Source organism: Physella acuta, unplaced genomic scaffold, assembly GCF_028476545.2.
Source record: "Physella acuta isolate Inbredline_101_S28 unplaced genomic scaffold, ASM2847654v3 ptg000426l, whole genome shotgun sequence".
NCBI lineage: Eukaryota > Metazoa > Mollusca > Gastropoda > Physidae > Physella > Physella acuta.
Genome location: NW_026731945.1, coordinates 289,312 through 361,400, shown reverse-complemented (window position 1 = coordinate 361,400; position 72,089 = coordinate 289,312). Strand labels below are relative to the sequence as shown.

General features: G+C 33.7%; 4 protein-coding genes across 4 annotated transcripts in view; all 4 read right to left on the bottom strand.

The window, feature by feature from the left end:
* The window catches only part of LOC131942781 (kelch-like protein 8), a 1,768-nt gene extending 299 nt beyond the window's left edge, over positions 1-1,469 (bottom strand). Inside the window, exons 1-2 of the mRNA XM_059302707.1 lie at positions 965-1,469; positions 1-849 (exon numbers count right to left, since the gene is read on the bottom strand). The exon at positions 1-849 is cut by the window's left edge and continues 299 nt beyond it. Coding sequence (XP_059158690.1) covers positions 1-849; positions 965-1,469 — 1,354 coding nt within the window. The remainder of the gene's footprint in view (positions 850-964) is intronic.
* Positions 1,470-11,164: 9,695 nt separating this feature from the next.
* LOC131942780 (kelch-like protein 8) lies at positions 11,165-12,928 on the bottom strand. Its single transcript, XM_059302706.1, has one exon. The coding sequence runs from the start codon at positions 12,926-12,928 to the stop codon at positions 11,165-11,167; it is 1,764 nt and encodes a 587-aa protein (XP_059158689.1).
* A 27,065-nt stretch (positions 12,929-39,993) lies between these two features.
* Positions 39,994-44,510, bottom strand: LOC131942778 (kelch-like protein 8). The gene is made up of 2 exons (XM_059302705.1): positions 44,429-44,510; positions 39,994-41,764 (listed from the first exon to the last, which is right to left on the bottom strand). The coding sequence occupies exon 2, from the start codon at positions 41,749-41,751 to the stop codon at positions 39,994-39,996; it is 1,758 nt and encodes a 585-aa protein (XP_059158688.1). The 5' UTR covers positions 41,752-41,764; positions 44,429-44,510.
* Positions 44,511-63,729: 19,219 nt separating this feature from the next.
* On the bottom strand, positions 63,730-65,875 carry LOC131942777 (kelch-like protein 8). The gene has a single exon (XM_059302704.1). The coding sequence runs from the start codon at positions 65,873-65,875 to the stop codon at positions 64,112-64,114; it is 1,764 nt and encodes a 587-aa protein (XP_059158687.1). The 3' UTR covers positions 63,730-64,111.
* Positions 65,876-72,089: the final 6,214 nt, after the last annotated feature.

Sequence of the window (72,089 nt, the reverse complement as noted above, 5' to 3'; positions counted from 1 at the left end):
GTTTGTCGTTCTTGAAAGTGGTCAGCTGGTCTGCTGGTCCATCCAAATCGGTTAGCTTGGTACAAACGTCACAAGGAAACTCGTAATTGTGAACAACTGTATTCTCAATGTTGTTATGAGTTTCAGATGAGAAAATAAGAATGGAGTTTTCAAAGACAGTTGCGTATTTTATATCTAATTGCGTTGGAATTTCTCTGAATTTTTTAAAATCCAAACTCCTTGGGTTTATAAGATAAATTACATTATCACTTTTGTCTAAGATGTAAATAAACTGCCCATGAGAAACAAGTAACACATCGTTACAGAACAGATTCAAAACTTTTTTCCAGGCGTTCACAGAGAGGACAAACAATTTATATTGCTGCGTGTTTGGCATGTTAAGAGGTTTTCCTATTGCGTACAAGTCTGTATCAAACGTCACAAGCTGAATATTTTTTTTTAAACCATCACAAGTTGGCAAATCGAACCAAGTCTCATCACTAGCATGTATTGCTCTAAACTGTCCATCTCTTCTTGCATAAACCCCAACGTGTGTAACGCTACTACACGATCTGTGCACAGCCGCTGATGGCCACTGGCCGTCTCTTGAAGGTTGGGCTTGGTACGACAAAGCGCTGACGATTATATCTCTAAAGTCTTTGTTTTCAGAACACATTTTAAGATAATAAACTTGTGTTAACACCTCTGGACTCACTAGATATGTCCTCATCAGACTGAGTAATTCTGTCATTTTATCTTTTCTAGATAAATGCTCGGTTAATGCAACATTAAGCGAGTTATCAGAAGGTACTTTTTCCAATTCATTGCCATCTTTTTCTGTGTTGACTATTTTGTTTGTGTTTTGAATATCTGTGTTAGTATTATTTAGTATTATTTGGAGCATAGCAATCGACCCATCGTATCACTGATTCCAACACAATATCTTCACTACTGACACAAAGATCCTGGCTTTTTATCAAATTACGAACTTCATTGGAAGACAGTTGTAGATATGTTGATGAAAGACTTATTTGATCATGAAACATGAAGCAATGTAACTCATCTAGAACAATAGTTGAGCCAACAAGTTTAGCTGTTACGTAAATGTTTTCCCAGTTCTCCATCGTAATAGACTCAGCTGCAAATATTTCACATATTTTTACCATAAAATTAATCTGCAACATGTGCACAGCCCTCCAGAGGTGAATGAAATTATCCAACGTTAAAACATTGACACCTGTGTAAAGTGTTTTCAGAATCAGCTGAAATATTTCATAGGAAACATCTTTTAACTCAACCCAGTTTTCTGTAATCTCCCTCATTCCTGATCGAAACAACGCTTGGAAAAATTCAGAGCAGGCCGCAAGAACGAGCTTATGACAAGTGATTGTGTCATCTTTTATCTTGATTGTAAAGTCGAGAAACATTTTGTCTGTCCACACAATCCCGAGACATTTCACGATCTCGGTGCAGATTTCAGGTGAGTTCATGTTGTAGGAAGATCTGTAATGTAGATAAAAATAACCAATAAGCTTTATACCAACACACGCACACGAATACATACACACATATATGTATATATATTTACATATATATATATATATATATATATATATATATATATATATATATATATATATATATATATATATTGATATGTGTATATACAACACAATGTTATTTTTTCAAAGACAGGCACACATATACATATATATATATATATATATATATATATATATATATATATATATATATATATATATATATATATAATTATCTACGTGGGGACCTCGCGGGAACCACCACCACGTAAGCGAGCATAGCCTTCCCTCCCTCTCCAAGCGGAACGCTACCACCACCACCAGCCTGGTGAAGTCTGGTTCACACCAAATGTTTACAATCGTAGAGCCCGGTCGAATTATTGACGTGTATTAGAGGCAGATTATTTATTTTTAAACGATTTGCAACTTAGAGAAGGTAATTTAGAGGAGGCTGTTTTAACGGGGGTGGGTGGTGTAGGGGTGGGGGAACTGAGGTTGGGAGTTATAGCGACGTATAGTACACCGGGGGTTGGCTCGTTTAATTATACATTTCTAGCATAAAAGACCATGAGCGTACACAATGTAGACAAGTTCAAGAGCTTCCAGTTGCTCACCCAAAAGTCTCGAGTTCGGACATTACACACATTTAGAATTTGTACAATCATTTAATAATACTCTATGCATCGGTACGTAGTGTGTTAATCACTATTTGACCCGATATAAAGCAACTTAACGGTTCCCGTATACCCTACTATGATGTTAAAAAAAGTAAAGTTCTCCTTCCAAAACATGGTACAATAGAAGTAGAGTGCACTTTTTATGTGACCTTGGCATACGAAGAGATAATATGGTCAGTACTATGCCTAGTCGCACTTACATTCCCTAAAGTGAGTTAGGTTCCCATCAGAGCTTGCTGGTTAGCAGTCCAGATCTCTACCGCTAGGCCACTCCGTCCCATACTATCATGTTACTGTTATTTATATATCCAGGAAACTACACCCACATCCCTGCTCCTTCAACGACAAAACTTGAAGCTACCCAGATATATTTTAAAATTCATTATTGGAATCAATTTAGTAGAATTTTCTTGCCTTATATTCAAGACAACAAATTGCCAAGTCTTATGTTCATATAAAAGAATATTTTTTTCCGTGGCATTATCTCATGCTTCGAAACAATCGAACTATCAGAATGTATCAAGGATAAAATTATTATAATTACAGAAATTACTGACCACCTAATACTAGATCTAAATTAAATATTAAGCTTTACTCAAATTATAGTTAAGAGAAGTCTAAAGTTTAAACATTAGTTATTTGATCTTTATAGATGTGTTTTTTTGCAATAAGCGCTTAACAAGATTTATACACTAATTATAAATGAAACACATTATACTTATTTAATCCGTGCACTGATAATGTTTTTGTGTGTAATAGATTTTACATACGTTCTATAATATTTAGATCTATAAACAATTTCTAATGTCGTAGATTCAAAACATGCAAGGTCGAAAGCAAAAGTTAGTAAACAATGTTTATTGGTGCGAGAAAATAGGTTGTATTTCTTAAAATTTTTATTGCGCAAAAGATGGTGTGCAGTCAAATTTATCAGTGTTCTATTAATTAAATAATGATACGCCGGCAAACATATACACATGCATATATTATCTCACTTACATTATAACTCTCCTCCCCCATCCCACACCCACTAAAAAATGAAATTTTCCTATTCCCCAACACGGACAATACACTATGCGACAGTATAGTTTTCTCCTTTCTCGTATACAGAGTATTGAGATGGTAAAGATTGTTATGGAAAACATTTCGCATACGAGGGATTATCAAACAATTATAGTCACGCAACTTATAATACTAAACAACCACTAACGGGTTTCAAAACAAGACAGAAGGAAATTAAGGCTCTTCAAAACTTAATTTATTTAATACGGATACACTCAGTGGCGTCGCTAGGTCGGGTGTCACCCGGTGCGGCACCTAACTGTGTCATCCCTCCCCAACCTCGCCCCAGACGTAGATTGACGTGTCAGTTATTACAATTCTTAAGAAACTTTTTTTTCCTCAGGCATATTTTAGTTGGTGTCACCCCCCCCCCCCCTCCACCGATGACAGCTATAAACTGTGTCCAGATAACACTAACGATCTTGATATATAGTCGGTTATATATACAGCTTGATGGAGTATTGTTTTCTATATCGTTTGCAGGTTTGCATCATGGTGTGCCCCCCCCCCACCCACACACACTTTTAACGGGATTTGTCAATTGTGCTCTTAAAAAAGACTTTTTAACTCTAATTAATCATCTTTTTAACTGGAATGATCGTTGTTCTATATATAATTAGCTGTTTTTGCCCTGGTGGAACTCCCCTAAATGGTATCACACGGTGCGGTCCGCATCCTCACTAACAGTCTATTCAAACACTAAATGCAAATGCTAGTACGAAAACTAAGAAACAGTTGCTAAAATTACGAAACAAGTCTACACTGATTCTGGATGAGATCTAAACGAAACTGAGGCAATCACACATGTTCTAACACACCTTATATATACCCTTACAGAAAACAGGTACAAAAAAAGGTTGTCATAACTCAGAGCACGAGGATTGAACATGGAAGAACGGGAGAGGGTACAAAGTACAAACAACATTCACCAGCATTCCGCCCCCTTCACTCGTTCACTACACAGCACAAGTAGGTGTAAGTTATATATATATATATATATATATATATATATATATATATATATATATATATATATATATATATATATATATATATGTATATATATATATATATATATATATATATATATATATATATATATATATATATATATATATATATGTAATTGTATACCTATAAATGCATAATGAAATTACTTGTATACGAGTTTAAGCATAATTGTCTACTTATATGTAATTAGAAAAAAAATTAATTTCCAGGCAGTAACAGATTTTATCAAAGCCGTTTCTTCTAACTTTATATGGGATGGCCTCGGCAAAGTTATAGACAGTGTGGCATTGAAATCCTGGCAGCGTATTTTTAACAAAAACTTAAACCAACGCTAAACATCCACATATGACCTTCACTTTAATCTAAGGCTAATCCTTAAACTCAGGCTAATCCTAAAAATAAAAACTAATCTTCCACTACAATCATCCACAGCCTCAATGTTGTTTGAAACTTCCATCTTGTGTCGCGTTGACGTTGAGGCCGACTGTCATAGATTTCGTTCCTTTATGGTCAAGTCGGTAAAGCTCATGGTTGCTAAATCGAAAAGTTTTGATTTCGCGCCCTTTGGCAGATGAGGCTCGTTAGCTGGGGACAGTCACTCTTCTAGGAGAGACAACTCCAAAATCAAACAACTACTGTCTTGTAGTTTTTTCTTTGTTGGACAAAGGCTATGGAGGCCAATCCAAAAAGTAAAGCAGCCTGAAATCGAGGTCAACGTCCTATACGGCGTATTGCAAGTTGACATGCATATACTTTATTGTGTTGGAAGGAATCTATTATACGGAGGCTATCACATACATATATTTTGCTATTTATTTTTAAAACGAATACAAATGAAGATCTTTTTTTCTTTGGCAGTCTGCCTCTTGGTTTGACTGCCCGTTTAGTCAATGTCTTAACTGCATAAATAATGCTTAACAAACACGAGTAAAGCAATACATTTATCACAATGAAAAACATGCTAGATTTATTAACACGCATTCACACTGTAGCCTACAACGGACAATGGCTAGGGTATTACCACCAATGCTCGCATTGACCAGCCAATGTACTAAAGCCGCTGATTAATTTAAATTCTTCGGACAATGGCCAGGGGATACTGGCCATTGCCCGCATTGGCCGGGGAAGGTACGAAATACAATGTTAGTATCTTCTTCTTAGTGATATTTCTTGCTGCTAGTGGTTGTTGCGATGCGAGATGCTGGTACAGGGCCGACGACACAAGATAAAGTAGTTTCACTTGAAACACAAAATCCTTAGATTTATCTTGGTTCTTTAATTGATATTTATTTACAGTATGCATCTACCACAGTTGACTATGAAAGGATGCCTACAATAGCTATAGTAGAACGATGGCCTGGAGATAACAATACTTGAACTACAATAACTATTAGGTCCTTACGATAACCAAGCGACAACTATATGATGACTGACCCTTCTAACCTATCTCTGTCTTTATATACTCCTAATCTCTAAGTCCTAACTTAATTAAATGTCACTCACCTTCTAATAGCTAATATGCTACAGAAGTGTTGGCTACATTTTTTACGTTTCACACAAGATACAACGCTAATAGTCATAAGCAAAAGGGACGTTACTCTAAACGTACATAATTGATTACGCTATCTTCTACTATAATAAATGATATAATATGCATTCATAACAGTTGTAATATTTTTACAAGCTTTTATTTAACTCATTTCCTCTGTCTGTCGTTAGTCGTCAGTCTGTCTGTCTAGATCGAAACGCCGGAGTGAAAATTCGGACATTTCTACTTGACCTATACGATTCACATTTGGCACGTGGGTCAAGACATGAAGACAATGCAATCTGAAATTAAATTTGATTTAATTGGATGCCTAATTAATTTTTTATGAATTAACTAAAATTTGGACCGAATTAGTAGGCATGTCTATCCAACCACACCACACGCGTCATCAGGTTCAATAGCTGCGCCATCACGTTCAATGGCTGCGCCATCACGTTCAATAGGCGCGCAATGGTTTTTAGTCCTGTAACTCTATTGTAAATAAAACAAGTAAAGTACTGAAAAAAATTCATAAAAAACGTTTTAATAACAAGCGTTTATGTAATAATGCACTAAAAAGTAGAAAATAAATTATACACTACCATTTAAATTACTATTAATAAAAGCGTGGGTCACTTTAGTACCTATTGAATACCTTCACTAATATTTGAGAAGAAACCCACGCTTTAAAAGATGGCTAAAAAATACAACTAAAAATAACTTTTTTAAATATATAAAAAATTTGACGACAATTTTTGAGCCCCGTTTTTGGTCCCCATCCGCCATAATACACTTTGTAGGATCGGTCAAACAGTTACGTGTCCTCTATTTAGCTATCAAAGGGGGCAACGAGTCAAAGAAGTCATTCAAATTTGAAGAGTTGCCTATATTTTACACTGTAGTTTGTGTAATGGATTTTATTTTTTGCGGAAGAGCGTGGTATAGTGACTGCAAAATACAGATAATAGTACCGCAGCTACAGTGTTTTTCTTTTACAAACCAAATATCAAGGCAAAAATGCACGAAAATTAAATTAAAAAATTTTTAAAATATTAATTATGGTCAACCGTGTGCCTCTAAACGGCCTGGGCCCCCTCCCCCCCTCCGCATTGCGGGGTCTGGCGGCACTGTAGTTCCGCCCCTGCTGTGATGTTTCTTTCAACATCACAATGCCTTGTGTCTACCTTCATTTGGGGTCTTAGTGGGATGTGTATGCTATATGCTTGCCAAAATTTGTTAGTGTCTGTGAATGTTGTAGATCAATGGCTTCGGGCTGATTTCCTTTTGTAGTATACGTTAACTTAACTGTAGTTGTCGCAAGGTAATGACTACTTACGGCTCACTTAACCCTGTTGAGTACCATGGCGTTCTTGGTAAGACTGTGGTTATGTGTGCTTTAAGAATTGATTTTAAGATTTGTGTTTGATCACGCTTGCACTGTTTAAATATAACCAAAGAGACGTAGATTAGTCATTCCCCTTGTCAGGGCTTACATAATATACTGGCATCGGTACCCGTTTCACGTGAATTATAGTTCTATATATTTTAAAATGTTTTACTTGTTTGAGAAAAACAATTTATAAAATAGTTATTGGTCAAAACGCAATGTGCTTTACTACACGCTAAACGATATTAGTGACAAAGCAAAGAAACAACTAATTAGCTAAAAATCCGACAAGTTTAACATAACACCGGCACACACTGATTAAGTGACTTAAATAATTAAAAACTCGGCTATTCAATAGTATTTTTCTTGTTTTAAAAGTGATTTATTTTTATTAGGTTTTTATTTATAGATCTATAGATTTAAATGAAATAGTTCATTTCTTCATCGGTAACCATACCATATTAAATGCAATCGCTGATTAAGAGACTTAAAATTAAAAACCCGGTTGTTCAATGATAGTATTGTTGTTTTTGTCTCTAAAAAAACCTATTTCGGCTGAGCATGGGTCTGACCACACCATCCCTTCATGTGCTAAAAAGACATAAACATGTGAACTCTACTTCGCCTACCCCGTGTCCCGCCAAGTCCAAATAGGCAACTTTTTTATCAACATATACAAGAAAAAAATTGAATTAAAATAAAGATTGACTTGGTGTATCTCGAACCCGTACTACCCACATGGTATCAATTACCGCTCATCTCAACTATTTAGGCACCTTATGAATCATGAAGAATAAAAGAACTACTTAAAAAACTTAACTTACGCGAATAGCCCTATTCTTTCAAAGTAAATTGTATCCCAAGTTAGCCAATTCCATAGCTAAACAAAGATTTCTATAAAATAATTAAGGCCTGAAATAGTTTATTATAGGAATTTATTATGAGAATAGAATATAGAGCAGAAAGTCTAAATCTAGATCTTAGCGTCTACGTCTAGTTTTTCTGTAGATCTAGAATCTCTAGATCTAGAATCCAAATAGATAAAGTAAATTTTATAAGTTTAGGCCGAGAAAATTGTATTGTATACTTTTCATAGCGTACGTAGATCTAAATCAAATTTGAATGAATTTCTTTATATTCTAAAATCGGAAGATGACGCAATGAGTTTCTGTAAACAATTGGCATGTGACGTCATTGTTTTAAATCGTTCTTTTTCACAACTATGAACACTTTTCCGATTGCATAATTAAAACTGTTTTTCTACATTCGAATACGCATTTATCTTTTATTTTTCTTCTTTAAATAAAATTGTGTGTATACATTTAAAACATCTAACATATTATTTTCAACAAAAGTCCGTATCAAGTTCTCCATATATCGCTGAAGATTCTGATGTGATATCCTGCGAAAATATTTTGCGGACAGAGAAAGATAAAGAGAGAGAGAGAGAGAGAGAGAGAGAGAGAGAGAGAGAGAAGTGAGCACTTGGGCTTTTATATATTAGGATATATCTTCTTCTTCTTCTTCGTTCTTAATTTTTAGTGTTGAAGGGGATCGAGATTTATCTGCCAGTGGGTTTGGAGTTGTCTCTCCTAGAAGAGTGGCTGTCCCCAGCTAACGAGCCTCATCTGCCCGAGGGTTCGAACTCGAGACTTTTCGGTTTTGCAACCATGAGCTTTACCGACTCGACCACGCCGAACCCTTTAGGATATATAATTAGGATATATATATATATATATATATATATATATATATATATATATATATATATATATATACCTATATATAAAATGTAATGATTTGAGTGTTTAAGCGTGCTTGTCTACTTATAATTTAGTTAATGTGCGTTTATTATTGACTAAAAAAATGTTTAATACCTGACTGTGACAGATTTGATCTAAGCTATTTCTTCTAGCTTTATGCATGATGGCCCAGGCAAAGTTATAGACAGGGTGGCATTGAATTCCTGGCTGCTTATTATTTAACTGAAACTTGAACCGCTACTAAAAAACCACATATGACCTCCAATTTAATCTTAGGCTAATCCTACAACTCAGGCTATACCTAAAAATAAAACATAATTTTCAGTTCAATCAGAAACTGCGGCAAAGCACATAGATGAATAACCCATATTTTGCTATTTTTTTTTTACAAATGAACACCGGTGGTGAATTGTTTAATTTACAATGGCAGTCTGCCTCTTGGTTTGGCGGAACGTTTGGCATATATTGCATTTCATACAGAATGCAAACAATAGTGAAGCAATACAGTTCTGACAATAAAAACGAATTTAATGTCATGTAGCATAGTCTTCATGTCTTGACCTACTTTCCAACTACGAACCGTATCCATAAACTAGAAGTGTCTGCAATTTCGCTCGGGTGTTTCGATCTAGACAAACTGACAACAGTCTTACGATTGACGAGGACGTGAGTTAAATAAAAGCTTGTAATAAAACAACTAAGACTAAAGTACTAAAAATGTTTTCATAAAAAACGTTTTAATAACATGCTTTTATATAATATTGCATTAAAAGGAGAAAATAAATTATATACTTCTACTTAAATAAATATATAGTAAAGCGTGGTTCTCTTCTTAATTATTAGTACTAAAGTGACCAACGTTTTTTCTTTAAAGTTATTTAAATAGTAGTGTATAATTTAGTTTTAGTGAATTATTACATTAAAGCTTGTTATTTAATTAAAATGTTTTATGCATTTTTAAATTTATTATCAACGCTTAACATCCAATATTTTCTCACAAATGTGTTTATAGCATTGGAAGAATATATTGTCTAAGTATTTATTGATTGGGCTGCTTTATTTGGTGAATAAACTTGTGCTGACCAAATTTCAAACTATTCCATCTAAATTAGGATTTTAAAATAAATGTATACAATTTTAAAAGGAGAAAAACAAGTACTAAAACAATCTATTTACATTTTATTATCGTGTAAACAAGCATATAAAAAGGGTAATTTCAAGTAAATGTGTGACAGTCTATTTCTACAGTAGCATTTTCATATCTTCCACTCACTTATTAATCAAGATAGTTTTTAATCATTAAGTATCTTGTTTGTATGCTCTCCTAATCATCTGTAAATTTTAATAATAAAAAAGTATAGTGTTTTAAAAGAAATCATGCCATTTATAAATTAAATCCCTACTTGTGTATATGCAATTAAATGGTATAAGTTATAAAATCCCTTAATTAATATATTTAAAAAAAGTGTAAAAAATGAAATCCCAAAATTAATATATCCTGTAAACACTACACATTGTTCGGCAATTGATATAACCAAAGATACAAGGCTGCTCCAAATCTGACGCAGGATCACAGGTAATGTATGGTTGACGTAACTCTAACCCTAACCCTGGTAATGGTCATTAAAATACAGTTGAAATAGGCTCTACTTAAAATATATAAAGCTTGAAAATGTTTATCTGTTGAACATGGTCAGGAAATGTTTTAATAAATTTTATCTCTAATAAATGTTTATTTGGAATATTTACAAAATAATAAATTTATTATAACGCTAAGCTAAATATAAAACAATTTGGAGTTTCACATTGTAAAACACAACTACAACACACAAGATGTGACTATCAATATGTTGCCGTTTGTCAATGGTTTTTAAAGACAACATCTCCTAAAAGAAAAAGCTAATGCGCTGGTTCATCATAAAGGTTAGAACTGGTCAAAGTATTTTTCTAATAACACTTTAATAATGTTTTTCTTATAAAACAATAAACTATTGATTTTAAAATCATTGAATGTGTGGTAAACTCTATACCATTACCAAAGTTCGTTTCGTAATTTGAAGAAAGCTTATTTGCTTAAAAAATATAAAAAGAAATAAAAGCTACAAAAAGAACACAAATAAAATAATTGTTCTCCATTTGTAAGCATTAGAAATGTGTTTTTACGGTTAAATAAATCAACCAAATATCCATCATATTCGATGGTCACAGCTTTACAGTTATTTACGGAAAAATGTCTTTGGGAGTGTAGCTGGAACGAAATTTGAACATGTACCATCATATCCCCAGTGAGATATAAATGTAAGATGTCCAGGAACAGCACTTTTCCTATTTGCATCTGGCGGATCTGACTTATAGCTATTTCCGAAAATAATCAATTTTTCGTTGTAGGTTAAAGCACCGTATTGTTTCCTTTGGAAATCCCATAGTTTAGAAACAAATTTTATCTCAATTCTTTTTAATGGCGATGCATTCAAAATAACCCACAGAGAGCCATTTGTCTGTAAGATGTAGCTGTGTTTGTCGTTCTTGAAAGTGGTCAGCTGGTCTGCTGGTCCATCCAAATCGGTTAGTTTGGTACAAACGGCTGACGGAAACTCGTAATTGTGAACAACTGTATTTACATTGTTGTTTTGAGTTTCAGAGGAGAAAATTAGAAGAGAGTTTTCAAAGATAGTTGCGTGCTTTACATCTAATTGCGTTGGAATTTTTGTGAATTTTTTAAAATCCAAACTTCTTGGATTGATATGATAAATTACATTATCACTTTTGTCTAAGACGTAAATAAACTGCCCATGAGAAAAAAGTAACACATTGTTACAGGGCAGATTCAAAACTTCTTTCCAGACGTTCCCAGAGAGGACAAATAATTTATATTGCTGCGTGTTTGGCATGTTAAGAGGTTTTCCTATTGCGTATAAGTCTGTATCAAACGTCACAAGCTGAATACTTTCTTTTAAACCATCACAAGTTGGCAAGTCGAACCAAGTCTCATCACTAGCAAGTATTGCTCTAAACTGTCCATCTGTTCTTGCATAAACCCCAACGTGTGTAAAGCTACTACACGATCTGTGCATAGCAGCTGTTAACCACTGGCCGTCTCTTGAAGGTTGGGCTTGGTACGCTAAAGCGCTGACGATAATATCTCTAAAGTCTTTATTTTCAAAACACATTTTTAGATGATAAACTTGTGTTAAAACCGCAGGAGTAACTAGATATGTCCGAACCAGACTCAGTAATTCTGTCAGCTTATCTTTTCTAGATACATGGTCGGTTAATGCAACATTAAGCGAGTTACCAGAAGGTACTTTTTCCAATTCATTGCCATCTTTTTCTATGTCGACTATTATGTTTGTGTTAGTAATATCTGTGTTTGCTTTATTTGGAGCATAACAGTCGACCCATCTTATCACTGATTCTAATACCATATCTTCACTACTGACACAAAGTTCCTGGCTTTTTATCAAATCCCGAACTTCGTTGAAAGTCAGTTGTAGATATGTTGCTGATATACTAATTTTTTCAAAGTTTCTCAACATGAAGCTTTGAAGCTTCTCTAGAACAATAGTTGAGCCAAAAAGTTTAGCTGTTACGTAAATGTTTTCCCAGTTGTCCATTGTAATAGACTTAGCTGCAAATCTTTCACACATTTTTACCATAAAATTAATCTGCAACATGTGCACAGCCCTCCAAACGCGAATGAAATTATCCAAGGTTAAAACTTCGACACCTGTGTAAAGTGTTTTCAGAATCAGCTGAAATATTTCATAGGAAACATCTTTTAACTCAACGCAGTTTTCTGTGACCTCCCTCATACCTGATCGAAGCAACGCTTGGAAAAATTCAGAGCAGGCCGCAAGAACGAGCTTATGACACGTGATTGTGTCATCTTTTATCCTGATTGTAAAATCGAGAAACATTTTGTCAGTCCACATGCTCCCCAGGCATTTCACAATCTCAGAACGTATTTCAAGTGTGTTCATGTTTTACGGATATCTGTAATGTATATTAAAAAAAAACATGATCCAAAATTGTATATATATATATATATATATATATATATATATATATATATATATATATATATATATATATATATATGAAATGTCGTAGTAGAATATAGTATAATACAGTAGAATAGAGTAGAATGTAATACAATATAATATAATTTATTCTGAATGAGTAGAATAGAAAAAAAAACCATCCTGCAAACAAAACGACGCCGCACAATATACTCAACATATAAAAATTAACACCCAGCGGCCCAAATCCGTTTATCGTACACAGCCCTCTCACACACTGCATCCATTTAACCCCACGTTCCACAACCTACTCATCCCACACCAGACACACGACCCCACACATACACCGAAAACCCCCCTCCCAGACATACACAACATAACCAGGGTGGGCGCTATACATAGGAGGGCGGAAAAATTTGTAATCGCCATTATTAAAAAGTACCTAATAAGTAACTACTTTATTATATTGTATAAACTATAAACAGGGTACGGTTAATATACAAAGGCCTAGCGATCTATTTCGGTCTTTGGATGAACTATCAATTTTACGCCTCCCCCCCTCCTTAAATTAGGCTTAAATATATAGCTATTCGCGTTGGTGAAAATGCGCCCCCACTTTCCTTATTTGGAAAGGTAGGGGCGCTTTTTACAAGTCACTTTACATTTTTATTTGGGTGTCAAGCAATTGATGTAGAAAACAATTAAATAATTACGTAATGCCAAGTAGCAGTAAACATTCATTATTTAAATTGTATATAATTCAGTAATGAGTGTTTTAAATCATTAGCTACCACGTTTGGTACCCCCCTTTGGGTCGGTGCCTGTGGCGGCCGCCCCACCCGCATTTCCCTAGCCACGCCTCTATTAATATATATTATGATATATATATATATATATATATATATATATATATATATATATATATATATATATATATATATATATATATATATATATATATATATATATATATATATATATATATATATATATATATATATATATGCGAGGTAGGGCGTTTTAATAAGTTTTAACTAGGGCACTAAATAACCTGGCGCCAGCACTGCACACCCCACCCCACCCCACACATACACCCCACACCACACCCACACATACACCACACACTCCAGCCCAAAATTACAACACACACCCAACCCCACAAATACACGCCACCCCGTCCCACACATACACCAAACACCCCACCCTAGAGAGTAGAAGGGAGTTAAGTAGAAGAGAGTAACTGACAGTATGATGGAATGGAGTAGAGTATATAGGAGTATAGTGGATATGTATTATCCTTCTAAATACTTTAAGTTGTAGTATTCGGATAGTAGTAGTATGGTGGATATGTATTATCCTTCTAAATACTTTAAGTTGTAGTATTCGGCTACTAAACTCGCGAAGTCCAAGTGACGTCATATACGCACCTATTGTGCGTAGATAAGTTTCTTATGTAAAATGTGATCATTACTATTATTTAAAAAAAAAAACTTTGTTTGTATTGAAACATACTTTTCACAAATTAATTATTTTTTACATTAAATTCTAGAGAGTCAATCAATTCTGTTCTTATTAACTGAATCTGACATTATTTCGATATTAGTCCTATAGTCAAGACACAACATGCCTATAAACTGTTGATTCCAATGGTTACGTACCAAATAATGCTTTCATAACATATGTACATGTGTAGTAGTAATACATTATTCTTAATACACTTGATTTCATTTAACTTTATATATTCAAATGAATCTGTTCCTACAAACCAGAGTGACGAAATATTTCACAAGGTTTTCATTATCGAATTACCAATAGCGTATTTTTAGATCATACGTTTTTAAAATAAGTCTTTTAATGTAAAGAATGCCGGCACTATGTTTCTTGGATCTTAGTTGTTTGGGCGCGGGTTTGTCCACAATATAGCCCAGCTGTGTGAACAAACCTTGAGTGTACAATAATCACACTACGTATTCGTGTGAGAGAACATCCATCAGCGAGTGACCTGGTGTCAGGGGTATCGTTGGGGCTCTTGAGAGCAAACTAAACCGTAGAAAATTATTTCAATCGGTCCTGAACTTTACACTGGATCCTTCGGTATAAGCAATGCTTGTTCGTTCATGCGCATTGTATTCTACATTACACACAATTACGACATATATGAACCATTACTATTCTTACATTTAATATTTAAAATATTCAAATGTATCTACTAGAATAATTTGCAAGCTATGGCCGTGTATCATTTCTTCAAACGATCTAAATAGTAAAAATTAGTATTACCATACATAAGGTATCAAAGATAAAGATGATTCAGTTATAATGTTTAGCCTACGGGTAAATTATATTTAATATTAATCTTTACACCAAGTCAAGCAGAATTATGAAAGCCAAGCCAATAAGACTTTAAAACTATCAAACTATGTACGTCTAAAATGTGCCAATTTTGCGGAAAGCGCTTAACAATAAGCAAACAGATCAACAGCTAATCCGCAGAACACGTTACATTGATCATAATATGCTCAGTTATATTGTTTTTGCACTTTATATACTCGACTTACCTTTTTAAAATAATTATTTTTAGTACATAGACTACAAGATTTGAAGCAAAGGTTGTTTACAATGTTGACACTTAATAGACGCACCTCGTTGGTGCGAAAACATAAATTTCTACTTCCAAACTTTTTCAGTGCGCAAGAATTTATTTCAGTTACATCGATAAAACTTTAACATCGATAGGTCTATGGTTCTGTTCAATAATGACACGTGAACTATCATATTGATGCCGAGGTATATATCTAATACACGGGTTCCCAACCTGGGGGTCGCGACCCCCCTGGGGGTCGCGACCCCCCTGGGGGTCGCGAAGGTCTTTCTGGGGGGTCGCCAACTGGTACACTAAACCTTTGTAATTTGAAACAAAACATAAATATTTAGAAGAATTTTTGAAATTCGGCTTCATTAACATCACTGGAAATGTAATAGAGAAGAAACAAAGCGCACTGTATAAAGTTGTTCTCAGTCACGAATCTATGAAATCTTCAAAACTAAAACGCCATTTGAGACGAGTCATTCGGAACACACCAAAAAAATATATGGAGTTCTTTCGTCGGTAAGAAGCTACTTGCAAACGCCAGAGACTTGATCGAACAGGAGGTTTTCACCAGCATTAGTGCAAGCATCAAATCTAGTCGCGATAGAAAATGCCAAGCAAAAAAAAAAAAAAAAACAATAGGAGAAAATCTCATCAAACGCTTATTGTACGTAAATGTTAAATAACACATTTTTATCGAAATTTAGCTTTCACCATTGTTTGCTTTTCAAGTTGATAAATCAACAGACGTGAGTTCGTGTTCGCAGTTGCTGGTCTCTGTCTATATTCATGCGGATGATAGCAAAGGAGAGTTGCTATTTTGTAAAGATAGCATGGAGAAAATAAATACGTCTTTTGAAACTGGATGATTAAAATGGGTTAGAACGGCTGTGGGGGCTTGTACTGATGGTGCGCCATCTATGTTTACCTCAAAGTCGGGCTTTCAGAAAACAGAAAAGATTTAGTTCCCTACCACTGCCCTCACCAATCGAAATCAAGAGTACATTGCTAGTATAAGTCGTAAATTATATAAAATCTGGAGCCTTCAAAGAACTGAACACAAACATTAATATAGATCACGAGGTTCTGCTCTTCTACACTACAATACGCGGGCTGTCAAACAAAATGTTGTAAATTGTGTTTTTGAATTGAAATCTGAAATCAAATTGTTCTTGAAAGTGCAAAGGAAACAAGACTTTTTGGTATACTTAAAACGACATAGAGTTGATGGAGAGAGTATCATACCTAGCAGATGTGTTCGAACATCAAGATAAGCTTAACCTGAAGCTTCAGGGAAAATAAAGGAATATTATAACTTTCCATGATAATCTCGGGGCATTTTTATCAAAGCTGCAAAATCGGTAAAAAAAATAAATCTTGGAAATATTGTAAATTTGAGAAACTCTACGGTGTGGTAGATGAATCTGATTGTGAGATAATTAAAACTTTGAAAGAAGCGATTTCTGGGCATCTATTCTTGAATCTCTTGAAAACGAACTGCATCGCTATTTCTCTGAGCTGAAAAAAGAAGAATCTGCATTTACGCATTACCCATTCTCTTCTTCCCTTGATGTTGCCAGCATTCCCGATGAATTACAAGATGAATTCTTTAATTTGCAGAATGATTCCGAGTAAGATGAAAAACTGCAGACACAATTTTGGTGTAGTATTCACCATTCATACCCAAACGTAAAATTGATTGACTTTTCGAGAATATATTTTCAACACTATTCTTCGATTAAGAACAAAATTTAGATAATTATAATCACATAGGTTGGCGTTAACAAAAAATTTTTTTTAATTAAAAACTTAACCACAAAGGTTTAGTGAATAGTATGCAATTTTACTCTTGCTATTAAAATAGTTATCAAGAGTAGTTCATATGGAAAGTCTACTAGAAAATCTTATTTTAGTGCTTATTAATTTCCATACTAATTTCGGCTTTTTAATTCTATGGGGGTCGCGGGTCACTTACTTTTTATAAAAGGGGGTCGCCACTCGAAAAATGTTGGGAACCACTGATCTAATAGATGCATTGTTTTAATGTTGTTATTGTGCTTAGCATATAGTTGCAGCGTATAACTTTAAGATTTTTAAATTTAATCTATAAGTCGAATATGGATATGAAGAAGAATTTTTATATGCAATACAGCTTTTGGAGTTTGAAATCACATGTATGAATATTCTAGATTTAAATATTTGCATGATCTTGTTGTGCTTTGGTTTAAAGTTATGACCACTAATAATTTTTACTTAGATTTGATTACTTCGGTGCTCTAATTATGCTGCAAGTGTACAATATTATCTTCATTGCGTACCGAAATTAAAACTGAACTAGGAAGTAATCAATTGTTTCAATGAATGCAAATATTGGTTCCTAAATAGTTTAATCATTTACACATTCAGACAGTTGTATATATGTACTTGTTGAATGTAGAACTAGACCAAAGATCATTAAAACTGTTCAAGTCTTCAATGAGTTATCGTTAAAACAATCTTTAGGTGGTGACTGTGTAGACTAAAGATACGTTTGTATTAACGAATGATTGGTTTGCAGTAATGCCTATATACTTTCTCGTATACTAAGTATAGAGAAAGTATTGTAGTCGTTCAAAAAAAAACACGAATTCTCGACGTTTTATAGCTCCCTGAGTCGGAAAAACATAGTTTTGCAATCTTGTCCTTATATCTGTCTGTTTGTGTGTGTGTGTGTGTAAACACGATAACTTGAGTACCGTTACAGCTAGGTTAATGAAGTTTCATAAATAAGTATTTTATCAAAATCGTAGATATATATATTAACTTTTGAGCTATTTCCAATAACCGGAAGTGGAACTTTTTGTACTTTGAATTTTTCAAAAGCCTATAACTTGAGTACTATTTCAGATATATAAATGAATTTTCGTATTTAAGTAAAAGATCTAATTCTATGCCTTCTGTTAAATTTTGAGTGATTTCCGTTTACCGGAAGTAGTAATTTACGCTATTTCTGATTTCTCAAAAAAACGCATGTGAATTTATAAAGTACTAATAATAATCCGCACAAAATCTGCACATTTTGTTAGGAGATCACTTGGTGTGCAATCCTTTTTCTACGAGATTCAATTCTATTTTAAAAAGTTTAAAAATTTAAATTGAATAAAAAACATATCTATATCCCGAGTTGCCATCCCCTGTTGTTTCACATAAGGATATTCGAGAAAGTTAAGTAGAGATCAATCCCGGTTTATTATAATTATCAACGCTTCACTTCCAATGTTTTCTCACAAATGTATTTATAGCATTGGTATAATATGTTGTCTAAGTATTTATAAATTGGGCTGCTGTATTTGGTGATAAAACTTGTGCTAACTAAATTTCAAACTATTCCATCGAAATTGGAATTTTATAATAAATGTATAAAACTTCAAAATGAGAAAAAATAAGTCCTCAAAACAATCTATTTATATTTTATTATCGTGTAAATAAGCATATAAAAAGTGTAATTTTAAGTAAATATTTGACAATCCATATTTACAACTTCACAACTCCAACTCAGTCTATTATAATTCAAGCTAGTTTTTAATCGTTAAGTATCTTCTTTGTTATCTTAAAAACATGTCAATTTTGATAAAAAAGTATAGTGTTTTAAAATACATCATGTTATAATTAATAAATTGAATTTGTTCCATGTGTATATTGCAAATAAATAGTATGAAACGAAGAAATCCCAAAATTAATATATTGAAACAAAAAGTATAAAACTATAAAATCCAAAAAAATTATATATCCTGTAAACACTACACATTGTTTGGCAATAGATTGATATAACCGAAGATACAAGGCTGCTCTAGATCTGACACAGGATCACAGGTATTGTATGGTTGACGTAACCCTAACCCTAGTAACGGTCATTAAAATACAGTTGAAATACTTTAATCTTAAGCCTAAAAATGTTCATGGTCAGGAAATGTTTTAATGAAATTTATTTCTAATATATTTTTATTTGGAGTATTCACAAAATAATAATTTTGTTAAATTGCAAAGCTAAATTATATATAACTATTTGTAGTTGGACATTTTAAAATACAACTACAAAGTACAAGATGTGACTATCAATACTTTGCCGTTTGTAATTGGTCTTTTAAGATAAACATCTCTGTTATTCCTAAAAGAAAAAGCTGATGTGCTGGTTCATCAAAGTGGTTAGAACAGGTCAAAATTTTATTTTTTAGAACTCTTATGTGTTTCTGGTAAAACAATAAACTATTGACTTTAAATTCATTGAATGTGTGGGAAACTATATATATACCAAAGTTCGTTTCTTATTTTTTTTAAAAGTGCATTCGCTTAAAAAGTATTTTTTTTTTAAATAAGAAAAATAATGCTATAAAAAAGAACACCAATAAGTTTTCTCTATTTGTAAGCGTGAGAACTGTGTTTTTATGGATAAAGTCAGCCAAATATCTATTTTATTTTATAGACACAGGTTTACAGTTACCTAAGTAAAGATGTCTTTGGAAGTGTAGCTGGAACAAAATTCGACAAAGCATTATCATGTCCCCAGTATGAAATAAATTTAAGATGTCCTGGAACAGTATCTTTGCTATTTGCATCTGGCGGATCTCTCTCAGGATTATTTCCGAAAATAATCAACTTCTCATTGTAGGTTAAAGCACCGTATTGTTTTAACTGGCAATCCCATAGTCTTGAAACAAATTTTATCTCAGTTCTTTTTAATGGCGATGCATTCAAAATAACCCACAAAGAGCCATTTGTCTGTAATATGTAGCTGTGTTTGTCGTTCTTCAAAGTGGTCAGCTGGTGTGCTGGTCCATCCAAATCGGTTAGCTTGGTACAAACGTCACATTGAAACTCGTAATTGTGAACAACTGTATTCTCAATGTTGTATTGGGTTTCAGAGGAGAAAATTAGAAGAGAGTTTTCAAACATAGTTGCGTGCTTAACAACTAATTGCGTTGGAATTTTTGTGAATTTTTTAAAATCCAAACTTCTTGGATTCATATGATAAATTACATTATCATTTTTGTCTACGATGTAAATAAACTGCCCATGAGAAACAAGTAACACATTGTTACAGGGAAGATTAAAAATTTCTTTCCAGGTGTTCCCAGAGAGGACAAACAATTTATATTGGTGCGTGTTTGTCATTTTAAGAGGTTTTCCTATTGCGTACAAGTTTGCGTCAAACGTGACAAGCTGAATACTTTCTTTTAAACCATCACAAGTTGGCAAGTCGAACCAAGTCTCATCACTAGCACGTATAACTCTAAACTGTCCATCTTTTCTTGCATAAACCCCAACGTGTTTAAAGCTACTACACGATCTGTGCACAGCCGCTGATGGCCACTGGCCGTCTCTTGAAGGTTGGGCTTGGTACGTTAAAGCGCTGACGATTATATCTCTAGAGTCTTTGTTTTCAGAACACATTTTAAGATGATAAACTCGTGATAAAAACGCAGGATTAACAAGATATGTCCAAACCAGACTCACTAAATCTGTCAGCTTATCTTTTCTAGATAAATGCTCGGTTAATCCAACATTAAGCGAGTTATCAGCTGATACTTTTTCCAGTTCACTTCCATTTTCGTCTGTGTCGACTATTTTGTTTGTGTTTGTATTATCTTTGTTAACGTTATTTGGAGCATAACAGTCGACCCATCGTATCACTGATTCTAACACCAAATCTTCACTACTGACACAAAGATCCTGGCTTTTTATCAAATCCCGAACTTCGTTGAAAGGCAGTTGTAGATATGTTGCTGATATACTAATTTTTTCAAAGTTCCTTAACATAAAGCTTTGAAGCTTATCTAGAACGAAAGTTGAGCCTAAAAGTTTAGCTGTTACATAAATGTTTTCCCAGTTGTTCATTGTAATAGAGTTATTTGCAAATCTTTCACACATTTTTATCATAAAGTTTATCTGCAACATGTGCACAGCCCTCCAAACGTGAATGAAATTATCCAACGTTAAAACATTGACACCTGTGTAAAGTGTTTTCAGAATCAACTGAAATATTTCATAGGAAACATCTTTTAACTCAACGCAGTTTTCTGTGACCTCCCTCATTCCTGATCGAAACAACGTTTGGAAAAATTCAGAGCAGGCCGCAAGAACGAGCTTATGACACGTGATCGTGTCATCGTGTATCTTGATTGTAAAGTCTAGAAACATTTTGTCTGTCCACATGTTCCCGAGACATTTCACGATCTCTGTGCAGGTTTTAGGTGAGTTCATGTTGTAGGGAGATCTGTGAAGTAGATTAAAAAACAAGACAGTATGTTTTTTATAAACACACACGCACACGAACACATACACACATAGTGTTGTTTTCAAAGACAGGCACGCATATATATATATATATAATATATATATATATATATATATATATATATATATATATATATATATATATATATATATGGTTCCATGACAAATGATCTCAGGACAATTGGTCTCACACAAAATATCTCACGAACAATACCAGGACAAAATATATCAGGACAAATGATACCACGGACTAAAGATCTCAGACAAAATATCTCAGACAAAATATCTCACAGCAAAAATTTTAATAGTATGTTCGTTGATTTTAGTTGATTTGAACTTTTTTATTGACTGTCAATTTGGTTTTGTTTACTTTTTATGCATAATAATTGTTAATACAATGAATTTGTTAAACTTAAAAGATTTATCAAACTTAATCTTTGTAATAGCATTTGATTTTAAAAAGTAAAAATTAAAACAAACTTACTCCTTGTTTAGTCGGAAAGGTATAATAAATGATAATGTATAAAAAATATAAAGTAACGGTAGCTATACAACATTAATGTTCAAAACACGCGAAATATGTTTCAAAAATGTGAATGGGCCTTCAGGTTCGTAACGTAAAACTATTGTTTTTATTGCATCATCAACTCAAACATAACGTTTACGTTTCTTTGCTGACAGTACATCGTTATGATCACACCTCTCTAATACTATGTGATCATGTATTGTTTGAACACTTGCTCGACATGTTCTAACTTCACTTTTACAAATCTCTTTGCTTGCTGTTCCACTTTTGGCTTTAATAAACATAAATGCACCAGAAACTAATGTCCTAAAAGCTTTCATGTAGGTAACTAATGAGGCCCTAGCTGAGTAAGCAACACCAATACTGCTTTGTTTGCAAACTTAGCTCCGCGATGACCGCTGTCTTTTAAATAAGCATTTGTCACTGATCGCTAAGGTGTGACCGACGCACAACAATGGACTTTAGATACTAGTTGTATTGTCCATGGAGGGCGGACGTCTTTCCCTCCAGGCATGTCTCTGCTATAAAAGCGGACCCCCCCCCTTGATACGAAGGTGTGTCTTTATTGTTATTTCATTCCCTTTTATCTAGTTTCGTCCACCTGACATAGTAGGATTGTCTTATGTTTGTCAAGCCCACCTACACTGTCCATTGAAATATTTCTTTAATCTTCGCATACTATATTAGAAATGTGAATTTTAAAATGTTTAGTGCAATATGACAAATGCATACGACAAACATTTCTCACAATTATTATATAGTCCTATAAACAATATTAAAAATAGTAAATAAAACCATATGACACTCAATACAAAAAATGTTCAGATCAAGTAAAATCATCCAATACACTATCAAAATTGTCCTGTGAGATATTTTGTCTGAGATCATTTGTCGAGGTATCTTTTGTCCGTGAGATCATTTGTCCTTCAGATCATTGTCCTGAGATCATTTGTCCTGTCACGACATATATATATATATATATATATATATATATATATATATATATATATATATATATATATATATATATATATATATATATATATATATATATATATATATATATATATAAATATAAATATATATATATATATATATATATATATATATATATATATATATATATATATATATATATATATATATATATGTATATATATATATGTATATATATATATATATATATATATATATATATATATATATATATATATATATATATATATATATAATTATCTACTTGGGGACCTTGCGGGACACCACCACCACGTAAGCGAGCATAGCCTCCCCTCCCTCTCTAGACATATCGCTACCACCCCACCAGATATATTTTAAAATTCATTATTGGAATCAATTTAGTAGAATTTTCTTGCCTTATATTCAAGACAACAAATTGCAAAGTCTTATGTTCACATAAAAGAATATTTCTTTTCGCCTTGGCATTATCTCATACATTTAAAGAATCGAACTATCACAATGTATCAAGGATAAAATAATTAAATTACAATAATTACCGAACACCTAAAACTAAATTAAATATTTAGCTTTAATCAAATTATAGTAAAGAGAAGGCTACATTTTAAACATTAGTTATTTTGATCTTTATAGATGTGCTTTTATGCGATAAGCGCTTAACAATATTTATACACCAATTAGATCTAGATCTATTTTTTGAAACACATTATACTTATTTTATCCGCACACTGATAATGTTTTTGCGTGTAACAGATTTTACACAGATCTACCTTCTATAATATTTAGATCTATAAAAGATTTCTAATGCCGTAGATTCAAAACATCCACGGTCGAAAGCAAAAGTTAGTAAACAATGTTGACATTGAATAGTCGCATCTCATTGGTGCGAGAAAATAGGTTTTATTTGTTAACATTTTTAGTGCGCAAAAGATGGTGTGCAGTCAAATTGATTAGTGATCTATTAAATAATGATACGCCGGAAAACATATACACATGCATATATTATCTAACTTACATTATCACTCTCCTCCCCCATCCCACACTCACTAAAAAATGAAATTTTCCTATTCCCCAACACAGACAATACACTATGCGACAGTATAGTTTTCTCCTTTCTCTTATACAGAGTATTGAGATGGTAAAGATTCTTATGGAAAACGTTGCGCATACGAGGGATTATCAAACAATTATATTAAACGCAACTTATAATACTAAACAACCACTAACGGGTTACAAAAAAAGACAGAAGGAAATTAAGGCTCTTTAAACTTAATTTATTTAATACCAGATGCACTCAGTGGCGTTGCTAGGTCGGGTGTCACCCGGTGCGGCACTTTACGGTGTCACCCCTCCCCTACCTCGCCCCAGACGTAGATTGACGTGTCAATTGTTAAAATTCTTAAGAAACTTTTTTTCCCTCAGGCATATTTTAGTTGGTGTCACCCCCCCCCCCCTCCACTGATGACAGCTTTAAACTGTTCCCAGATAATACTAACGATCTTCATATATAGTCGGTTATATATACAGCTTGATGGAGTATTGTTTTCTATATCGTTTGCAGGTTTGCATCATGGTGTGCCCCCCCCCCCCCCCACCCACACACACTTTTAACGGGATTTGTCAATTGTGCTTTTAAAAAAGACTTTTTAACTCTAATTAATCATCTTTTTTACTGGAATGATCGTTGTTCTATATATATTTAGCTATTTTTTCCCTTGTGTCACTCCCCTAAATGGTATCATACGGTGCGGTCCGCATCCTCGCTAACACAGTCCATTCAAACACTAAATGCAAATGATAATACGAAAACTAAGAAACAGTTGCTAAAATTACGAAACAAGTCTACACTGATTCTGGATTAGATCTAAACGAAACTGAGGCAATCACACATGTTCTAACACACCTTATATATACCCTTACATAAAACAGGTCCAACACGGTTGTCACAACTCAGAGCACGAGGATTGAACAGGGACGAACGGTAGAGGGTACAAAGTACAAACAACATTCACCAGCATTCCTCCCCCTTCAGTCGTTTACTACACAGCACAAGTAGGTGTAAATTATATGTATATAATGGATTAAAATAACGGAAGATACGAGGCTCCTCCAAATCTGACGCAGTAACACAAGTAGTGTATGGTTGTCGTTACTCTAACCTTAACCCTCGTAACGGTCATTAACATACAGCTGAAAAACTTTAAATCTTAAGCCTCAAAATTTTTATTTGGTTAAAAATAGTCAGGAAATGTTTGAATGAATTTTGTCTTTAATAGATCTTTATTTGGAGTTTTTACAAAATATTAAATTTGTTAAAACACAAAGCGAAATATAATACTATTTTGAGTTAGCACATTTTAAAATACAACTACAATGCACAAGATGTGACTATCAATAAGTTATCGTTTCTCGTTGGTCTTTAAAGATAGAAATCTTCGTTGTTCCTAATAGAAAAAGCTATTGTGCTGGTTCATCAAAATAGCTATAACTGGTCATATAACTCTTTATTCGTTTCTGGTAAAACTATTGACTTTAAAGTCATTAAATGAGTGGGAAACTCTACAACATTAGCAACGTTCTTTTCTTTTTTTAAAGAAAGTATATTTGCTTAAAAAGTATTTTAAAACATCACAAAATAAATGCTATAAAAAGAAACAAATAAGTGTTCTCCGTTTATAAGGTTTAGAACTGTATTTTTATGGTTAAATAAAGTCAACCAAATATCTATCCTATTCAATGTACACAGCTTTACAGTTACCTAAGTAAAGATGTCTTTGGAAGTGTAGCTGGAACGAAATTTGACATTGCATTATCATGTCCCCAGTATGAAATAAATTTAAGATGTCCTGGAACAGTATCTTTTCTATTTGCATCTGGCGGATCTCTCTCAGTGGTATTTCCGAAAATAATCAACTTCTCATTGTAGGTTAAAGCACCGTATTGTTTTCTTTGGCAATCCCATAGTTTAGAAACAAATTTTATCTCAATTCTTTTTAATGGCGATGCATTCAAAATAACCCACAGAGAGCCATTTGTCTGTAATATGTAGCTGTGTTTGTCGTTCTTGAAAGTGGTCAGCTGGTCTGCTGGTCCATCCAAATCGGTTAGTTTGGTACAAACGGCTGACGGAAACTCGTAATTGTAAACAACTGTATTCTCAATGTTGTTTTGAGTTTCAGTGGAGAAAATTAGAATTGAGTTTTCAAAGACAGTTGCGTGCTTTACATCTATTTGCGTTGGAATTTTTGTGAATTTTTTAAAATCCAAACTTCTTGGATTGATATGATAAATTACATTGTCACTTTTGTCTAAGACGTAAATAAACTGCCCATGAGAAACAAGTAACACATTGTTACAGGGCAGATTCAAAATTTCTTTCCAGTCATTCCCAGAGAGGACAAATAATTTATATTGCTGCGTGTTTGGCATGTTAAGAGGTTTTCCTATTGCGTACAAGTCTGTATCAAACGTCACAAGCTGAATATTTTTTTTTAAACCATCACAAGTTGGCAAAGCGAACCAAAACTTATCACTAGCACGTATTGCTTTAAACTGTCCATCTGTTCTTGCATAAACCCCAACGTGTGTAAAGCTACTACACGATCTATGCAAAGCCGCTGATGGCCACTGGCCGTCTCTTGAAGGTTGGGCTTGGTACGCTAAAGCGCTGACGATTATATCTCTAGAGTCTTTGTTTTCAGTACACATTTTAAGATGATAAACTTGTGTTAACACCTCTGGACTAACTAGATATGTCCTTACCAGACGCATTAAATCTGCCAACTCATCTTTTCTAGATAGATGCTCGGTTAATACAACATTAAGCGAGTTATCTGAAGGTACTTTTTCTAATTCACTTTCATCTGTTTCTATGTCGACTATTATGTTTGTGTTTTTAATATCTGTGTTAGCTTTATTTGGAGCATAGCAGTCGACCCATCTTATCACTGATTCTAAGACAATATCTTCACTACTGACACAAAGATCCTGGCTTTTTATCAATTCACGAACTTCATTAGAAGTCAGTTGTAGATATGTCGATGAAAGACTTATTTGATCAAAGTTACTTAACATGAACCTATAAAACTTATCTAGAACAATAGTTGAGCCAAAAAGTTTAGCTGTTTCATAAATGTTTTCCCAGTTTTCCATTGTAATAGAATAAGCTGCAAATCTTTCATACATTTTTATCATAAAGTTTATCTGCAACATGTGCACAGCCCTCCAAACGTGAATGAAATTATCCAACGTTAAAACAATGACACCTGTGTAAAGTGTTTTCAGAATCAAATGAAATATTTCATAGGAAACATCTTTTAACTCAACGCAGTTCTCTGTGACCTCCCTCATTCCTGAACGAAACAACGCTTGGAAAAATTCAGAGCAGGCCGCAAGAACGAGCTTATGACATGCGACCGTGTTATCTTGTATCTTGATTGTAAAGTCGAGAAACATTTTGTCTGTCCACATGCTCCCCAGGCATTTCATGATCTCATAACGTATTTCCTGTGTGGTCATGTTGTAGGGAGATCTGTAAAGTATATTTTTTAAAAAAAAAACATGCTCCAAAATGTTATAAATATATATATATATATATATATATATATATATATATATATATATATATATATATATATATATACTTAATATATGTAGGAGTTGAGTTTAATATAGTTGAAATGTCTTAGCAGAATATAGTATAATATAATATAATATAAAATAATTTATTATGAATGAGTAGAATAGAGAAAAATAAAGTACAATGTATAATAGAAGAAGAAGAACAAGTTTAGAATGTTGTAGATTATAGAAGAATGTAGCAGAAATATGTAGATTAGAACAAAGACCAAACCCTACGCCAACCGGCACCACACCAGCCCACAACCCATCTTGCAACCAAAACGACGTCGCACAGTATACTTAACATATACAAATGAACACCCAGCGACCCAAATCCGTTTATCGTACACAGCCCTTCCCACACTGAATCCCTTTAAAACCCACGTTCCACACACTACTAATCCCACACCGAAAACTCCACTTGCCAGACACTACACACCACCCCACACATACACCAAACACCACAACCCACACATAACCTACACAACCAGGGCTGGCGCTATTCATAGGAGGGCGGAAAAAATTTTAATCGCCATTATTAAAAAGTACCTTATAAGTAACTACTTTATTATATTATATAAATTATAAATAGGGTAAGGTTAATATACAAAGGCGTAGCGAACTAGTTCGGTCCCAGGAGGAACTATCAATTTTGCGCCCCCCTCCTAAAATTATGCCTAAATATATAGTTATTCGCGTTGGTGAAAATGGGCCCCAACTTTCCTTATTTGGAAAGGTAAAGGCGCTTTTTACCAGTCACTTTACATTTTTATTTGGGTGTCAAGCAATCAATGTAGGAAAAAATTAAATAATTACGTAATGCCAAGTAGCAGTAAACATTCATTATTTAAATTGTATATAATTCAGTAATGAGTGTTTTTATCATTAGCTACCACGTTTGGCGCACACCTTTTGGTCGGTGCCTGTGACAGCCGCCCACCCGCCCTTCCCTAGCCACGCCTCTATTAATATATATTATGTTATACATATGTATATATATATATATATATATATATATATATATATATATATATATATATATATATATATATATATATATATATGCGAGGGGGTGGGCGTTTTAATAAGTTTTAACTAGGGCACTAAATAACCTGGCGCCGGCACTACACACCCCAACCCACCCCACACATACACCCCACACCTCACCCACACATATACCACACACCCCACCCCAAAATTACAACACATACCCAACCCCACAAATACACCCCACACATACACCAAACACCCCACCTTAGAGAGTAGAAGGGAGTTAAGTAGAAGAGAGTAACTGACAGTATGATTGAATTGAGTAGAGTATATAGGAGTAAATTGGATATGTATTATCCTGCTAAATACTTTAAGTTGTAGTATTCGGCTACTAAACTCGCGAAGTATAAGTGACCAATTGTGCGTAGATAAGTTTCGTATGTAAAATGTGATTATTACTATTATTATTTTTTTAAAACTTCGTTTATATTGAAACATACTTTAGCGCGGGTATGAGGGGCATTGTTAGAGCCCCAGAGACCAAAATAAACCGTTGAAAAGTATTTCAATCGGCCCTGAACTTTACACAGGATCCTAGAATATTAAACAATACTTGTTTGTTCATGCGCATTGTATGCTACAATACACACAACTAGGACTTTAACTACTGAACGAGCCAATAATAATCTTCCATTTTTAAAAATATTTACACATATCTAAAAGAATATATCCAATCTAAATAGTATACAATTATAACCATCAATGACAAAGATGATTCAGTTATAATGTTTAGGTTACGGGTAAAATTATATTTAATATTAGTCTTTACACAAAATCCAGCAGAATTATAAATGCCAAGCCAATAAGACGTAAACTAGAAACCTATGTAGTTCTAGGTCTAAATGTGTCAATTTTGCAGAAAACGCTTAAAAATAAACAAAAATCAACAGCTAATCCGTAGAATACGTTACATTGATCATAACCTGCTCAGTCATATTGTTTTTGCGCTTAATATACTCGACATACCTTTTTAAAATAATTATTGTTAGTACATAGACTACAAGGTTTGAAGCAAAGAATGTTTACAATGTTGACACTCAATAGACGCAACTCGTTGGTGCGAAAACATAAATTTCCATTTCCAAACGTTTTCAGTGCGCAAGAATTTAATTCAGTTACATTTATAAAAGTTTAACAACGATAGGACTTTAGTTTTATTCAATAATAACAAGTCAACAAACTTATTCACAAAACGAATATATTCCCACCTCCGTATTAGCTTCATTCCTCACGAAGCCCCATTACCTCATACACATCTGACTGTTATAACAGGGTAGGGAACTGGGATAAAATATCGTTTAATTCTTAGTTGTATTTATGTTCACACTTTTATATTGTTTAATTGTAGGTTAGATAGATCATAATAGCTGTAATAGGAATGGCGCATAGTGTTGGACTGTAAGTCCTCTCACTAGATACAATTTTGAATAGCCTGTAGTTGTCCCAGTCGTAAAGAGTTCGAGTTAATGCATGCACAGGTTCGGTGCCCCCTCCCCTCGCGGGACTGCTGGGGTCAGGCAGGTGTTGGGTTACCTTAGGGTGATGTTGAGGCCGAGCGAATTAATTAAGTTGAATGCTAGACTCTTGTGATCCGTGGCAGAACTCTGTGTTTTTCTATGTTCAACGTATATTAAAGTCTTAAAATTGCACGTGTGTAAAAGTTATTCTTTCAAGGCGGCTTTATAACCTGTCTTTCTTCAATTTTTACCTAAATGCCTCACATCACTGCAGTCATCAGCACCATCACTTTGCGCTGACGTAATAACACAAAACCCTCCCCCTAACTGAAATAACTCTGTCCCCATTCCCCGATTCTAACATCAACACACTCCTTGTTACTATAACTTAAAACCACTAGTTTTTCCATGGACACATTTCATTAAAAGTTTAAAGAGTTTAGAAACTCCCGAGCCATTATATGTGTGCTATATTATTGAAATAATAGTTCCACAAAATAAAATAAGGTCAAGTGTAGGGTTTAAATTTTGGTATGCCGTTTATTTGCCGTTGGCTTTTTGGGAAATAGTCGAATTCGTGATTTTGATTGTTTGAACAATAGTCTGTTATTGCTGAAGATCAAATCTGTATATCGTGCCGTTTGGACAAACGGCCAATCTGGATATCAAACTTCTGCCAAACAGAAATAGAACAAATGTCTTTCTGTCATATTGGTCAGTGTTATGGTAAGGCTGACAAAACCAGGGAGAATGCACCTTTGCTAGAATAAAATATTTGCGCACAAAGATTCATCATCTTCATATTTTTTACAGCTTGGAATCGGCCAGGTAATGAATCCATATTGTTTAAATCTGGAATAGTTTACTAAAGATGTAACAGGTGTCGTCAAGGTCAGTGATATCTACTGTCAAACGGCAATTAGTCATATATGTCTATGGTCTAAATATGTGTTCAAAGTGTAGCGATCTTGTTTAAAATGAGTGTGTATGCAATTTGAAGTGTAAAATCTAGCTCTAGATTTACGTTAAATACTAGATTGATGCCGAGGTATATATATCTAATAGATAAATTGTTTTAACGTTGTTTCTGTGCTTAGCATAAAAATAATGACGAGGTCTATAACTGTATACATTTTTAAAATTTAATTTATGAGTCGAATATTGACATACAAAGTAAAGATTCCCCTTAAGACCTAGCGATCCATTGGGCAGATGACGTGGAGTTCATATGTTTCTTGACCTCGGCATATAAAGCGATAATGTGCCTCTACTTTCCATAACGTGAGTTAGGTACCCATCAGAGTTGGGTGGACTCATTAAGTTTCACTAATTGAACTCGGATTCGAACACGAAACTATCCGGTTAGCAGTGTGGCACCCACCGCTCGGTCACGACATTCCATCGAGTATTAAGATGGAAAAGGATATTTCTGTGCGCTGCAGCTTTTAAACTTTGAAATCGTCGTGTGATTTCACATGTATGAATATTCTAGATTTAAGTACATGCATAATCAAGCCGTATTTTGATATAAAGTTATTACCACTAATAATGTTTACTTAGATTTGATTACTCCGGTACTATAATTATGCTGCAAGTGTACAATATTATTTTTATTTGCGTACTGCATTTAAAACGGAACAAGGAAGTAATAAATTGTTTCAATGAATGCAAATATTGGTTCCTAAAAAATTTAATCATTCATACATTCAAACAGTTGTATTTCTCTACTATTTAAATTTAGGTCCAGACCAAAGATCATTAAAACTGTTCCAGTCTTTAATGAATTATCGTTAAAACAATCTTTATGTGGTGATTGTATATATTAAAGATACGCTTGTATTGACGAATGATTAGTTTGTAGCAATGCCTATTTACTTTCACGTATACGAAGTATAGAGAAAGTATTGTATTCGTGCAAAAATTCGTTTTATGCCTCCCTGAGTCGGAAAAACATAGTTTTGCAATCTTGTCCGTATGTCTCTCTGTGTGTGTATATGTGTGTAAACACGATAACTCGAGTACCGATAACTTGAGTACCGTTACAGCTAGGTTGATGAAATTTCACATATCAACTTTTGAGCGATTTCCTATAACCGGAAGTGGAACTTTTTCTTCTTTGAATTTTTTCCAAAGCCAATAACGTGTGTACTATTCCAGATAGATAAATAAAATGTCACGCTAAGTAAAAGATCCAATTTTCTGTCTTCTGTCAAATTTAAGTAATTTCCGTTGACCAGAAGTAGTAATTTACGCTATTTCTGATTTCTCAAAAAAACGCATGTGAATTTATAAAGTAGGCTACTAATAATATTCCGCACTATTATGCACACTTTGTAGTTCACTTGGTGTGCAATTCTGTTTTCTACAAGTTTCTATTCTATTTTTAAAAGTTAAGCATTTAAAATGGCTTAAAAATCATGTCTATATCCCGAGTTGCATCCCCTGTTGTTTTACATAAGAATATTCGAGAAAGTTTAGGGGAGATCACTCCCGGTTTATTATAATTATCAACGCTTAACTTCCAATGTTTTCTCACAAAAGTGTTTATAACATTGGAAGAATATGTTGTCTGTATATTTTAAAATTCGGCTGCTGTATTTGGTGATAAAATTTGTGCTGACAATATTTCAAAATAGTCCATCTAAATTGGGATTTTAAAATAAATGTATATAATTTTAAAAGGAGAAAAAAAAGTACTCAAAACAATCTATTTATATTTTATTATCGTGTAAGTAAGCATATAAAAAGGGTAATTTTAAGTAAAAATTTGACAATCCATATTTACAACTTCACAACTCCAACTCAGTCTATTATAATTCAAGCTAGTTTTTAATCGTTAAGTATCTTCTTTGTAATCTTAAAAACATGTCAATTTTGATAAAAAAAAAGTATAGTGTTTTAAAATACATCATGCTATTTATAAATTCAATTTGTTCCATGTATATATTGTGTATATGCAAATAAATAGTATAAAACGAAGAAATCCCAAAATTAATATATGCCAACAAATAGTATAAATCTATAAAATCCCAACATGAATATATCCTGTAAACACTACACATTGTTCGGCAATGGATTGAAATAACCGAAGATACAAGGCTGCTTCAGATCTGACGCAGGATCACAGGTATTGTATGGTTGACGTAACCCTAACCCTCGTAACGGTCATTAAAATACAGTTGAAATACTTTAAATCTTAAGCCTCAAAATGTTCATGGTCATAAAATGTTCTAATGAATTTTATTTCTAATAGATCTTTATTTGGAGTATTCACAAAAAAATAATTTTGTTAAAACGCAAAGCTAAATTATATATAACTATTTGGAGTTTTAAAATACAACTACAATGTACAAGATGTGACTATCAATACGTTGCCGATAGTCATTGGTCTTTAAAGATAAACATCTCAGTTATTCCTAAAAGAAAAAGCTAATATGCTGGTTCATCAAAATGGCTAGAACTGTCAAAGTTTGATTTTTTTATAACTCTTTATGCGTTTATGGAAAACAATAAACTATTGACTTTAAAGTCATTGAATGTGTGGGAAACTCCATTAGCAAAGTTCGTTTCTTATTTTAAAGAAAGTATAATTGCTTAAAAGGTTTTTTTTTAAAATAACAAAATAAATGCTATAAAATTAAAACCAAATATGTGTTCTCCGTTTATAAGATTTTGAACTGTATTTTTATGGTTAAATAAAGTCAACCAACTATATTTCCTATTTATGTACACAGCTTTACAGTTACCTAAGTAAAAATGTCTTTGGAAGTGTAGCTGGAACGAAATTTGACATTGCATCATCATTTCCCCAGTATGAAATAACTTTAAGATGTCCTGGAACAGTATTTTTCCTATTTGCATCTGGCGGATCTCTATCAGGATTATTTCCGAAAATAATCAACTTCTCGTTGTATGATAAAGCACCATATTGTTTTCTTTGGCGATTCCATAGCTTAAAAACAAATTTTACTTCAATTCTTTTTATTGACGATGCTTTCAAAATAACCCACAAAGAGCCATTTGTCTGTAAGATGTAGCTGTGTTTGTCGTTCTTGAAAGTGGTCAGCTGGTCTGCTGGTCCATCCAAATCGGTTAGCTTGGTACAAACGTCACAAGGAAACTCGTAATTGTGAACAACTGTATTCTCAATGTTGTTATGAGTTTCAGATGAGAAAATAAGAATGGAGTTTTCAAAGACAGTTGCGTATTTTATATCTAATTGCGTTGGAATTTCTCTGAATTTTTTAAAATCCAAACTCCTTGGGTTTATAAGATAAATTACATTATCACTTTTGTCTAAGATGTAAATAAACTGCCCATGAGAAACAAGTAACACATTGTTACAGGGCAGATTCAAAACTTTTTTCCAGCCGTTCTCAGAGAAGACAAATAATTTATATTGCTGCGTGTTTGGCATGTTAAGAGGTTTTCCTATTGCGTACAAGTCTGTATCAAACGTCACAAGCTGAATATTTTTTTTTAAACCATCACATATTGGCAAAGGGAACCAAGTCTCATCGCTAGCACGTATTGCTCTAAACTGTCCATCTGTTCTTGCATAAGCCCCAACGTGAGTAAAGCTACTACAAGATCTGTGCATAGCAGCTGATGGCCACTGGCCGTCTCTTGAAGGTTGGGCTTGGTACGATAAAGCGCTGACAATTATATCTCTAAAGTCTTTATTTTCAGAACACATTTTAAGATGATAAACTCGTGTTAAAACCGCAGGAGTAACTAGATATGTCCTCACCAGACTCAGTAATTCTGTCATTTTATCTTTTCTAGACAAATGCTCGGTTAATGCAACATTAAGCGATTTATCAGAAGGTACTTTTTCCAATTCACTGCCATATTTTTCTTTGTTGACTAATATGTTTGTGTTAATAATATCTGTGTTAGCATTATTTGGAGCATAGCAGTCGACCCATCTTATCACTGATTCTAACACGATATCTTCATTACTGACACGAAGATCCTGGCTTTTTATCAATTCCCGAACTTCGTTGAAAGGCAGTTGTAGATATATTGCTGAAATACTAATTTTTTCAAAGTTTCTCAACATGAAGCTTTGAAGTTTATCTAGAACAAAAGTTGAGCCTAAAAGTTTAGCTGTTACATAAATGTTTTCCCAGTTATCAATTGTAATAGAGTTATTTGCAAATATTTCGCACATTTTTACCATAAAATTAATCTGCAACATGTGCACAGCCCTCCAAACTTGAATGAAATTATCCAACGTTAGAACATTGACACCTGTGTAAAGTGTTTTCAGAATCAACTGAAATATTTCATAGGAAACATCTCTTAACACAACGCAGTTTTCTGTAACCTCCCTCATTCCTGATCGAAACAACGCTTGGAAAAATTCAGAGCAGGCCGCAAGAACGAGCTTATGACATGTGATTGTGTCATTGTGTATCTTGATTGTAAAGTCGAGAAACATTTTGTCTGTCCACACAATCCCGAGACATTTCACGACCTCTGTGCAGATTTCAGTCGAGTTCATGTTGTAGGCAGATCTGTGAAGTAGTTTTAAAAAAAAATTAACCCTTATACAAACGCACACGCACACGAACACATACACACATAAAGAACGAGCTTATGACAAGTTATCGTGTCATCTTGTATCTTTATTGTAAAGTTGAGAAACATTTTGTCAATCTACATGCTTCCCAGGCATTTCGTAATCTCAGAAAACTTTTTTCAAGAGTGGTCATGTGTGTGTGTGTGTGTGTATTTAACATATGTACTAGTAGAGTTGAGTATAGTTGAAATGTAGTAGAATATAGTACAATACAGTGGAATAATGTAATACAATATAGTATAATTTATTCGTAATGAGTAGAATAGAACAAAATAAAGTAGAATGTATAATAGAAGAACACGTTCAGAATGTAGTATATCATGAGGAGTGCAGTAGAAATATGTATAATATTAGTCCTATAGTCAAGACACAACATGCCTATCAACTGTCGTTTCCAATGGTAACGTACCAAATAATGTATTCATAACATATTTACACGTGTAGTAGTAATACATTATTCTTAAAACATTTGATTTCACTTACCTTTATAAATCCTAATGAATCTGTTCCTAGAAACCAGCGTGACGAAATATTTCATTTTAGATCATACGTTTTTAAAATAAGTCCTTTAATGTAAAGAATGCCGGCACTATGTTTCTTGGATCTTAGTTGTCTGGGCGCGGGTTTGTCCACAATATAGCCCACGGACGAGCTGTGTGAACAAACCTTGAGTGTACGTTAATCACACTACGTATTCGTGTGAGAGAACATCCCTCAGCGAGTGACCTGGTGTCAGGGGTATCGTTGGGGCTCTTGAGAGCAAACTAAACCGTAGAAAATTATTTCAATCGGTCCTGAACTTTACACTGGATCCTTCGGTAGTAAGCAATGCTTGTTTGTTCATGTGCATTGTATTCTACATTACACACACTTACGACATAAATGAACCATTACTATTCTTACATTTATTGTTTAAAATATTCAAATGTATCTACTAGAATAATTTGCAAGCTATGGCCGTATATCATTTCTTCAAACGATCTAAATAGTAAAAATTAGTATTACCATACATAAGGTATCAAAGATAAAGATGATTCAGTTATAATGTTTAGCCTACGGGTAAATTATATTTAATATTAATCTTTACACCAAGTCAAGCAGAATTATGAAAACCGAACCAATAAGACTTAAAGTAAAACTATCAAACTATGTAGGTCTAAAATGTGCCAATTTTGCGGAAAGCGCTTAACGATAAGCAAACAAATCAACAGCTAATCCGCAGAACACGTTACATTGATCATAATATGCTCAGTCATATTGTTTTTGCGCTTTATATAATCGACTTACCTTTTTAAAATAATTATTATTAGTACATAGACTACAAGGTTTGAAGCAAAGGTTGTTTACAATGTTGACACCCCATAGACGCACCTCGTTGGTGCGAAAACATAAATTTCTACTTCCAAACTCTTTCAGTGCGCAAGAATTCAGTTACATCGATAAAACTTTAACATCGATAGGTCTATGGTTGTGTTCAATAATGACACGTGAACTATCATATTGATGCCGAGGTATATATCTAATAGATGCATTGTTTTAATGTTTTTATTGTGCTTAGCATATAGTTGCAGCCTATAACTTTAAGACTTTCGAATATGGATATGAAGAAGAATATTTATATGCAATACAGCTTTGGGAGTTTGAAATCACATGTATGAATATTCTAGATTTAAATACATGCATGATCTTGTTGTGCTTTGATTTAAAGTTATGACCACTAATAATTTTTACTTAGATTTGATTACTTCGGTGCTCTAATTATGCTGCAAGTGTACAATATTATCTTCATTGCGTTCCGAAATTAAAACTGAACAAGGAAGTAATCAATTGTTTCAATGAATGCAAATATCGGTTCCTAAATAGTTTAATCATTTACACATTCTGACACTTGTATATAATATGTACTTGTTAAATGTAGGTATAGAGTCTAGACCAAAGATCATTAACACGGTTCAAGTCTTCAATGAGTAATCGTTAAAACAATCTTTAAGTGATGACTGTGTAGGCTAAAGATACGTTTGTATTAACGAATGATTGGTTTGCAGTAATGCCTATATACTTTCTCGTATAATAAGTATAGAGAAAGTATTGTAGTCGTGCAAAAAAAAAAACAAATTCTCGACGTTTTATAGCTCCCTGAGTCGGAAACACATAGTTTTGCAATCTTGTCCTTATGTCTGTCTGTTTGTGTGTGTGTGTGTGTGTAAACTCGATAAATTGAGTACCGTTACAGCTAGGTTAATGAAGTTTCAAAAATAAGTATTTTATAAAAATCGAAGATATATATATTAAATTTTGAGCGATTTCCAATAACCGGAAGTGGAACTTTTTGTACTTTGAATTTTTCAAAAGCCTTTAACTTGAGTACTAATTCAGATATATAAATGAATTTTCATATTTAAGTAAAAGATCTAATTCTCTGCCTTCTGTTAAATTTTGAGTGATTTCCGTTTACCGGAAGTAGTAATTTACGCTATTTCTGATTTCTCAAAAAACGCATGTGAATTTATAAAGTACTAATAATAATCCGCACAAAATCTGCACATTTTGTTAGGAGATCACTTGGTGTGCAATTATTTTTCTACGAGATTCAATTCTATTTTTAAAAGTTTAAGTATTTAAATTAAATAAAAAACATATCTATATCCCGAGTTGCCATCCCCTGTTGTTTTACTTAAGGATATTCGAGAAAGTTAAGTAGAGATCACTCCCGGTTTATTATAATTATCCACGCTTCACTTCCAATGTTTTCTCACAAATGTGTTTATAGCATTGGTATAATATGTGGTCTAAGTATTTATAAATTGGGCTGCTGTATTTGGTGATAAAACTTGTGCTAACTAAATTTCAAACTATTCCATCTAAATTGGAATTTTATAATAAATGTATACAACTTCAAAATGAGAAAAAATAACTACTCAAAACAATCTATTTATATTTTATTATCGTGTAAATAAGCATATAATAAAAGTAATTTTAAGTAAATATTTGACAATCCATATTTACAACTTCACAACTCCAGCTCAGTCTATTATATTTCGAGCTAGTTTTTAATCGTTCATTATCTTCTTTGTAATCTTAAAAACATGTCGATTTTGATAAAAAAGTATAGTGTTTTAAAATACATCATGTTATTTATAAATTGAATTTGTTCCATGTGTATATTGTGTATATGCAAATAAATAGTATGAAACGAAGAAATCCCAAAATTTATATATGCCAACAAATAGTATAAAACTATAAAAGCCCTAAGAATATATTCTGTAAACACTACACATTGTTCGGCAATGGATTTAAATAACCGAACATACAAGGCTGCTTCAGATCTGACGCAGAATCACGGTATTGTATGGTTGACGTAACCCTAACCCTAGTAACGGCCATTAAAAAACAGTTGAAATACTTTAAATCTTAAGTCTCAAAATGTTCATGGTTATGACATGTTTTAATGAATTTTATTTCTAATAGATCATTATTTGGAGTATTCACAAAATATAAATTTTGTTAAAACGCAAAGCTAAATTATATATAACTATTTGGAGTTGCACATTTTAAAATACAACTACAATGTACAAGATGTGACTATCAATAGGTTGCCGTTTGTCAATGGTCTTCAAAGATAAACATATCCGTTATTCCTAAAAAAAGCTCATGTTCTGGTTCATCAAAACGGCTAGAACTGGTCAAAGTTTGATTTTTTTTAATAACTCTTTATGCGTTTCTGGTAAAACAATAAACTATTGACTTTAAAGTCGATAAATGTGTGGGAAACTCTATAACATTAGGAAAGTTCGTTTCTTGTTTTAAAGAAAGTATATTTGCTTAAAAAGGTTTTTTTTTAAAATAACAAAATAAATGCTATAAAAAAAATGTGTTCTCCGTTAGTAAGTATTTTTATGGTTAAATAAAGTCAACCAACTATATTTCTTATTTATGTACACAGCTTTACAGTTACCTAAGTAAAAATGTCTTTGGAAGTGTAGCTGGAACGAAATTTGACATTGCATCATCATTTCCCCAGTATGAAATATCTTTAAGATGTCCTGGAACAGTATTTTTCCTATTTGCATCTGGCGGGTCGCTTTTAAGACTATTTCCGAAAATAATCAACTTCTCGTTGTAGGTTAAAGCACCATATTGTTTTCTTTGGCCATTCCATAGCTTAGAAACACATTTTATCTCAATTCTTTTTAATGACGATGCATTCAAAATAACCCACAAAGAGCCATTTGTCTGTAATATGTAGCTGTGTTTGTCGTTCTTGAAAGTGGTAAGCTGGTCTGCTGGTCCATCCAAATCGGTTAGCTTGGTACAAACGGCTGACGAAAACTCGTAATTGTGAACAACTGTATTCTCAATGTTGTTATGAGTTTCAGATGAGAAAATAAGAATGGAGTTTTCAAAGATAGTTGCGTATTTTATATCTAATTGCGTTGGAATTTCTCTGAATTTTTTAAAATCCAAATTCCTTGGGTTTATAAGATAAATTACATTATCACTTTTGTCTAAGATGTAAATAAACTGTCTATGAGAAACAAGTAACAAAAAATTGTTACCGGGCAGATTCAAAACTTCTTTCCAGCCGTTCCCAGAGAGGACAAACAATTTATACTGCTGCGTGTTTGGCATGTTAAGAGGTTTTCCTATTGCGTATAAGTCTGAGTCAAACGTGACAAGCTGAATACTTTCTTTTAAACCATCACAAGTTGGCAAGTCGAACCAAGTCTCATCACTAGCAAGTATTGCTCTAAACTGTCCATCCCTTTTTGCATAAACCCCAACGTGTGTAAAGCTACTACAAGATCTGTGCATAGCCGCTGATGGCCATTGGCCGTCTCTTGAAGGTTGGGCTTGGTACGATAAAGCGCTGACAATTATATCTCTAAAGTCTTTGTTTTCAGTACAACGTTTAAGATGATAAACTCGCGTCAACACCTCTGGACTAACTAAATATGTCCTTACTAGACTCACTAAATCTACCAGCTCATTTTTTCTAGATAAATGATCGGTTACTGCAACATTAAGCAAGTTTTCTGAAAGTACTTTTTCCAATGCAATGCCATCTTTTTCTATTACGTTTGTAATTTTAATATCTGTGTTAGCATTATTTGGAGCATAGCAGTCGACCCATCGTATCACTGATTCTAACACAATATCTTCACTACTGACACAAAGATCCTGGCTTTTTATCAAATCACGAACTTCATTGGGAGTCAGTTGTAGATATGTTGATGAAAGACTTATTTGATCAAAGTTTTGTAACATGAAGCTATGAAGTTTATCTAGAACAAACGTCGAGGCTAAAAGTTTAGCTATTACATAAATGTTTTCCCAGTTGTCTATTGTAATAGACTTAGCTGCAAATCTTTCACACATTTTTACCATAAAATTAATCTGCAACATGTGCACAGCCCTCCAAACGTGGATGAAATTATCCAACGTTAAAACATTGACACCTGTGTAAAGTGTTTTCAGAATCAACTGAAATATTTCATAGGAAACATCTTTTAACACAACGCAGTTTTCTGTAACCTCCCTCATTCCTGATCGAAACAACGCTTGGAAAAATTCAGAGCAGGCAGCAAGAACGAGCTTATGACATGTGATTGTGTCATCTTGTATCTTGATTGTAAAGTCGAGAAACATTTTGTCTGTCCACACAATCCCGAGACATTTCACGATCTCGGTGCAGGTTTCAGGTGAGGTCATGTTGTAGGAAGATCTGTAATGTAGATAAAAATAACCAATAAGCTTTATACAAACACACACGCACACGAATACATACACACACATATATATGTATATATATTGACATATATATATATATATATATATATATATATATATATATATATATATATATATACATATATATATATATATATATATATATATATATATATATATATATATATATATATATATATATATATTCAGGTCAACTAAAAACATCCAATACACTATTAAAATTTTGCTGTGAGATATTTTGTCTGAGATATTTTGTTTGAGATCAATTGTCCATGGTATCATTTGTCCTGATATATTTTGTCCTGGTATCTTTTGTCCGTGAGATCATTTGTCCTTCAGAACATTTGTCCTGAGATCATTTGACCTGAGATCATTTGTCCGTGAGATATTTTGTCTGAGATATTTTGTCTGAGATATTTTGTCTGAGATCATTTGTCCTGAGATCATTTGTCATGGAACCATATATATATATATATATATATATATATATATATATATATATATATATATATATATATATATATATATATATATATATATATATATATATATATATATATACAACACAGTGTTAAGTTTTCAAAGACATGCACACAACTATATATATACATATAAATAGATATATAAAATTATATATATATATATATATATATATATATACATATACATATATATATATATATATATATATATATATATATATATATATATATATATATATATATAATTATCTAAGTGGGGTCCTTGCGGGAACCACCACCACGTAAGCAAGCATAGCCTTCACTCCCTCTCTAGGCATAACGCTACCACCCCCAACCCCCCCCCCCCCCCAGTCTGGTTCACACCAAATGTTTATAATCGTAGAGCCCGGTCGAATTTAGGCAGCTAATTTAGTTTTTAAACGATTTGAAACAAACTTAGGGGAAGTAACTAAGAGGAGGCTGTTTTAACGGGTGTAGGTGTGGGGGAAGTGAGGTTGGGAGTTATCGTCCTTCACGAGCTACTGATATTGTTTTAAAGCAAATATTTTCAATTGCAGCATAGGTAGTGTCGAATTTACAAATTATTAATTACTGAAAAGTTGAAAATAAAACAACTAAATAGGGACGTATGGTACGCCGGGGGTTGGCTCGTTTGATTATACATTCCTAGCATTATAGACCATGAGCATAAATAATGTAGACACGTTCAAGAGCTTCCAGTTGCTCACCCAAAAGTCTCGAGTTCGGACATTACACACATTTAGAATTTGTACAATCATTTCATAATACTCTATGCATTGGTACGTAGTGTGTTAGTCACTATTTGACCCTATAAAAAGCAAATTAAAGGTTTCCGTATACCCTACTATGATGTTAAAAAAGTAAAGTTCCCCTTCCAAAACGTGGGGCAATGGAAGTAGAGTGCACTTTTTTATGTGCCCTTGGCATACGAAGAGATATTATGGTCAGTACTATGCCAAGTCGCCTTTACTTTCCCTAACGTGAGTTAGGTTCCCATCAGAGCTTGCTGGTTAGCAGTCCAGTTCTCAACCGCTAGGCCACTACGTCCCTTCACTATCATATTACTGTTATTTATATATCCAGGAAACTACACCATGTCACATGATATGGGACACAGGTAACATCGCTCAAAAAAGCATGAAAAAAAACAACTACGTCCACAGAGCCACAGCCCCACAGGGGCGGCAACTCAATGATTTAAAACTTCATATTTTTATCCCCCTTGGCTGGTAACCATATGTGTTACACTTTAATCAAATTATAGTAAAGAGAAGGCTACATTTTAAACATTAGTTATTTTGATCTTTATAGATGTGCTTCTATGCGATAAGCGCTTAACAATATTTATACACCAATGGACACAAGCGAGAAAAGTCTCAAAGGTATTTGAGAGGTGCATAAATTAATTTAAAAATCTTGCACGGCGTAGTTACAATTAATATGGTTATAAAATCCTGTCTGTCTGATTTTTTTCGGACTTTACTATACATTGGACGTATTTGATGTTTTTAATATTTTCGGTAAGTAAATAAAAATTAAAAAAAAAAGCAAAAACAATTTGGTTTTCACGTGTAATGGCGACATAAACAATGGCATCCTGCTATTGGATAGGCCGACATTAATTTTATTGTACACATTGTAAGCTAAAAATAGAAAACTAGGTCATGGGGTTTTAAATTTGCATTGTTATTTAAAAATTTGATCTGCAAAGTTTTGTAAACAAATAGTTATCGATCACTAAGTTACTGTACAGCCAATCAATATTTGTCTTACGAAAGTGAAACATCCAGTTATAACTCAGGCTTGATGAAAATAAATAGAAATGTAGCCTTAAACTCAACAAATTATTTTCAAGTTCTCTGGATTTACAACTTTTATAGCATTTATTCTAAAAATATAAAATTTCTAAATTAATTTTAGGCTTAAGTTGTTTTTTTTTTTTTTTTTTTTTTTTTTTACGGTCTAAATCTAAAAAGCACGTTTTCATTCCATGTCAACAACACTATGGATTGGAAGGAATCTTGTCAACTCGCTTGTCTCCATTAGATCTAGATCTATTATTTGAAACACATTATACTTATTTTATCCGTACACTGATAATGATTTTGCGTGTAATAGATTTTACACAGATCTACCTTATTTAATATTTAGAACTATAAAAGATTTCTAATGCCGTAGATTCAAAACATGCACGGTCGAAAGGAAAAGTTAGTAAACAATGTTGACATTGAATAGTCGCATCTGATTGGTGCGAGAAAATAGCTTTAATTTGTTAAAATTTTTAGTGCGCAAAAGATGGTGTGCAGTCAAATTTATCAGAGATCTATTAAATAATGATACGCCGGAAAACATATACACATGCATATATTATCTAACTTACATTATAACTCTCCTCCCCATCACACGCCCACTAAAAAATGAAATTTTCCTATTCCCCAACACGGACAATACTCTATGCGACAGTATAGTTTTCTCCTTTCTCGTATACAGAGTATTGAGATGGTAAAGATTCTTATGGAAAACGTTTCGCATACGAGGGATTATCAAACAATTATAGTCACGCAACTTATAATACTAAACAACCACTAACGGGTTTCAAAACAAGACAGAAGGAAATTAAGGCTCTTTAAACTTAATTTATTTAATACCAGATGCACTCAGTGGCGTTGCTAGGTCGGGTGTCACCCGGTGCGGCACTTTACGGTGTCACCCCTCCCCAACCTCGCCCCAGACGTAGATTGACGTGTCAATTGTTAAAATTCTTAAGAAACTTTTTTTCCCTCAGGAATATTTTAGTTGGTGTCACCCCCCCTCCACCGATGACAGCTTTAAACTGTTCCCAGATAATACTAACGATCTTCATATATAGTCGGTTATATATACAGCTTGATGGAGTATTGTTTTCTATATCGTTTGCAGGTTTGCATCATGGTGTGCCCCCCCCCCCCACCCACACACACTTTTAACGGGATTTGTCAATTGTGCTTTTAAAAAAGACTTTTTAACTCTAATTAATCATCTTTTTAACTGGAATGATCGTTGTTCTATATATATTTAGCTATTTTTTCCCTTGTGTCACTCCCCTAAATGGTATCACACGGTGCGGTCCGCATCCTCGCTAACACAGTCTATTCAAACACTAAATGCAAATGATAATACGAAAACTAAGAAATTACGAAACAAGTCTACACTGATTCTGGATTAGATCTAAACGAAACTGAGGCAATCACACATGTTCTAACACACCTTATATATACCCTTACATAAAACAGGTCCAACACGGTTGTCACAACTCAGAGCACGAGGATTGAACAGGGACGAACGGTAGAGGGTACAAAGTACAAACAACATTCACCAGCATTCCTCCCCCTTCACTCGTTTACTACACAGCACAAGTAGGTGTAAATTATATGTATATAATGGATTAAAATAACGGAAGATACGAGGCTCCTCCAAATCTGACGCAATAACACAAGTATTGTATGGTTGTCGTAACTCTAACCTTAACCCTCGTAACGGTCATTAACATACAGCTGAAAAACTTTAAATCTTAAGCCTCAAAATTTTTATTTGGTTAAAAATAGTCAGGAAATGTTTGAATGAATTTTGTCTTTAATAGATCTTTATTTGGAGTTTTTACAAAATATTAAATTTGTTAAAACACAAAGCGAAATATAATACTATTTTGAGTTAGCACATTTTAAAATACAACTACAATGCACAAGATGTGACTATCAATAAGTTACCGTTTCTCGTTGGTCTTTAAAGATAGAAATCTTCGTTGTTCCTAATAGAAAAAGCTATTGTGCTGGTTCATCAAAATAGCTATAACTGGTCATATAACTCTTTATTCGTTTCTGGTAAAACTATTGACTTTAAAGTCATTAAAATAGTGGGAAACTCTACAACATTAGCAACGTTCTTTTCTTTTTTTAAAGAAAGTATATTTGCTTAAAAAGTATTTTGAAACATCACAAAATAAATGCTATAAAAAAGAAACAAATAAGTGTTCTCCGTTTATAAGGTTTAGAACTGTATTTTTATGGTTAAATAAAGTCAACCAAATATCTATCCTATTCGATGTACACAGCTTTACAGTTACCTAAGTAAAAATGTCTTTGGAAGTGTAGCTGGAACGAAATTTGACATTGCATCATCATTTCCCCAGTATGAAATAACTTTAAGATGTCCTGGAACAGTATTTTTCCTATTTGCATCTGGCGGATCTCTATCAGGATTATTTCCGAAAATAATCAACTTCTCGTTGTATGATAAAGCACCATATTGTTTTCTTTGGCAATTCCATAGCTTAAAAACAAATTTTACTTCAATTCTTTTTATTGACGATGCTTTCAAAATAACCCACAAAGAGCCATTTGTCTGTAAGATGTAGCTGTGTTTGTCGTTCTTGAAAGTGGTCAGCTGGTCTGCTGGTCCATCCAAATCGGTTAGCTTGGTACAAACGTCACAAGGAAACTCGTAATTGTGAACAACTGTATTCTCAATGTTGTTATGAGTTTCAGATGAGAAAATAAGAATGGAGTTTTCAAAGACAGTTGCGTATTTTATATCTAATTGCGTTGGAATTTCTCTGAATTTTTTAAAATCCAAACTCCTTGGGTTTATAAGATAAATTACATTATCACTTTTGTCTAAGATGTAAATAAACTGCCCATGAGAAACAAGTAACACATTGTTACAGGGCAGATTCAAAACTTTTTTCCAGCCGTTCTCAGAGAGGACAAATAATTTATATTGCTGCGTGTTTGGCATGTTAAGAGGTTTTCCTATTGCGTACAAGTCTGTATCAAACGTCACAAGCTGAATTTTTTTTTTAAACCATCACAAGTTGGCAAATCGAACCAAGTCTCATCACTAGCATGTATTGCTCTAAACTGTCCATCTCTTCTTGCATAAACCCCAACGTGTGTAAAGCTACTACACGATCTATGCACAGCCGCTGATGGCCACTGGCCGTCTCTTGAAGGTTGGGCTTGGTACGACAAAGCGCTGACGATTATATCTCTAAAGTTTTTGTTTTCAGAACACATTTTAAGATAATAAACTTGTGTTAACACCTCTGGACTAACTAGATATGTCCTCACCAGACTGAGTAATTCTGTCATTTTATCTTTTCTAGATAAACGCTCGGTTAATGCAACATTAAGCGAGTTATCAGAAGGTACTTTTTCCAATTCATTGCCATCTTTTTCTGTGTTGACTATTTTGTTTGTGTTTTGAATATCTGTGTTAGTATTATATGGAGCATAGCAATCGACCCATCGTATCACTGATTCCAACACAATATCTTCACTACTGACACAAAGATTCTGGCTTTTTATCAAATTACGAACTTCATTGGAAGACAGTTGTAGATATGTTGATGAAAGACTTATTTGATCAAAGTTTCTTAACATGAAGCAATGTAACTCATCTAGAACAATAGTTGAGCCAACAAGTTTAGCTGTTACGTAAATGTTTTCCCAGTTCTCCATCGTAATAGACTCAGCTGCAAATATTTCACATATTTTTACCATAAAATTAATCTGCAACATGTGCACAGCCCTCCAGAGGTGAATTAAATTATCCAACGTTAAAACATTGACACCTGTGTAAAGTGTTTTTAGAATCAGCTGAAATATTTCATAGGAAACATCTTTTAACTCAATCCAGTTTTCTGTGATCTCCCTCATTCCTGATCGAAACAACGCTTGGAAAAATTCAGAGCAGGCCGCAAGAACGAGCTTATGACAAGTGATTGTGTCATCTTTTATCTTGATTGTAAAGTCTAGAAACTTTTTGTCTGTCCACATAATCCCGAGACATTTCACGATCTCTGTGCAGATTTCAGGTGAGTTCATGTTGTAGGAAGATCTGTAATGTAGATAAAAAAAACAATAAGCTTTATACAAATACACGCACACGAATACATACACACACATATATATGTATATATATTTACATATATATATATATATATATATATATATATATATATATATATATATATATATATATATATATATATATATATATATATATATATTGATATGTATATATACAACACAATGTTATGTTTTCAAAGACAGGCACACATATACATATATATATATATATATATATATATATATATATATATATATATATATATATATATATATATATATATATATATATATATATATATTATATATATATATATATATATATATATATATATATATATATATATATATACATATATATATATATATATATATATATATATATATATATAATTATCTACGTGGGGACCTTGCGGGAACCACCACCACGTAAGCGAGCATAGCCTTCCTTCCCTCTCCAGGCGGAACGCTACCACCACCACCAGCCTGGTGAAGTCTGGTTCACACCAAATGTTTACAATCGTAGAGCCCGGTCGAATTAGTGACGTGTATTAGAGGCAGATTATTTATTTTTAAACGATTTGCAACTTAGAGAAGGTAATTTAGAGGAGGCTGTTTTAACGGGGGTGGGTGGTGTAGGGGTGGGGGAAGTGAGGTTGGGAGTTATTGCGACGTATAGTACGCCGGGAGTTGGCTCGTTTAATTATGCATTTCTAGCATAAAAGACCATGAGCGTACACAATGTAGACAAGTTCAAGAGCTTCCAGTTGCTCACGCAAAAGTCTCGAGTTCGGACATTACACACATTTAGAATTTGTACAATCATTTCATAATACTCTATGCATCGGTACGTAGTGTGTTAATCACTATTTGACCCGATATAAAGCAACTTAACGGTTCCCGTATACCCTACTATGTTGTTAAAAAAAGTAAAGTTCTCCTTCCAAAACATGGGGCAATAGAAGTAGAGTGCACTTTTTTATGTGACCTTGGCATACGAAGAGATAATATGGTCAGTACTATGCCTAGTCGCACTTACATTCCCTAACGTGAGTTAGGTTCCCATCAGAGCTTGCTGGTTAGCAGTCCAGCTCTCTACCGCTAGGCCACTCCGTCCCTTCACTATCATGTTATTGTTATTTATATATCCAGGAAACTACACCCACATCCCTGCTCCTTCAACGACAAAACTTGAAGCTACCCAGATATATTTTAAAATTCATTATTGGAATCAATTTAGTAGAATTTTCTTGCCTTATATTCAAGACAACAAATTGCAAAGCCTTATGTTCATATAAAAGAATATTTTTTTCTCCGTGGCATTATCTCATGCTTCGAAACAATCGAACTATCAGAATGTATCAAGGATAAAATAATTATAATTACAGTAGTTACCGACCACCTAATACTAGATCTGAATTAAATATTAAGCTTTACTCAAATTATAGTTAAGAGAAGTCTAAAGTTTAAACATTAGTTATTTGATCTTTATAGATGTGCTTTTTTGCAATAAGCACTTAACAATATTTATACACTAATTATTATATTCTAAATGAAACACATTATACTTATTTAATCCTTGCACTGATAATGTTTTTGTGTGTAATAGATTTTACATACGTTCTATAATATTTAGATCTATAAACGATTTCTAATGTCTTAGATTCAAAACATGCAAGGTCGAAAGCAAAAGTTAGTAAACAATGTTTATTGGTGCGAGAAAATAGGTTTTATTTCTAAACATTTTTATTGCGCTAAAGATGGTGTGCAGTCAAATTTTTAAGTGTTCTATTAAATAATGATACGCCGGCAAACGTATACACATGCATATATTACCTCACTTACATTATAACTCTCCTCCCCCATCCCACACCCACTGCAAACGAAATTTTCCCATTCCCCAACGCGGACAATACACTATGTGTCGGTATAGCTTTTCCTCTCTCGTATACAGAGTATTAAGATGGTAAAGATTCTTATGAAAAACATTTCGCATACGAGGGATTATCAACAATTATAGTCACGCAACTTATAATACTTAACACCCACTAACGGGTTTCAAAACAAGACAGAAGGAAACAAAGGCTCACCAAAACTTAATTTATTTAATACTAGATACACTCGGTGGCGTCGCTAGGTCCGGTGTCACCCAGTGTGGCAACTAACGGTGTCACCCCTCCCCACCTTCGCCCCAGACGTAGATTGACTTGTCAGTTATTACATTTCTCAAGAAACTTTTTTTTCCTCAGGCATATTTTAGTTGGTGTCACCCCCGCCTTCACCGATGACAGCTATAAACTGTGTCCAGATAATACTAACGATCTTGATATATAGTCGGTTATATATACAGCTCGATGGAGTATTGTTTTGTATATCGCTTGCAGGTTTGCATCATGGTGTCACCCCCCCCCCCCCCCCCCCCCCCCACAAACACATACATACTTTTAACGGGATTTATCAATTTTGCACTTTAAAAAAGACCTTTTAACTATAATTATCGTTGTTCTATATATATTTAGCTGTTTTTTCCCTTGTGTCACTCCCCTAAATGGTATCACACGGTGCGGTCCGCATCCTCACTAACACAGTCTATTCAAACACTAAATGCAAATGCTAGTACGAAAACTAAGAAACAGTTGCTAAAATTACGAAACAAACCTACCCTGATTCTGGATGAGATCTAAACAAAACTGAGGCAATCACACACGTTCTAACACACCTTATTTATACCCTTACAGAAAACACGAACAAAATGGTTGTCAGAACTCAGAGCACGAGGATTGAACATGGACGAACGGGAGAGGGTACAAAGTACAAACAACATTCACCACAATTCATATATATATATATATATATATATATATATATATATATATATATATATATATATATATATATATATATATATATATATATATATATACATATATATTTATGTATAGGCCTACTTAATTGTGTTGGAAGGAATCTATCACACGGAGACTATCACATGCATGAGTAATTCATACTTTGCTATTGTTTAAAAAACAAAACAAATGTAGATATTTTTTCTTTGGCAGTCTGCCTCTTTGTTTTAAGGCCCGTTTGATCCATGTCTTATTTGCATAAAGAATGCTTCACAAACACGCGTAAAGCAATACAGTTCTCACAATGAAAAACATGCCAGATTTATTAACACTCATTCACACTGTAGTCTTCGATGGACAATGACCAGGGTATAACGACCAATGCTCGCATTGACCAGCCAATGTACTAAAGCCGCTGATAAGTTTAAATTCTTCGGACAATGGCCAGGGGTTAATGGCCATTGCGTGCATTGGCCGGGGAATGTACGAAATACATTGTTAGTATCTTCTCCTTAATGATATTTTTTTGATGCTAGTGGTTGTTGCGATGTGAGATGCTGGTACAGGGCCAACGACACAAGATAAAGTAGTTTCACTTGAAACACAAAATCTTTCGATTAGTCTTGATTCTTAAGTGATTTTTGCAAACAGTTTGTATCTACCACAGTTGACTATGAAAGGATGCCTGCAATAGCTATAGCAGAACGATAGCTTGGAGATAACAATACTTGAATAGATCTAATATACATTCCTAACAGTTGTATATTTTTATATTATAAGAAATAAAATATCTTCTATGTGCGCATATAAAAAAGTTTGCTATATAAACGTGTTTGTATTTTTTTATTTTCAAATGTAGATTTACAGCGATTTTGAAACTCCGCTACTTATTTTGTCATGATTATCAAAGCTTAACACCCATTGTTTTCTTACAAATGTGTTCATAGCATTGGAAGAACATATAGTCTAAGTATTGATAACTTGGGCTGCTGTATTTGATGATACAACTTGTGCTGACCAAGTTTCAAACTATTCCATCTAAATTGGGATTTTAAATTAAAAGTATACAATTTTAAAAGAAAAACTAGATGCTCAAAACAATCAATTGGTATTTTATTATCGTGTAAACAAGCATATACAAAGGGTAATTTCAAGTAAACATTTGACAATATTTGACTACATTAGCATTTTCACACCTCCCATTCACTCCCTTATAAATCAAGCTAGTTTTTAATCAATAAGTATCTTGTTTGTGTGCTGTCATAATCTGAAAACTTGTCAATTTTGTAATGTTAATAAAAAAGGAAGAATAGTATTTTAAAAGACATCATACCATTTATACATTAAATTCGTACTTGTGTATATGCAAATAAATAGTATAAATTATGAAATATCTTAATTAGTATATGCAAATAAATTGTATGAAAAAATGAAATCCCCAAATTAATATATCCTGTAAACGCTACACATTGTTCGGAAATGGATTGAAATAGTGGAAGATAAAAGGCTGCTCCAGATCTGACGCAGAAACACAGGTATTGTATGGTTGACGTAACTCTAACCATAACCCTCGTAACGGTGTTTAACATACAGTTGCAAAACTTTAAATCTTAAGCCTCAAAATTTTATATTTGGTTAAAAATAGTCATAAAATGTTTTAATGAATTTTGTCTTTAATAGATCTTTATTGGGAGTTTTTTATAAAATAATAAATTTGTTAAAACACAAAGCGAAATATAAAACTATTTTGAGTTAGCACATTTTAAAATACAACTACAATGCACAAGATGTGACTATCAATACTTTGCCGTTTGTCAATGGTTTTTAAAGATAAACATATCCGTTATTTTTAAAACAAAAGGCTAATGTGCTGGTTCATCTAAATGGTTAGAACTGACAAAGTTTTATTTTTTATAAATCCTTGTGCGTTTCTGGTAAAATAATAAACAATTGACTTTAAAATCATTGAATGTGTTGGAAACTCTATAACAATAGCCAAGTTCGTTTCTTATTTTAAAGAAAATGTATGTAATTAAAAAGTATAAAAAAGAAATAAAATAAATGCTAAAAAAGAGCACAAATAAAATATGTGTTCTCCATTTGTAAAATTTGGAACTGTAATTTTTATGGTTAAATAAAATCAACCAAATATCTATCTTATTTAATGGACACAGCTTTATAGTTATATTAATAAAGATGTCTTTGGAAGTGTAGCTGGAACGAAATTCGACAAAGCATTATCATGTCCCCAGTATGAAATAACTTTAAGATGTCCTGGAACAGTATTTTTTCTATTTGCATCTGGCGGATTTCTATCTGGGAGATTTCCGAAAATAATCAACTTCTCGTTGTAGGTTAAAGCACCGTATTGTTTTCTTTGGCAATCCCATAGTTTAGAAACAAATTTTATCTCAATTCTTTTTAATGGCGATGCATTCAAAATAACCCACAAAGAGCCATTTGTCTGTAAGATGTAGCTGTGTTTGTCGTTCTTGAAAGTATTCAGCTGGTCTGCTGGTCCATCCAAATCGGTTAGCTTGGTACAAACGTCACAAGGTAAGTCGTAATTGTGAACAACTGTATTCTCAATGTTGTTTTGGGTTTCAGAGGAGAAAATTAGAAGAGAGTTTTCAAAGATAGTTGCATTCTTTACATTTAATTGAGTTGGAAAATTTGTGAATTTTTTAAAATCCAAACTTCTTGGATTGATATGATAAATTACATTATCACTTTTGTCTAAGATGTAAATCAACTTCCCATGAGAAACAAGTAACACATTGTTACAGGGCAGATTCAAAATTTCTTTCCAGGCGTTCCCAGAGAGGACAAATAATTTATATTGCTGCGTGTTTGGCATGTTAAGAGGTTTACCTATTGCGTACAAGTCTGAGTCAAACGTGACTAGCTGAATACTTTCTTTTAAACCATCACAAGTTGGCAAAGCGAACCAAGTCTCATCGCTAGCACGTATTGCTCTAAACTGTCCATCTGTTCTTGCATAAACCCCAACGTGTGTAAAGCTACTACATGATCTGTGCACAGCCGCTGATGGCCACTGGCCGTCTCTTGAAGGTTGGGCTTGGTACGTTAAAGCGCTGACAATTATATCTCTGAAGTCTTTATTTTCAGAAAACATTTTAAGATGATAAACTCGTGATAAAAACGCAGGAGTAACAAGATATGTCCGAACCAGACTCACTAAATCTGTCAGCTTATCTTTTCTAGATAAATGCTCGATTAATGCAACATTAAGCGAGTTATCAGCTGATACATTTTCAAGTTCACTTCCATTTTCGTCTATGTCGACTATTTTGTTTGTCTTTGTATTATCTTTGTTAACGTTATTTGGAGCATAACAGTCGACCCATCGTATCACTGATTCTAACACCAAATCTTCACTACTGACACAAAGATCCTGGCTTTTTATCAAATCCCGAACTTCGTTGAAAGGCAGTTGTAGATATGTTGCTGATATACTAATTTTTTCAAAGTTCCCCAACATGAAGCTTTGAAGCTTATCTAGAACAAAAGTTGAGCCTAGAAGTTTAGCTGTTACATAAATGTTTTCCCAGTTGTTAATTGTAATAGAGTTATTTGCAAATCTTTCACACATTTTTATCATAAAGTTGATCTGCAACATGTGCACAGCCCTCCAAACGTGAATGAAATTATCCAACGTTAGAACATTGACACCTGTGTAAAGTGTTTTCAGAATCAACTGAAATATTTCATAGGAAACATCTTTTAACTCAACGCAGTTTTCTGTGACCTCCCTCATTCCTGATCGAAACAACGCTTGGAAAAATTCAGAGCAGGCCGCAAGAACAAGCTTATGGCACGTGATTGTGTCATCGTGTATCTTGATTGTAAAGTCGAGAAACATTTTGTCTGTCCACACAATCCCGAGACATTTCACGATCTCTGTGCAGATTTCTGATGAGTTCATATTGTAGGAGATCTGTGAAGTAGATTAAAAAACAAGACAATAAGTTTTTTATAAACACACACGCACACGAACACATACACACATAGTGTTGTTTTCAAAGACAGGCAGGCATCTATCTATATATATATATATTGTTATTTATTCCCTTTCATCTAGTTTTGTCCACCTGACATGACAGGATTGTCTCATGTTTGTCAAGCCCACCTACACTGTCCATTGAAATATTTCTTTAATCTTTGCATACTATATTAGAAATGTTAATTTTAAAATGTTTAGTGCAATATGACAAATACATACGACAAAAATTTCTCACAATTATTATATAGTCCTATAAACAATATTAAAAATAGTAAATAAAATCATATGACACTCAATACAAAAATGTTCAGATCAACTAAAATCATCCAATACACTATCAAAATTGTCCTGTGAGATATTTTGTCTGAGATCATTTGTCCATGATATCATTTGTCCTTATATATTTTGTCGAGGTATCTTTTGTCCGTGAGATAATTTGTCCTTGAGATCTTTGTCCTGAGATCATTTGTCCTGTCACGACATATATATATATATATATATATATATATATATATATATATATATATATATATATATATATGTATATATAATTATCTACTTGGGGACCTTGCGGGACACCACCACCACCACGTAAGCGAGCATAGCCTCCCCTCCCTCTCTAGACATATCGCTACCACCCCACCAGATATATTTTAAAATTCATTATTGGAATCAATTTAGTAGAATTTTCTTGCCTTATATTCAAGACAACAAACTGCAAAGTCTTATGTTCATATAAAAGAATATTTTTTTTCGCCTTTTAAACAATCGAACTATCACAATGTATCAAGGATAAAATAATTAAATTACAATAATTACCGAACACCTAAAACTAAATTAAATATTTAGCTTTAATCAAAATATAGTAAAGAGAAGGCTACATTTTAAACATTAGTTATTTGATCTTTATAGATGTGCTTTTATGCGATAAGCGCTTAACAATATTTAGAATCTATACACCAATTAGATCTAGATCTATTATTTGAAACACATTATACTTTTTTTATCCGTACACTGATAATGTTTTTGCGTGTAATAGATTTTACACAGATCTACCTTCTCTAATATTTAGATCTATAAAAGATTTCTAATGCCGTAGATTCAAAACATGCACGGTCGAAAGCAAAAGTTAGTAAACAATGTTGACTTTGAATAGTCGCATCTCATTAGTGCGAGAAAATAGGTTTTATTTGTTAACATTTTTAGTGCGCAAAAGATGGTGTGCATTCTAATTGATCAGTGATCTATTAAATAATGTACGCCGGAAAACATAATCACATGCATGTATTATCTAACTTACATTATAAATCTCCTCCCCTATCCCACACCCACTAAAAAATGAAATTTTCCTATTCCCCAACATAGACAATACACTATGCGACAGTATAGTTTTCTCCTTTCTCTTATACAGAGTATTGAGATGGTAAAGATTCTTATGGAAAACATTTCGCATACGAGGGATTGTCAAACAATTATAGTCACGCAACTTATAATACTAAACAGTAGCGTACGCAGGGGTGGAGCAGGGGGAGCGGCCGCTCCCCCTCGGGCCATTTTCAGCAAAGTGGCGCCTTTTTGGAAACTTTTTAAACTCAAAGTTTTAAACATTAATATTTGTTAAAAATTATTTTTAGTCGGCACTTCTCTGTAAATCACAAGATTAATTTTCATGCAGCAATTAAGCATAGTAGTAATAGACTATAGAGTCGACGTTCACAACACGTATTAGCAGCTGCATCAGTTTCTCAATCTAAAAATAACCATTACGATGCATTGCACTGTTTAAAAAACCTCTAAGGGTAGTAGCACTTGGCAAGATTAGTGTTAAGTTTAAGGCACCTGTATAATGTATTTGTTTAGAATAATTGAATTAGAAAATGTTACACATAAAACTTCACACATAATTACTTTATATATACAGTTTAAATCGTGTAATTAATTTTTTGAAATTACAATACAGACATAAATACAACTGATGTGGCACCTCTATTTAAATTTACTTATGTGCGAAATGCATAGCGGTGGGTAAATTTTGACAAGGTCAACAACGTCATCACGATGAAGTAGTAGTATTATGACAGTTTGGGCGATAGTGATTACGATTACAAATTTATATGAAACAACATCAACTTTATATTAATTATAATTTTAGTTTACTATATCTAGATCTATATTAAATGTAAATAATGCTATATTTTGTATTTTAAAAAACAACTAAATTTAAACTAACACTGATCGCACAGTTAATTATCCGCTCAGCTCAGTAGCGCAGGCGGGGGGGGGGGGGTGTTAGGGTGGTTATAATCCCCCCCCCCATGAACCCCTCTGTAAAATATTTTTTTTTATAATACCACTGCTACTTATTTAAATCTATTTTTGAATCAGTATACACGTGTAATTGAATATGTATGTTTAGAACAGTCGTCTAAAAAATGACGCTAAGTTATCCCCCCCCCCACACCTCACCACCACAATTGTGTAGAGTGACATTAATGTCACACCTAGGTATACGCTGGGTTGGATGATTGACCTAAAGTGACCGGACAGCGGTGAATGTAGTTGAACCCCCCCCCCCCCCCCACCCACCCCCAACCCTCCCCGAACTGATCTTTTAAGTATATTTGGGAAAACGCGTAATGATGTACCAAAGTACCATGCCGCCAGAATCATAGCTTTTGAAGCGTAAATCTCTGTGAATATTGTTTTTGCAATTACAAGTAAAACGGTGTGTGAGCAATACAGTGATCTAACCCATACCTTATCATTATGTTTAAAAAAAATGATCTTCAAAGAACACATAAAGTCGGTAGCTAACTTTACCATGTATGATCTGAAATGCAAGACCTATATATTGGTTATCTGTAGACTTTTTATCCGAATCTTATACATATAAACTGAAAAACTGGGTTTTATACCAACTCTGATTTAAAAAACTTTCATTATGCTGTAATACTTTAGCATTTATAATGACACTAGGCATACTGCCTAGCTTCGCTTAGGTTCTTGAAAACATTTGAGAATTTGAATACTTAATTATTTAGCGATTGATTAGGTGTGAAGTGCTTAATTAAATTTAAACAGTAATGCTAACTTTAGAAAAATGTGGTTGTTTGTTGTTTAAATTCCGTTCTCAGAGCAAATTATGTGGAAAGTACGCAAGGTATAACTAAAATGGAATTAGAACTACACTGGTTCCATAAACAGTATATCTCATAATTTATATTGCATTGCCTTTTGAAATTAATTAATTTATTTAATTACGATACGTAACTGAATTAACAACTTAATTTTGTACTAAAACAAATGCTATACTTCGTCATTTTCTGTTTCTGTTTAAAATAGTATACAATTATTTGAAAAACTAATAATTTTAAAAACGTTACCTCCCTTGAAAACTAAACGTATGACGATTGTCATTGTTTACTTATATTGTTTACTTATATAAGAAATTACGTTATATGAACAAATTTAACGACTATAATGGCTGTTTCCGACGGAAATAAGGTTTTTTTGTTACCCTCCAGGGTCGGTCTACGATGTCACATAATATTAAGGGGATCGTTCGTCAATTTATTTATCTATATATCTCATATAAGGAGAATTTCACTCAAGATCATCTTTTAGCCCTCGTCGAGGGCTTTGAGTCTGACCAACAGTTTTTACATACGGCCTAGTCATCTAAAGTAGTGTATGCAAAAACTTAGCATGATGTACAGACCTTAAGTAACCTAAAATCCGCATTGAAATGACCCTCTGTTTTCCCCATAAAATACAAAGATTATATAGGGAAATACAACTGGTCAGTTTTGACCGCTTTACGAAGTTTTCCCAGATATGCCGAGTTTTTTGTGACACCCCTAGGTGTTCTTCTACCACCTCACAAAATATCAAGGGGGGTCGTCGGAGGAAAAAATTTTTCGTAATAGAGCTCATATAAAGAGAATTTCACTCGCGGTCACTTTTTAGCCCTCGTCGAGGGCTTTGAGTGTAACCGACAGTTTCCCCTAAAGGTCAAGCCATTAATCTAGGAGCATGCAAAAAATTAGCCAGATATACTTAGCATAAGTACCCTAAAGTCTGCGTTGAAATGACCCTCTGTTTTCCCCATAAAATACAAAAATTATATAGGGAAATACAACTGGTCAGTTTTGACCGCTTTACGAAGTTTTCCCAGATATGCCGAGTTTTTTGTGACACCCCTAGGTGTTCTTCTACCACCTCACAAAATATCAAGGGGGGTCGTCGGAGGAAATTTTTTTTCGTAATAGAGCTCATATAAAGAGAATTTCACTCGCGGTCACTTTTTAGCCCTCGTCGAGGGCTTTGAGTGAAACTGACAGGTCAGCCGTACGGCCAAGCCATTTACCTATAAACATGCTGAAAATTAGCGAGATGTAAAGAGGGTAAGTGCCCTAAAATCCGTTTTGAAATGACCCTCTGTTTTTCCCATAAAATACAAAGATTATATAGGGAAATACGACTGGTCAGTTTTGACCCACTTCCCGATTTTTCCGAGATATGCCGAGTTTTTTGTGACACCCCTAGGTGTTCTCCTACCACCTCACAAAATATCAAGGGGGGTCGTTGGAGGAAAAAAATTTTCGTAATAGAGCTCATATAAAGAGAATTTCACTCGCGGTCACTTTTTAGCCCTCGTCGAGGGCTTTGAGTGTAACCGACAGTTTTCCCTAAAGGTCAAGCCATTAATCTAGGAGCATGCAAAAAATTAGCCAGATATACTTAGCTTAAGTACCCTAAAGTCTGCGTTGAAATGACCCTCTGTTTTCCCCATAAAATACAAAAATTATATAGGGAAATACAACTGGTCAGTTTTGACCGCTTTACGAAGTTTTCCCAGATATGCCGAGTTTTTTGTGACACCCCTAGGTGTTCTTCTACCACCTCACAAAATATCAAGGGGGGTCGTCGGAGGAAAAAAATTTTCGTAATAGAGCTCATATAAAGAGAATTTCACTCGCGGTCACGTTTTAGCCCTCGTCGAGGGCTTTGAGTGTAACCGACAGTTTTCCCTAAAGGTCAAGCCATTGATCTAGGAGCATGCAAAAAATTAGCCAGATATACTTAGCTTAAGTACCCTAAAGTCTGCGTTGAAATGACCCTCTGTTTTTCCCATAAAATACAAAGATTATATAGGGAAATACAACTGGTCAGTTTTGACCGCTTTACGAAGTTTTCCCAGATATGCCGAGTTTTTTGTGACACCCCTAGGTGTTCTTCTACCACCTCACAAAATATCAAGGGGGGGTCGTGGGAGGAAATTTTTTTTCGTAATAGAGCTCATATAAAGAGAATTTCACTCGCGGTCACTTTTTAGCCCTCGTCGAGGGCTTTGAGTGAAACTGACAGGTCAGCCGTACGGCCAAGCCATTTACCTATAAACATGCTGAAAATTAGGGAGATGTAAAGAGGGTAAGTGCCCTAAAATCCGTTTTGAAATGACCCTCTGTTTTTCCCATAAAATACAAAGATTATATAGGGAAATACGACTGGTCAGTTTTGACCCACTTCCCGATTTTTCCGAGATATGCCGAGTTTTTTGTGACACCCCTAGGCGTTCTCCTACCACCTCACAAAATTTCAAGGGGGGTCGTCGGAGGAATTTTTTTTCCGTAATAGAGCTCATATAAAGAGAATTTCACTCGCGGTCACTTTTTAGCCCTCGTCGAGGGCTTTGAGTGAAACTGACAGGTCAGCCGTACGGCCAAGCCATTTACCTATAAACTTGCCGAAAATTAGCGAGATATAAAGAGGGTAAAATCCCTAAAATCCGTTTTGAAATGACCCTCTGTTTTTCCCATAAAATACAAAGATTATATAGGGAAATACGACTGGTCAGTTTTGACCCACTTCCCGATTTTTCCGAGATATGCCGAGTTTTTTGTGACACCCCTAGGCGTTCTCCTACCACCTCACAAAATTTCAAGGGGGGTCGTCGGAGGAAAAAATTTCTCGTAAAAGAGCTCATATAAAGAGAATTTCACTCGCGGTCACTTTTTAGCCCTCGTCGAGGGCTTTGAGTGTAACCGACAGTTTTCCCTAAAGGTCAAACCATTGATCTAGGAGCATGCAAAAAATTAGCCAGATATACTTAGCTTAAGTACCCTAAAGTCTTCGTTGAAATGACCCTCTGTTTTTCCCATAAAATACAAAGATTATATAGGGAAATACAACTGGTCAGTTTTGACCGCTTTACGAAGTTTTCCCAGATATGCCGAGTTTTTTGTGACACCCCTAGGTGTTCTTCTACCACCTCACAAAATATCAAGGGGGGTCGTCGGAGGAAATTTTTTTTCGTAATAGAGCTCATATAAAGAGAATTTCACTCGCGGTCACTTTTTAGCCCTCGTCGAAGGCTTTGAGTGAAACTGACAGGTCAGCCGTACGGCCAAGCCATTTACCTATAAACATGCTGAAAATTAGCGAGATGTAAAGAGGGTAAGTGCCCTAAAATCCGTTTTGAAATGACCCTCTGTTTTTCCCATAAAATACAAAGATTATATAGGGAAATACGACTGGTCAGTTTTGACCCCTTTACGAAGTTTTCCCAGATATGCCGAGTTTTTTGTGACACCCCTAGGTGTTCTCCTACCACCTCACAAAATTTCAAGGGGGGTCGTCGGAGGAATTTTTTTTTCGTAATATAGCCCATATAAGGCGCCGGTCAGTCGAGGTCAGTTTTGACCCCCTCTCCGTAGACTTTTTGCCGAACCGTCACCGGCCCTCGTGTTTTATCGCCATAAGGCACCTTCGTGCCAAATTTGACGCGCCTGCGGCGCCGGGAAGTGCCCTATCGGGCACCCGACCACTTTGCTTTATATATATAGATTATATGTAATTCTGATTGTAGACAAAACATTTTTGTAAAACCGAATAGCGTTAAGCTACTTTATTAGATTATTAAGTAATTATTGAGTTGTTTTGATATTTATAATTAAATGTGTAGACATATACATATTTATATTAAAATAGTGATTATTTCCCCTTTTCGCTCGGGTTAATAAATGTCGCAGAAATTATTATGTAATTTTTTTTACAAGGATTACAAAACAGATTATGTTGCGTTCATTGTTTTTGGTTGTAGTGTGTGTATATTTTTGTTTTATTTAGAGTGATACATTTTTTTTTGTCAGCCTACATTTTTTGTTTTCTCGGCCTACAATGTGTATGTTTTTTTATTTCTTCAGAGTGCTACTTTCAATTTATTTTACATCATAGCGAAGCAACAACATACAGCTAATATATATATATATATATATATATATATATAACATACAGCTTATATATATATATATATATATATATATATATATATATATATATATATATATATATATATATATATATATATATATATATATTAGCTGTATGTTGTTGCTTCGCTATGATGTAAAATATATAGATATATATATATATACGAATAGAGAAGATATTACAAATTCGGCGCCTTTTTTTGCTATTTTCGCTCCCCCTACACTGAAAACCTGGATACGCCTCTGATACTAAACAACCACTAACGGGTTTCAAAACAAGACAGAAGGAAATAAAGGCTCTTTAAACTTAATTTATTTAATACCAGATACACTCAGTGGCGTTGCTAGGTCGGGTGTCACCCGGTGCGGCACTTTACGGTGTCACCCCTCCCCACCCTCGCCCCAGACGTAGATTGACGTGTCAATTGTTAAAATTCTCAAGAAACTTTTTTTCCCTCAGGAATATTTTAGTTGGTGTCACCCCCCCCCTCCACCGATGACAGCTTTAAACTGTTCCCAGATAATACTAACGATCTTCATATATAGTCGGTTATATATACAGCTTGATGGAGTATTGCTTTCTATATCGTTTGCAGGTTTGCATCATGGTGTGCCCCCCCCCCCCCCCCCCACCCACACACACTTTTAACGGGATTTGTCAATTGTGCTCTTAAAAAAGACTTTTTAACTCTAATTAATCATCTTTTTAACTGGAATGATCGTTGTTCTATATATAATTAGCTGTTTTTGCCCTGGTGGAACTCCCCTAAATGGTATCACACGGTGCGGTCCGCATCCTCGCTAACACAGTCTATTCAAACACTAAATGCAAATGATAATACGAAAACTAAGAAACAGTTGCTAAAATTACGAAACAAGTCTACACTGATTCTGGATTAGATCTAAACGAAACTGAGGCAATCACACATGTTCTAACACACCTTATATATACCCTTACATAAAACAGGTCCAACACGGTTGTCACAACTCAGAGCACGAGGATTGAACAGGGACGAACGGTAGAGGGTACAAAGTACAAACAACATTCACCAGCATTCCTCCCCCTTCCCTCGTTCACTACACAGAACAAGTAGATGTAAATTATATGTTTATAATGGATTAAAATAACGGAAGATACGAGGCTGCTCCAAATCTGACGCAATAACACAAGTATTGTATGGTTGTCGTAACTCTAAACTTAACCCTCGTAACGGTCATTAACATACAGCTGAAAAACTTTAATTCTTAAGCCTCAAAATTTTTATTTGGTTAAAAATAGTCAGGAAATGTTTGAATGAATTTTGTCTTTAATAGATCTTTATTTGGAGTTTTTACAAAATATTAAATTTGTTAAAACACAATGCGAAACATAATACTATTTTGAGTTATCACATTTTAAAATACAACTACAATGCACAAGATGTGACTATCAATAAGTTACCGTTTCTCGTTGGTCTTTAAAGATAGAAATCTTCGTTGTTCCTAATAGAAAAAGCTATTGTGCTGGTTCATCAAAATAGCTATAACTGGTCATATAACTCTTTATTCGTTTCTGGTAAAACTATTGACTTTAAAGTCATTAAATGAGTGGGAAACTCTACAACATTAGCAACGTTCTTTTCTTTTTTTAAAGAAAGTATATTTGCTTAAAAAGTATTTTAAAACATCACAAAATAAATGCTATAAAAAGAAACAAATAAGTGTTCTCCGTTTATAAGGTTTAGAACTGTATTTTTATGGTTAAATAAAGTCAACCAAATATCTATCCTATTCGATGTACACAGCTTTACAGTTACCTAAGTAAAGATGTCTTTGGAAGTGTAGCTGGAACGAAATTTGACATTGCATTATCATGTCCCCAGTATGAAATAAATTTAAGATGTCCTGGAACAGTATCTTTTCTATTTGCATCTGGCGGATCTCTCTCAGTGGTATTTCCGAAAATAATCAACTTCTCATTGTAGGTTAAAGCACCGTATTGTTTTCTTTGGCAATCCCATAGTTTAGAAACAAATTTTATCTCAATTCTTTTTAATGGCGATGCATTCAAAATAACCCACAGAGAGCCATTTGTCTGTAATATGTAGCTGTGTTTGTCGTTCTTGAAAGTGGTCAGCTGGTCTGCTGGTCCATCCAAATCGGTTAGTTTGGTACAAACGGCTGACGGAAACTCGTAATTGTAAACAACTGTATTCTCAATGTTGTTTTGAGTTTTAGTGGAGAAAATTAGAATTGAGTTTTCAAAGACAGTTGCGTGCTTTACATCTATTTGCGTTGGAATTTTTGTGAATTTTTTAAACTCCAAACTTCTTGGATTGATATGATAAATTACATTGTCACTTTTGTCTAAGACGTAAATAAACTGCCCATGAGAAACAAGTAACACATTGTTACAGGGCAGATTAAAAATTTCTTTCCAGTCGTTCCCAGAGAGGACAAATAATTTATATTGCTGCGTGTTTGGCATGTTAAGAGGTTTACCTATTGCGTACAAGTCTGTATCAAACGTCACAAGCTGAATATTTTTTTTTAAACCATCACAAGTTGGCAAAGCGAACCAAAACTTATCACTAGCACGTATTGCTCTAAACTGTCCATCTGTTCTTGCATAAACCCCAACGTGTGTAAAGCTACTACACGATCTATGCAAAGCCGCTGATGGCCACTGGCCGTCTCTTGAAGGTTGGGCTTGGTACGCTAAAGCGCTGACGATTATATCTCTAGAGTCTTTGTTTTCAGTACACATTTTAAGATGATAAACTCGAGTTAACACCTCTGGACTAACTAGATATGTCCTTACCAGACGCATTAAATCTGCCAACTCATCTTTTCTAGATAGATGCTCGGTTAATACAACATTAAGCGAGTTATCTGAAGGTATTTTTTCTAATTCACTTTCATCTGTTTCTATGTCGACTATTATGTTTGTGTTTTTAATATCTGTGTTAGCTTTATTTGGAGCATAGCAGTCGACCCATCTTATAACTGATTCTAAGACAATATCTTCACTACTGACACAAAGATCCTGGCTTTTTATCAATTCACGAACTTCATTAGAAGTCAGTTGTAGATATGTCGATGAAAGACTTATTTGATCAAAGTTACTTAACATGAACCTATAAAACTTATCTAGAACAATAGTTGAGCCAAAAAGTTTAGCTGTTTCATAAATGTTTTCCCAGTTTTCCATTGTAATAGAATAAGCTGCAAATCTTTCACACATTTTTATCATAAAGTTTATCTGCAACATGTGCACAGCCCTCCAAACGTGAATGAAATTATCCAACGTTAAAACAATGACACCTGTGTAAAGTGTTTTCAGAATCAACTGAAATATTTCATAGGAAACATCTTTTAACTCAACGCAGTTCTCTGTGACCTCCCTCATTCCTGAACGAAACAACGCTTGGAAAAATCCAGAGCAGGCCGCAAGAACGAGCTTATGACATGCGACCGTGTTATCTTGTATCTTGATTGTAAAGTCGAGAAACATTTTGTCTGTCCACATGCTCCCCAGGCATTTCATGATCTCATAACGTATTTCCTGTGTGGTCATGTTGTAGGAGATCTGTAAAGTATATTTAAAAAAAACATGCTCCAAAATGTTATATATACATATATATATCTATATATCTATATATATATATATATATATATATATATATATATATATATATATATATATATATATATATATATATATATATATATACTTAATATATGTACGAGTTGAGTTTAATATAGTTGAAATGTCTTAGCAGAATATAGTATAATATAATATAATATAGAATAATTTATTATGAATGAGTAGAATAGAGAAAAATAAAGTAGAATGTATAATAGAAGAAGAAGAACAAGTTTAGAATGCTGTAGATTATAGAAGAATGTAGTAGAAATATGTAAATTAGAACAAAGACCAAACCCTACGCCAACCGGCACCACACCAGCCCACAACCCATCTTGCAACCAAAGCGACGTCCCACAGTATACTTAACATATACAATTGAACACCCAGCGACCCAAATCCGTTTATCGTACACAGCCCTTCCGACACTGAATCCCTTTAAAACCCACGTTCCACACACTACTCATCCCACACCGAAAACTCCACTTGCCAGACACTACACACCACCCCACACATACACCAAACACCACAACCCACACATAACCTACACAACAAGGGCTGGCGCTATTCATAGGAGGGCGGAAAAATTTGTAATCGCCATTATTAAAAAGTACCTTATAAGTAACTACTTTATTATATTATATAAATTATAAATAGGGTAAGGTTAATATACAAAGGCGTAGCGAACTAGTTCGGTCCCAGGAGGAACTATCAATTTTGCGCCCCCCTCCTTAAATTATGCATAAATATATAGTTATTCGCGTTGGTGAAAATGGGCCCCAACTTTCCTTATTTGGAAAGGTAGGGGCGCTTTTTACCAGTCATTTTACATTTTTATTTGGGTGTCAAGCAATCAATGTAGGAAAAAATTAAATAATTACGTAATGCCAAGTAGCAGTAAACATTCATTATTTAAATTGTATATAATTCAGTAATGAGTGTTTTATAACATTAGCTACCACGTTTGGCGCACACCTTTTGGTCGGCCTGTGACAGCCGCCCACCCGCCCTTCCCTAGCCACGCCTCTATTAATATAGATTATGTTATACATATGTATATATATATATATATATATATATATATATATATATATATATATATATATATATATATATATATATATATGTATATATATATATATATATATATATGCGAGGGGGTGGGCGTTTTGATAAGTTTTAACAAGGGCACTAAATAACCTGGCGCCGGCACTACACACCCCAACCCACCCCACACATACACCCCACACCTCACCCACACATATACCACACACCCCACCCCAAAATTACAACACACACCTAACCCCACAAATACACCCCACACATACACCAAACACCCCACCCTAGAGAGTAGAAGGGAGTTAAGTAGAAGAGAGTAACTGACAGTATGATTTAATTGAGTAGAGTATATAGGAGTAAAGTGGATATGTATTATCCTGCTAAATACTTTAAGTTGTAGTATTCGGCTACTAAACTCGCGAAGTATAAGTGACCAATTGTGCGTAGATAAGTTTCTTATGTAAAATGTGATTATTACTATTATTATTTTTTTAAAACTTCGTTTATATTGAAACATACTTTTGCGCGGGTATGAGGGGCATTGTTAGAGCTCCAGAGACCAAAATAAACCGTTGAAAAGTATTTCAATCGGCCCTGAACTTTACACAGGATCCTAGAATATTAAACAATACTTGTTTGTTCATGCGCATTGTATACACAACTAGGACTTTAACTACTGAACGAGCCAATAATAATCTTCCATTTTTAAAAATATTTACACATATCTAAAAGAATATATCCAATCTAAATAGTATACAATTATAACCATCAATGACAAAGATGATTCAGTTATAATGTTTAGGTTACGGGTAAAATTATATTTAATATTAGTCTTTACACAAAATCCAGCAGAATTATAAATGCCAAGCCAATAAGACGTAAACTAGAAACCTATGTAGTTCTAGGTCTAAATGTGTCAATTTTGCGGAAAACGCTTAAAAATAAACAAAAATCAACAGCTAATCCGTAGAATACGTTACATTGATCATAACCTGCTCAGTCATATTGTTTTTGCGCTTAATATACTCGACATACCTTTTTAAAATAATAATTATTAGTTCATAGACTACAAGATTTGAAGCAAAGGTTGTTTACAATGTTGACACTTAATAGACGCAACTCGTTGGTGCGAAAACATAAATTTCCATTTCCAAACGTTTTCAGTGCGCAAGAATTTAATTCAGTTACATTTATAAAAGTTTAACAACGATAGGACTCTAGTTGTATTCAATAATAACAAGTCAACAAACTTATTCACAAAACGAATATATTCCCACCTCCGTATTAGCTTCATTCCTCACGAAGCCCCATTACCTCATACACATCTTACTGTTATAACAGGGTAGGGAACTGGGATAAAATATCGTTTAATTCTTAGTTGTACTTATGTTCATACTTTTATATTGTTTAATTGTAGGTTAGATAGATCATAATAGCTGTAATAGGAATGGCCCATAGTGTTGGACTGTAAGTCCTCTCACTAGATACAATTTTGAATAGCCTGTAGTTGTCCCAGTCGTAAAGAGTTCGAGTTAATGCATGCACAGGTTCGGTGCCCCCTCCTCTCGCGGGACTGTTGGGGTCAGGCAGGTGTTGGTTTACCTTAGGGTGATGTTGAGGCCGAGCGAATTAATTAAGTTGAATGCTAGACTCTTGTGATCCGTGGCAGAACTCTGTGTTTTTCTATGTTCAACGTATATTAAAGTCTTAAAATTGCACGTGTGTAAAAGTTATTCTTTCAAGGCGGCTTTATAACCTGTCTTTCTTCAATTTTTACCTAAATACCTCACATCACTGCAGTCATCAGCACCATCACTTTGCGATGACTTAATAACACAAAACCCTCCCCCAAACTGAAATAACTCTGCCCCCATTCCCCGATACTAAAATCAACACACTCCTTGTCACTATAACTTAAAACCACTCGTTTCACCATGGACACATTTTATTAAAAGTTTAAAGAGTTTAGAAACTCCCGAGCCATTATATATGTGCTATATTATTGAAATAATAGTTCCACAAAATAAAATAAGGTCAGGTGTAGGGTTTAAATTTTGGTATGCCGTTTATTTGCCGTTGGCTTTTTGGGAAATAGTCGAATTCGTGATTTTGATTGTTTGAACAATAGTCCGTTATTGCTGAAGATCAAATCTGTATATCGTGCCGTTTGGACAAACGGCCAATCTGGATATCAAACTTCTGCAAAACAGAAATAGAACAAATGTCTTTCTGTCATATTGGTCAGTATTATGGTAAGGCTGACAAAACCAGGGAGAATGCACCTTTGCTAGAATAAAATATTTGCGCGCAAAGATTCATCATCTTCATATTTTTTTACAGCTTGGAATCGGCCAGGTAATGAATCCATATTGTTTAAATCTGGAATAGTTTACTAAAGATGTAACAGGTGTCGTCAAGGTCAGTGATATCTACTGTCAAACGGCAATTAGTCATATATGTCTATGGTCTAAATATGTGTTCAAAGTGTAGCGATCTTGTTTAAAATGAGTCTGTATGCAATTTGAAGTGTAAAATCTAGCTCTAGATTTACGTTAAATACTAGATTGATGCCGAGGTATATATATCTAATAGATAAATTGTTTTAACGTTGTTTCTGTGCTTAGCATAAAAATAATGACGAGGTCTATAACTGTATACATTTTTAAAATTTAATTTATGAGTCGAATATTGACATACAAAGTAAAGATTCCCCTTAAGACCTAGCGATCCATTGGGCAGATGACGTGGAGTTCATATGTTTCTTGACCTCGGCATATAAAGCGATAATGTGCCTCTACTTTCCATAACGTGAGTTAGGTACCCATCAGAGTTGGGTGGACTCATTAAGTTTCACTAATTGAACTCGGATTCGAACACGAAACTATCCGGTTAGCAGTCTGGCACCCACCGCTCGGTCACGACATTCCATCGAGTATTAAGATGGAAAAGGATATTTCTGTGCGCTGCAGCTTTTAAACTTTGAAATCGTCGTGTGATTTCACATATATGAATATTCTAGATTTAAGTACATGCATAATCAAGCCGTATTTTGATATAAAGTTATTACCACTAATAATGTTTACTTAGATTTGATTACTCCGGTACTATAATTATGCTGCAAGTGTACAATATTATTTTTATTTGCGTACTGCATTTAAAACTGAACAAGGAAGTAATAAATTGTTTCAATTAATGCAAATATCGGTTCCTAAAAAATTTAATCATTCATACATTCAAACAGTTGTATATCTGTACTATTTAAATTTAGGTCCAGACCAAAGATCATTAAAACTGTTCCAGTCTTTAATGAATTAAAGTGGTGATTGTATATATTAAAGATACGCTTGTATTGACGAATGATTAGTTTGCAGCAATGCCTATTTACTTTCACGTATACGAAGTATAGAGGAAAGTATTGTATTCGTGCAAAAATTCGTTTTATGCCTCCCTGAGTCGGAAAAACATAGTTTTGCAATCTTGTCCGTATGTCTCTGTGTGTGTGTATATGTGTGTAAACACGATAACTTGAGTACCGATAACTTGAGTACCGTTACAATTAGGTTGATGAAATTTCATATATCAACTTTTGAGCGATTTCCTATAACCGGAAGTGGAACTTTTTCTTCTTTGAATTTTTCCAAAGCCAATAACTTGTGTACTATTCCAGATACATAAATAAAATTTCACGTTAAGTAAAAGATCCAATTTTCTGTTTTCTGTCAAATTTTAAGTACTTTCCGTTGACCAGAAGTAGTAATTTACGCTATTTCTGATTTCTCAAAAAAAACGCATGTGAATTTATAAAGTAGGCTACTAATAATATTCCGCACTATTATCCACACTTTGTAGTTCACTTGGTGTGCAATTCTGTTTTCTACAAGATTCTATTCTATTTTTAAAAGTTAAGCATTTAAAATGGCTTAAAAATCATGTCTATATCCCGAGTTGCATCCCCTGTTGTTTTACATAAGAATATTCGAGAAAGTTTAGGGGAGATCACTCCCGGTATATTATCCTTATCAACGCTTAACTTCCAATGTTTTCTCACAAAAGTGTTTATAGCATTGGAAGAATATGTTGTCTGTATATTTTAAAATTCGGCTGCTGTATTTGGTGATAAAATTTGTGCTGACACTATTTCAAAATATTCCATCTAAATTGGGATTTTAAAATAAATGTATATAATTTTAAAAGGAGAAAAAAGTACTGAAAACAATCTATTTATATTTTATTATCGTGTAAGTAAGCATATAAAAAGGGTAATTTTAAGTAAATATTTGACAATCCATATTTACAACTTCACAACTCCAACTCAGTCTATTATAATTCAAGCTAGTTTTTAATCGTTAAGTATCTTCTTTGTAATCTTAAAAAACATGTCAATTTCGATAAAAAAGGTATAGTGTTTTAAAATACATCATGCTATTTATAAATTCAATTTGTTCCATGTGTATATTGTGTATATGCAAATAAATAGTATGAAACGAAAAATGACAAAATTAATATATGCCAACAAATAGTATAAATCTATAAAATCCCAACATGAATATATCCTGTAAACACTACACATTGTTCGGCAATGGATTGAAATGACCGAAGATACAAGGCTGCTTCAGATCTGACGCAGGATCATAGGTATTGTATGGTTGACGTAACCCTAACCCTCGTAACGGTGATTAAAATACAGTTGAAATACTTTAAATCTTAAGCCTCAAAATGTTCATGGTCATGAAATGTTCTAATGAATTTTATTTCTAATAGATCTTTATTTGGAGTATTCACAAAAAAATAATTTTGTTAAAACGCGAAGCTAAATTATAAATAACTATTTGGAGTTTTAAAATACAACTACAATGTACAAGATGTGACTATCAATACGTTGCCGTTTGTCATTGGTCTTTAAAGATAAACATATCCGTTATTCCTAAAAGAAAAAGCTAATGTGCTGGTTCATCAAAATGGCTAGAACTGGTCAAAGTTTTTTTTTTATAACTCTTTATGTGTTTCTGGTAAAACAATAAACTATTGACTTTAAAGTCATTGAATGTGTGGGAAACTCCATTAGCAAAGTTCGTTTCTTATTTTA

Excerpts from the sequence above, each read along its gene's own strand:
- LOC131942780 (XM_059302706.1), bottom strand. The coding sequence starts at position 12,928 with ATGAACACACTTGAAATACGTTCTGAGATTGTGAAATGCCTGGGGAGC.
- LOC131942778 (XM_059302705.1), bottom strand. The coding sequence starts at position 41,751 with ATGACCTCACCTGAAACCTGCACCGAGATCGTGAAATGTCTCGGGATT.
- LOC131942777 (XM_059302704.1), bottom strand. The coding sequence starts at position 65,875 with ATGACCACACAGGAAATACGTTATGAGATCATGAAATGCCTGGGGAGC.